We start from the raw sequence: 72,089 nt of genomic DNA, 5'->3' as shown, positions 1-72,089 counted from the left end.
ATGAACAGTTCTGTTATGGCTCAGTATGATTTCGACAATCCCATCTACCAAGCTGAAGAGGAGAGTGAGGAAGACTGTGAACTCCCTGCAGAATTGGTCAGATTACTGAAGCAGGAGGAAAGGGTCATCCAACCTCATCAGGAGGAGTTGGAGGTTGTTAATTTGGGTACTGAGGACGCCAAAAGAGAAATCAAGATTGGGGCTGCTTTAGAGGACTCTGTCAAGAGGAGGCTGATTGAGATGCTGAGAGAATATGTGGAGATATTCGCCTGGTCATATCAAGATATGCCTGGTTTAGATACAGACATTGTGGTGCACCGATTACCTCTTAGAGAAGGATGTCCTTCGGTCAAGCAGAAGCTTCGTAGAACGAGTCCTGACATGGCAACTAAGATCAAGGAAGAGGTCCAGAAGCAGTGGGATGCAGGTTTTCTGGCTGTTACAAGTTATCCCCCATGGGTGGCCAACATCGTTCCTGTGCCGAAGAAGGATGGTAAAGTCAGAATGTGTGTCGATTACCGGGATTTGAATAGAGCGAGTCCGAAAGATGATTTCCCATTACCTCACATTGATGTATTGGTTGATAATACGGCTCAATCCTCGGTATTCTCTTTCATGGATGGTTTCTCTGGATATAATCAGATCAAGATGGCGCCTGAGGACATGGAAAAGACGACATTCATTACACCTTGGGGCACGTTCTGCTATAAGGTGATGCCATTTGGGCTGAAGAATGCTGGTGCTACCTATCAGAGGGCAATGACGACTCTTTTTCATGACATGATGCACAAGGAAATCGAAGTGTACGTAGATGATATGATTGCGAAGTCGCAGACAGAAGAGGAGCACCTGGTTAATTTGCAGAAGCTGTTTGACCGGTTGAGAAAGTTCAAGCTGAGGTTGAATCCGAACAAGTGTACGTTTGGGGTGAGATCAGGGAAGCTTCTAGGCTTCATTGTCAGTGAGAAAGGGATTGAGGTTGATCCAGCGAAAGTCAAAGCTATTCAAGAGATGCCTGAACCGAGAACGGAGAAGCAAGTCCGTGGGTTTTTAGGGAGGTTGAACTACATTGCAAGGTTCATATCTCACCTAACTGCCACATGTGAACCAATTTTCAAACTGCTCAGAAAGAATCAGGCGATCAAGTGGAATGATGACTGTCAGAAAGCTTTCGACAAGATTAAAGAGTATTTACAGAAACCTCCAATCCTTATACCTCCAGTTCCAGGGAGACCTCTGATAATGTACCTGTCAGTGACTGAGAACTCGATGGGGTGTGTATTGGGACAGCATGACGAGTCTGGTCGAAAAGAGCATGCCATATACTACCTTAGCAAAAAGTTTACCGACTGTGAAACAAGATATTCACTGCTCGAGAAAACTTGCTGTGCTTTGGCCTGGGCTGCTCGCCGACTGAGGCAGTATATGTTGAACCATACTACCTTATTGATTTCTAAGATGGATCCAGTGAAGTACATCTTCGAGAAACCGGCTCTCACCGGACGCGTTGCTCGTTGGCAGATGATTCTAACAGAATATGATATTCAGTACACGTCACAGAAGGCCATCAAAGGTAGTATTCTGTCAGACTACCTCGCCGAGCAACCGATTGAAGATTATCAGCCTATGATGTTTGAATTCCCTGATGAAGACATCATGTATCTTAAGATGAAAGATTGCGAAGAGCCTCTTGTCGAGGAAGGACCGGATCCGGATGACAAATGGACACTGATGTTTGATGGGGCTGTGAATATGAACGGTAACGGTGTGGGTGCAGTATTGATCAATCCTAAAGGTGCTCATATACCTTTTTCCGCCAGATTGATGTTTGACGTCACCAACAATGAAGCTGAGTATGAGGCTTGTATCATGGGGATAGAAGAAGCCATTGATCTGAGGATCAAAACTCTTGATATATTTGGAGATTCAGCTCTAGTGGTCAATCAAGTCAATGGAGATTGGAATACGAATCAACCGCATTTGATTCCGTATAGAGATTACACCAGAAGAATACTGACGTTCTTCAAGAAGGTGAAGTTGTATCATGTCCCCCGGGATGAGAATCAAATGGCTGATGCCTTGGCTACTTTGTCATCTATGATCAAAGTTCATTGGTGGAATCATGTGCCACATGTTGCGGTGAATCGACTCGAGAGGCCTGCGTATGTGTTTGCAGCCGAGTCTGTTGTGATTGATGAGAAGCCGTGGTATTACGACATCAAGAACTTCCTCAAGACTCAGGAGTATCCTGAAGGTGCGTCGAAGAATGACAAGAAAACCCTGAGGAGGCTAGCTGGAAGCTTCTATTTGAATCAGGATGATGTGTTGTATAAGAGAAACTTTGACATGGTCTTGCTCAGATGCGTGGACAGACCCGAGGCAGACATGTTAATGCAGGAAGTTCATGAAGGTTCCTTCGGTACTCATGCCGGCGGACATGCAATGGCTAAGAAACTGTTGAGAGCGGGTTATTACTGGATGACTATGGAATCCGATTGTTTCAAGTATGCTCGGAAGTGCCATAAGTGTCAAATCTATGCTGATAAGGTGCATGTACCACCAAGCCCTCTGAATGTCATGAATTCGCCTTGGCCGTTTGCCATGTGGGGCATTGATATGATTGGGAAGATCGAGCCTACTGCTTCGAATGGACATCGCTTCATCTTGGTTGCGATCGATTACTTTACCAAGTGGGTGGAAGCGGCTTCCTATGCTAACGTTACCAAACAAGTGGTTACCCGGTTCATCAAGAAAGAAATCATCTGTCGTTATGGAGTTCCTGAGAGAATCATCACTGACAATGGTTCGAATCTCAACAACAAGATGATGAAAGAGCTTTGTAAAGATTTCAAGATTGAACATCACAATTCTTCTCCTTACAGACCAAAGATGAATGGTGCTGTAGAAGCGGCAAACAAGAATATCAAGAAGATTGTGCAGAAGATGGTCGTTACGTACAAGGATTGGCATGAGATGCTGCCTTTCGCTTTGCATGGGTACCGTACCTCAGTACGTACGTCGACCGGGGCAACCCCTTACTCCCTTGTGTATGGTATGGAAGCTGTCCTACCTGTTGAAGTGGAGATTCCTTCTCTGAGAGTTTTATTGGATGTCAAGCTGGACGAAGCCGAGTGGATTCGAACAAGGTTTAACGAGTTGAGCCTTATCGAGGAGAGACGGCTAGCAGCTGTATGTCATGGACAGTTGTATCAGAGAAGGATGAAGCGAGCCTTTGATCAGAAAGTGCGTCCTCGAAGCTATCAGATAGGTGATCTAGTTTTGAAGAGGATCCTCCCTCCCGGTACAGATAACAGGGGCAAGTGGACTCCTAATTATGAAGGTCCGTATGTTGTGAAGAAGGTCTTCTCCGGTGGAGCCTTGATGCTTACAACTATGGATGGTGAAGATTTTCCGTCTCCTGTTAACTCAGATGTAGTCAAAAAATACTTCGCATAAATTGACCCGCTGGACAAAAAGAATAAAAGAGTCCAGGCAAAAAAAAAAAGGGGCATCCCGGCGAACCAAAAAAAAAAACAGAAAGAAAGGTTCGGGCAAAAATTAGGGATAAAATGAAAAGAATTTGTACACCCGGTAAGTCGAAAACCCGCAAGGGCGGCTTAGGCAAAAATGGGTATCCCGGTGGATTGAAAACCCGAAAGGGCGGTCCAGGCAAAAATTAGGGATTAAAGCGAAGACTACAGTCTGAGTTGTCTGTACTTCATCGAGCTTTGTCGTCTGCCATCTCGAAAGATGTGGTCCGTCCAATTATTCTTCTCAGAAAGCAAGGAGTTGGGAGGAAAACTGATGATCTGTGAGGTATAACAGAATTGGGAAATAGTGGATGCTGTGTTCACATTGCCATTAGGATAGATTTTTCCTTTTGTGCGCAATTACCTCTTTCTAGGAATTGCTTCCCAATGTATTTGCCTCTTCAGGCGCATTTTCAATCAATAAAAGTTGTTATTCAGATAAATAGCTCTTTTGTTTTTATTTTTACTGTTTTGTTTGCAAAAATGTCCGAATTTTTGATAAGCATTGCATATAAGAACATGGAGGCTACACAATAACTTGCAGAAAGATGAAACATTTGAAAATCATTTTGAATGTCGAGGACACTTGAGCGTATCTTGTCCATGTATCCCCTGGGGGCATTTTGTTGTGCTGTTTTTTCAGATTGGCATCTGTGAGGACGTTTCCTCAGCAGATATTTTCCCCAAGCAAGTTTGGAAGCTATCAAAGCTATGTTCCCCTGCGAAGACGTCTGTGGATAGTGCTTTCCATTCCCCAACAGATCTAAGGATTGCCTATTCCCAGCAGGCCTGTATTTGCCGATTTCCTCCCCGAGTGAGGCAGGTTCATTGAATTTATCTCCAACATTTATCCCATCTGTGGACTGAAGGATATCCCCAGCGGAGTTTACCTTTTCCCAGCAGCAGTGCTATGCTTCAACATGAGTGCGAAGTCGCTTTACCATTCCCCAAGCAGAGTTCCCCGCAGAGTATTCCCCCAAGAGGAGTCTCCCCACAGAGTTGGAGTACCTGATCATTTCGGCTCCCTAGCCGGGGTTCATTTGCATTTTGCATGTAGTAATCATTGCATCCTCAAAATAGCGTAGCATTTCCATTCATAAATGGAGCATTACGCCGTGGAAAAATCAAACATATGCATTCATGTGTTAACTTCACCAGACCGTATCCCCGGCAGAGGCGGATCATTTCATTCAACATCAGCACAGCAAGTCTGCTACAGTTGCTCTTGACAGCATTCAGGATTGATATCCCCACAAAGGTTTATTACCTCACCCGTTGGTGACAGAAAGTTTGTTTCTCTCCAGAGAGACCCCCAGCAAGTGGTCAACCTTGCCTTGACATATCTGAGAAGTCGTTCTTGTGATACCAGTAAGTGTCATGTCAGCACCTGCGTGTGTTTCTTTGTTTGGTGTCGGTAAACACCATTGTTTCGGTGTCTGTAAACATCGGGTATTCTCCCCAGTCATCAGTAAATGTCTGGTCATCATTGTTTGGTGTCGGTAAACACCATTGTTTCGGTGTCGGTAAACATCGAATATTCACCCCAGTCATCAGTAAATGTCTGGTCATTTTTGGTGTCGGTAAACACCATTGTTTCGGTGTCTGTAAACATCGGGTATTCTCCCCAGTCATCAGTAAATGTCTGGTCATCATTGTTTGGTGTCGGTAAACACCATTGTTTCGGTGTCGGTAAACATCGAATATTCACCCCAGTCATCAGTAAATGTCTGGTCATTTTCGGTGTCGGTAAACACCATTGTTTCGGTGTCTGTAAACATCGGGTTTTCTCTCCAGTCATCGGTAAATGTCTGGTCATTTTTTGATGTCGGTAAACATCATCTTTCGATGTCGGTAAACCTCATCTTTCGATGTCGGTAAACATCGAGTCTTTTCTGCAGTCGTCGGTAAACGTTTGATAATCCTCAGCTAGAAATCCCCAGTAGAGTCATCTGTAAATGTCCTATCTGGTTTCCAGTTGCAAATATCTGTATCTCCCCAATAAAATTCTCATTCCCAGTCATCGGTAAATGTCTGGTCATTTCTTTGGATGTCGGTAAACATCATCTTTCGATGTCGGTAAACATCGAGTCTCATCCCAGTCATCGGTAAATGTCTGGTCATGTTTGTTGATAAAATTAAAATCCCCAGAAGTCGTCGGTAAACGTCTTGTCTGGTTCCGCCACAGAGATTTTGTTCCTCTCCAAGCAGAGATGCCATCGGTAAATGGCCCGGTTTTCTTCGATATCGGTAAATATCGAATTCCCAGTTGCAGCAGCCGTCGGTAAATGGTCTTGCTAAGCTGACATCGGTAAATGTCAGGATTCTTTGAAGCCACCATCGAAGTTTGTTTTCCCCAGTAGCCATCGGTAAATGGTCTGGCTGAAGTTGATATCGGTAAATATCAAGTTCTAACCATCGGTAAATGGTTTTGCTTTTTCAGAAGTTTGTTTTCCCCAACCGCCATCGGTAAATGGTCGTGCTGAAGTTGATATCGGTAAATATCAAGGTTCCAATTCTTCAACCATCGGTAAATGGTTTCGCCTTTCTGAAGCTGTTATGCAGTTGTCATCGGTAAATGACGTGGTTCTTCTTGTATCATATCCAGCAAAGTGCAAATTCTACGGTTCTTGGTATTCAATCCCTGTTTACCCTGAAAGTCTGACAGCCGTTGCTCTCATCCATTCGGGTTCCCAGTTGATTGAATAGGGGCAGCTGTAGCACCTCAAATTTGCACCTATCATTATGCATACATTTTCATATTAGGTCATAGCATATCATGGTCCATTGCATAGCATTGCATTGCCTCTTTTGCCTCAAGTGCAAGCCAATCAAGAAATTAGGTCAAACTGATCAGGAGATCAGTCAGTCAATCAAGCAAAGGTGTTTCTCAAGGAACCAATGCCCTAGGTTTTGTGCAACAAGTTCACATGACTTGGAGGTCCATTTGAAGTATTCAAGTCAAGGGTTGAAGGCTCAGAGGTCATCAGTTCATACACAGACAGTCAAAAAACCCTAGAAAGTCAACAGTCAGTCAAAGCAGTGGATGGTGGCCATTCTTGTGGAATTTGGGCACCATGATCAATAATCAAGAGTTCATACAACTTGGGACATCATTTGAAGTCAAGTTCTCAAGGAATTAGGGTTTGGAAGTCATCAGTCAATGCACAATCAGTCGGAAACCCTAAAAGTCAACTGTTGGTCAACTGTCCATTTAATCAGTGATTTGATGATTGGAATTGGTTTGTGAGAGTTCATTCATGTCCAAATAGTCATCATATATCATGCCAAACACCATCATGGAAGAATTTGAAGCCAGATCAAAAATTTCCAAAAATGGAAACTGGGCCTGTAACTGAAACTTACCAAAAATGGAAAGTTTTGATCCTCAAACTTACATCATGATACAAGCTTCAAATGAATTTTTGCCCAACATGAAAGTTGAAGATCTTGTTCTCCCATTTCCAAAAAGTCCAAGAACTCTCAATTCCCATGTGTGGTTGGCAAGTTATGATCGAATCGATTTCAGAAATTCTTGAACTTCAAAAGGCCATATCTCTCAAACCGTTTGGCCAATTTTGGTGGGGTTTTTTCCTACAAGTCACATTTGATCCCCTCTTTCCAAAAATATAAATTTCATGTGCCAAAACTTCACCAATCAAAATGGCATTTTTTGACTTGTCTCATTTAAATTCAAGTTTGACCAAGAGTTGACTTTTTGATTTAATCATCTTTTAACCATTTGGCCATTGGAATATGTTCAGAAATGTTATTTAAAACTTGTTGGAAGCCCATTCCCATGAAGTACATACAGCCCATGCTAGTTTGCTTGATTTTTGGAAAGAAAGTACAAGTTTCACCAAACCACATCCCATAAGCCATGCTTTTACCACAAGACAGCAGACTTTGACCATGATTTTCTGTCAAACCAATCCTAATAGCAGCCATTTGACAGCAGAAGAAGCATGGTTCACTCTCTCAAAATCTCACCCTGCTGTTGCATTTAAAAGAGCTGTCAAAAGAATTTCCAAAAGGACAGAAAACCTTGCCATGCTTGGTACTGCACATAGCAGTCTTGTTCATCATTTTCTGTCATGAGCAGTCACTACTTGCAGCCATAACACAAACCAACCTCATTCATTCTCTAAAAAACAAACTTTGCCATTTCAAAAAACCAGTCAAGAACCTCATGCCCTGCCATGGTAAACTAACAACAGACCAACCAATCTTTCACTCATCTTGATTCACCTTGCTATTGGCAGATGTGAAAAAACTGTCAAAACTCAAAACCACAACAGCAGGCTTTTTCCATTATTCTTTTTCTGTCATTGGAGGACAGTAGCAGCAACAGCAGCCAACATAACAGAGGAACATAACCAACTTCACTCATGAGAAACTCACTTTGGCCATGTTCCAAAACTGTCTAAAACACTCAAGGAACTAAGCCTGGCTTGACCATATCCTCCATCATTTTCCTGTCATGAAAAACCAATTGCAGCCTCATAAACCATTTTGGCCAAGGCAAATTCATTATGTACTCTCATCCTGAAAATTCACTTTGCTTTGCATTTCTAAAACAGTCAACAAAAACACCCTAAAGACCAAACCTTGCATTGCTTCTCCACCATCCAAGCATCCTTTTGAACCACTAGAGGCAGCCACAAGCCAGCATAAGCCATGGTGTTCCCAATCTCATTTTCACATTTCATCCAAAAAGCCACCAAATAGCCAAAACATGACAGCTCTTGTTCTAAGCACTTGTTGATCAAAAGAGCATTGCAAACACATCTCAAATATCACATAGCAAGTGTCCAAAGCCTCAAAACCTGCAGAAAACATCAAGAACTCAAAATCACTTTTCAACTTGTCACATTGTATCAAATTTGCATTTTCAAAGCCACTTTCACTCTCAGGCCATTCCAAGCTTAGCAAATTAGTTTGTCATGATCCATAGGGTATATTGAAGCTGTCTCAAACCTCCATTGCTCACTGTTTGAAAATCAAAAACATCACCTTTCTCAAAATCAAGCAAAAATCAGTTCAGTGGCCATTTTCATTTCCAGCTTGATTCAAGCTCAAGTAAGGTGTCAAACAGCTTGCCTTGGACCCTTTGAAGCTATTTGGATACCTGTCAAGCATTGAAAGCATCTCCAGCATCACATTCAACATTGCCCTGTTCAGTTTGGTAAATTTTCGAGCTCCATTATTCTTCAAATTACTACATGCTTTGGATAGGTCCTTTTATGCTGAGCATCATGATGTTTTTATTTTTGAAAATGGCTGTGTGTTCATGAAGTTATGTTGAAAACAAGTTTGATGTTGATTTATGTTTGTGCTCGATTCATGATATATACAAGGTTTTAATGAAAATGGTTGATAGACTCTTGTTTGCCATGATTAGATGAACATTTGTGTGCATCCAATTTTAATTTCTGGAGAAAAATTGTGAAACTCAAATTAGGGATGAACGCTACAGTAGAAACCCTAGGTTCCCATTGCCTTGCCCAGATTTTCTTTCATTTCCGCGTGCATGGCTTGGCTTTCCTCAACAACCAATCAAAACATTTCAATCCTTGCCCAAAACGACTGTGTTTGGTTAAGTGAATCATGATATTACAACTTTGCCATTCTTGCTCCATTTATTTCATTTTAATTTCACATTTTATAACCAATCTTCCAAAAATCATAACTTGCTCATTTTTGATCCAAATTCAATGGGATTTTTTGTGTTGTGTTCATCATGATCTCTACTTTTTTATCATTATTTTTCCAGAATTTTTGGATGAGTGGTTTTTAAATGGTGCTAGGGTTTGTGACATGTGACCAAATTTTGTACACTTTGCCAAATCAATTGTGAAATGATGAGAATGTATCCAATGGCTCCCAAATATTTTGTGCTTAAACTAGACACATTCATGGTGATTTTGGTGTAGAGTTTGTGAATTTATCATTTGTGGTTTGTGAGTTATGATTTTTTGAATTAGGGTGTGACAATTTGTGTCACACCATTGATGTCCAACTTCATGATTTTCATTACCATGCTTCCTTACATCCAAATGACCCCAAATTTTGCATGAACCTACTCTTGTATGTCTAGTTGACTTGTGAATTTTCTTGGATTTAATTGAACTATTTTCCATTTGTTTGAGATTTTTCTTCCCTGCCTAGTCAAATGTTGACCTTGTGTGACACTTGTTCCCATTTCATTTGTGAAATTCTCATACTTCATTAGATGGACATGAAATTTTACATGAGATAACTAGACATCCTCATCTTTACCATGGTTTTGATCCCATTCATTTATCATACACCGTTCTTGACTTATGAGTTTTCTAAGTTGATGCATGTTTGGTTGACTTCATTGAGCATGTTCAAATTGGCTTTGACTTTCTGATTTTCATTGACTGCCTTCCACTTGTCCAAATGGGATGAAATTTGACATGCTTACCATGCTATGTGTTAGGTTTGATCATGATTTATTTGGTGATTTTTGAAAATGTCTAAGTTTGCTTTTGATGCAAGTCTTGCTGATGACTCCTATGAGCTTCTGTTTGCTATACTTTGACCTAAATTGTTCATGAAATGATGATAGTGATTGATATGCATGTGAACCCAATTGGTTGTGTTTCTTGAATGTTTAAACTTGACTTTGATTGGATATCCCTTGCTGTTTTGGCTTTCTCATTCATTTTTGACCCTAGGCTTGTCCTAGTGGTCCTGTTACTCACTTTTAAGCTTGTGTTTTCAGGTTGACCAACAAATGACCAATGAGACTAATTCTTTTTGATTGGGCTTGCCTAAATACCATGACTAACTTGTTTGTTTTGTAGGTAGCTTGGCTCACATGCCTTAAGCTTTGTGCCTTGCACTTCCATGTGCCTCTAATTGACTGTTGGTGTCTGTTTCTGTTTGTTTTGTTTGAAGTTACATACTAACATCTGTTTGACTGTTTCAGGTACTTTAGTTGCTTTTAGTTCCTTGTGAACTTTTGCTTTGCTTTGCTTGCATAAGCAATTTGCATTGAGGTATGTCTCTTTTACTTCATGTAGTCTGGAAGACCTGGCCTGTTACTTGGCCAGGCAACTGTCTGAAGTCCTCCTTAAGAGGCAATGTTTGTGACTGTTTGCTTTTGTCCTTGCATAGAGTCAAAGGCCTCCTAAGTGAAGAGGCAATTGGTGGAAGGTAGGGATATGCAATCTATCCCCCACTATTCAGTGTGTCATCTGCTTTGCTCACACCACTGTGTTGATGCATTGCAGATACAAACCCAAGATCTTGTACAATTGTACAGTTGAGTCAGTTTTAAATGTGTAGAGGGGTTCCCACTTTCTGAACCCACACATTCTTGTCTTAAGCTCTCCCAGGCCAGGGATAAGAGCTGTGAGGTCTCATCCTCACTCCATCCTTTCATCTGCTTCACCTTAGCCCCTCAATGGCAAGGTTAAGAGCAACATTCACCCAGTTCCAGAGGTTTGTTTGTCAAGGTTGATATGACCCCTTGACTAAAACTTAACCCTTGTTTGAGCCACTTGTTTGTGTATAGCGCGTGCTATCTGTGCTTGTAGGATTGTTTGACTTGCTTCCTGTGCAAGTTAGGATTGTTTGACTTGCTTCCTGTGCAAGTTAGGATTAGTTTAGACTGGCTTCCTGTGCAAGTAGGTTTTGCTTGGCTTGCTTCCTGTGCAAGTTAAGTGTGTGTGTGGCTTGCTTCCTGTGTGAGCCATGCTTAGGATAGGTTGGCCCTTGTGCCATTTAGCTAGAAACCTTAACTTAGGGTTGATTTTGCATGACAACATCTAGGCTCGAGTCGTAGTCTCCCTAGAGTTGTGTCTCCCTCTGTTATCTGGTTAGGCTAGTCCTTTACCCCTCTGTAGGGGAACTACATCGCCCTGATCTTCATACCAGATGAAGTATGTAGGCAGGAGATTGAGTTGATCTCTCCGGGCGCCCTTTTTCTTTTTGAGTGTGTTGTCTGACAGTTGCTAGGCTCGAGTGCCTGACTCCTTAGCAACTTGCTGTCTGTTTGTTTGAGTGCGTGTTTGACAGTTATAGGCTCGAGTCCCCGACTCCCTATCAACTTGTTGTGTAGTTGTGTGCTTGGAAGCTGATGTAAGTCCATCGAGTGGCATTTGGGTTCCAGTGTGCGTGTGTTTGGTTCGGATGCTGATGTAAGTCCAGCAATTGGCATTCAGGCTCCATGTTTGCCTTCTTGTGTGTGTTTAGGTTCGGATGCTGACATAAGTCCAGTGATTGGCAGTCGGGCTCCACGTTTGCCTATTTGTGTTTGTTTGTGTGCGTGTCAGCCGAGCTACGAATGCTCTGATTCTTCTCTCGTCCGAGAAGATACGTATGCATAGGATGCGATATCCTAGCGAGCATGTGTCGTTTCCCCAGTCCGAACTACTTCGACTCTGATGTCTATGCCTGATAGACTAAGTAGGCCCAGGATACGATATCCTGCCGAGTCAGTTTCAGTCAGTTTTCTTTTGTCTCTTTCAGCCAGTGTGTGTGTGTTTGAGCAGCGTTTTAGCAACCAATTTTCCTTCCTTTTGTGCGTGGATCCCGTAGAGTACTACGGATGCGTAGGGGTGCTAATACCTTCCCTTCGCATAACCGACTCCCGAACCCATTCTCTTTGGTCGCGAGACCACGTCTTTTCCAGGTTTACTCTGAGCGTTTCCTTTCCCTCTTTTGGGATAAATAACGCACGGTGGCGGCTCTGTTGTTTCTTTCTTTTCCCGCCGGTTTTTCGCGTGATGCGACACTTCCTTCTTCTCAACTATCGCTCGTTCGACTCCCCATGATTGATGGTTTTGAGCCATATCTTCGATGAGGGCACTAGCTTCAGGATAAGGTTTGTTCATCAGAGCACCACCTGCGGCAGCGTCGATGGTCATCTTTGTGTTGTAATGAAGTGCATTATAGAAGGTTTGGATGATTAACCAATTTTCTAAGTCATGATGTGGGCATGCTCGTAACAACTCTTTATATCTCTCCCAAGCTTCGAACATCGATTCTCCTTGGTTTTGGGTAAATCTAGTTATATGGTTTAGAAGAACGGCGGTTTTACTCGGGGGAAAATATCTAGCAAGAAAAACTCTTCTAAGGTTATCCCAAGTCGTAATGGAATTGGGTGGAAGGGAATCTAACCATGATAGGGCTTTATCTCTGAGGGAAAAAGGAAATAATCTTAAACGTATTGCCTCAGGAGAAGCTCCATTGGTTTTAAAAGTGTCTGCTAATTGAAGAAATATTTTTAAATGTTGGTTTGGGTTCTCAGTAGCGAGACCCGCAAGTTGTCTCTGTTGCACTAGTTGCAACATGGATGGTTTAAGTTCAAAATTATTAGCTGGTATGGTTGGGTTTACTATACTAGAACTAGGTTCTTCATTAGATGGTTGAGCGAAGTCCTTAAGAGGTCTTTGGTTTTGATCTTCGGCCATAGCTCTCTTAATTCTATGAAAGAATAAACGTGCGTGAGCGTAACGTTCAGGTTCCACCAGAGGGTATACTAAGCTTAAACTTCCGGTGCTGCGAGTTCTTCGCATTGACCGGCGGGAAATAACCTAAGTCTAAATGATATAACAACAGGAAAATGAAATTTGACGAAATTGGTCCCCGGCAACGGCGCCAAAAACTTGATGCGGTGTTTTCGCAAGTATACGAACGCGTCAGAGTAATATAAAAGATTGTCGAATCCACAGAGACTAAGTGTCAATCTATCGTTATCTATTGTTATGCTGTTTATCAAAGGCAATCAAAATAGGTGTTTTTGTAGTGTGCAATGAAGAGTAAAGTATTGAAATAAATTTAATTAATAAAGACAGGTTCGAATGTAATTCACGTAATCAATTAATAATCCAAGTACTTGCTAGTCGAGCTACTTATGGGCAGTGTTTCCTACTTTGAAAAGAACTAATTTAACAGGAACTGTCGCTTTCGCGTATTCAGAACCGAGTTGTACTCCCTAATCAAACCCTCTTATTGTCACTTATAAAAAGGCGCGCATTGCGTTAGAGTAGTAAACCTATTTTTAAGAAATATAGTATCTTGACTGAGTTGAAAAGTATTATAACTTGGATTTCTTAACCAAAAGAGGTTCTCACGAACCAGACTCTAAACTTATAAACGCGTCCGAAAATAGTTTTAAAATCTCTTTTCTTCTTAATGTTAAAATCTCCTAATGAACTAAACAAAGTGCTTTCGCTGTTTTTGAAGTAGTTAAAAACAATTAAGTTTAAAAAGACGTTGGACGGCTTTCGATCTTACCCAACGGAATTGAAGTGCGGGAAAACTTAAGTTGAAAGTTAAAATAGCCCTTAAGTGTTTCTACGAACAGTTGTACGGATTACTGGTTCAATTACGATCCTTACATTCTAACCTTATAAATTTAGTTAGACATGGTAAAGTAAAAGTGCATTAAAATAAATAAAAGTAGTGCGAGTGCGGAAAGTAAATAAAAGTAGTGCGAGTGCGGAAAATAAATAATTTAAAGCGAGTGCGGGAAATAAATAAAGTAAATCGAGTTCGGGAAATAAATAAAGTAAAGCGAGTGCAGGAAATAAATAATTTAAAGCGAGTGCGAGGAAATAAATGAAGTAAAGCGAGTGCGGGAAATAAATAAAGATAAAGACAAGTAATAAAAACCTGCTCCAATCGGAGGGTTGAATAAATTGCAAAGCGGAAATGAAAATAGCGGCAGGATTAACTTCCTTCCAAAGTGCTCCAAACTCGATTACAGACTCTATCACAGACTCGATTACACAATTGTGGTAACACTCTAATGCGAAGCGATTACCACTTTATAAAACTGAATATATGCCTAAGTGAAACAAAGTTGCTATGAGTTTGCCTCTGATCTAAGTTTGGATGATTGTAAAAGTGAATTCGAGTTTCTATTTATAAGCAAGTAAATAGATGGAAATGACTTGGATGCCCTTCAACTTGAAAATGGAGGGAAACTGTTTTCCTCTTGTGGCGCCCACCATAAGGCCATGGCGCCCGCCACAAGGACAAAGTGAGGCGCCTTAGTGGATGTAGTGGAGAACATGGGAGTTGAGGGAAGTTGAGCTTGGACACGTCATGGCTTGGTCTGTGGCGCCCGCCATTGGGTAGGCCATAAGCATAAAATGCTGACTTTTAGGGTTTTTGGCTCTTTTTCACTCCTTTTCTCGATCGGGGCTCCGATTAAAGTAAAAACCTGAAAACAAAGGAAAACATACCAATAACACAACAAAATGATAATAAAACGACTAGAATGCATGTGAAATCGGAGTCGAAAATACGGTAAATTTTAGTGTTATCATTCACTAATGAACTTTTTGATCCAAGCAACTTCCTTTGCTGCACTTGAGGCAGCAATATACTCGGCCTCGGTTGTAGAATTAGCAACTGTATCTTGCTTTGAACTTTTCCAGCTTACAGTGCCACCATTTAAGCAAAACACATAACCAGATTGCGATCTAAAGTCATCCTTATCTGTCTGGAAGCTAGCATCGGTGTATCCAATTACAGCCAACTCTTCCTGACCTCCATATATCAAGAATGAGTCCTTAGTCCTTCTTAAATACTTAAGGATATTCTTGAAAGCTACCCAGTGAGCATCACCAGGATCAGATTGGTACCTACTTGTTGCACTTAAAGCATACGAGACATCTGGTCGAGTACATAACATGGCATACATGATAGATCCTATTGCAGATGCATATGGAATCTTATTCATGCGATCCCTTTTTTCCTTAGTTGAAGGGGATTGTGTTTTTGATAGACACATGCCATGTTGCATAGGTATGAATCCTTTCTTGGAATCATGCATATTAAAGCGTCTCAGCACTTTGTCTATGTATGTACTCTGACTTAGGCCAAGCAGTTTTTGTGATCTATCTCTATAGATTCTAATTCCTAATATATAATCTGCTTCACCTAGGTCCTTCATAGAAAAGCATTTCCCCAACCAAGACTTTACTTGTTGCAGGGTAGGGACATCGCTTCCAATGAGTAATATGTCATCTACATATAATACTAGGAAAACGATCATGCTCCCACTAACCTTCTTGTAGACACAAGGCTCATCTTCATTCTTGATGAATCCATATTGTTTTACTGTTTCATCAAAACGAAGATTCCAGCTTCTGGAAGCTTGCTTCAATCCATAGATTGATCTTTGTAACTTACATATCTTTTGGGTTTCTTCTGGTATGTCAAATCCTTCAGGCTGTGTCATGTACACATCCTCGAGAAGATTCCCATTAAGGAAAGCAGTTTTGACATCCATCTGCCATATTTCATAATCATGATATGCAGTGATAGCAAGTAAAATCCGAATAGATTTAAGCATTGCAACTGGTGAAAGCGTTTCATCATAGTCAATCCCATGAATTTGTTTATATCCTTTTGCAACCAGTCTCGCCTTATAGGTATGTACCTTACCCTCCATGTCAGTCTTCTTTTTGAAGACCCACTTGCATCCTATAGGGTTAACTCCTACAGGAGGCTCTACCAAGGTCCAAACCTGGTTTGTGTACATGGAATCCATTTCAGATTTCATTCCTTCTAGCCACTTATCAGACTCGGGACCAGTTATGGCCTCTTGGTAGGTCACAGGCTCATCTTGATCCATGAGTAATACATCACCTTGATCAGTTATGAGATATCCATATCTCTCAGGTAGTTGACGTATCCTGCTTGACCTACACTGGTCTTGTTCTACTTGAGCAGGTTGCTCTTCCACAACTACTTGTGTTTCCTGCTCTAATTCCTCCATAGGTGTATCTATGCTTTGTGATTCTTGAATTTCTTCAAGCTCTACTTTCCTCCCACTGGTTCCTTTGGAAATAAAATCCTTTTCTAGGAAAACTCCAGTTCGAGCGACAAACACTTTGCCCTCAGAAGGATTGTAGAAATAATTCCCTCTTGTTTCTTTAGGATACCCCACAAATAAGCATTTGTCAGATTTGGGCTCAAGCTTAGTTGAAATTTGTCGTTCCACATAAACTTCGCAACCCCAAACCTTCATGTAAGACATATGTGGTTTCTTACCACTCCATATCTCATATGGTGTCTTCTCAACCTTTTTGGATGGAACACGGTTAAGTGTGTAAGCTGCTGTCAATAATGCATGTCCCCAAAAGGAGTTTAGAAGATCGGCGTGACTCATCATGGATCGGACCATGTCTAACAGGGTTCGATTTCTTCTCTCAGATACACCATTCCATTGGGGTGTTTCAGGAGGAGTAAGTTGGGATAGGATCCTACACTCTTTTAGATGGTCATCAAACTCTAGGCTTAAATACTCACCACCTCGATCTGATCGAAGAGTTTTAATATTCTTACCTAGTTGGTTTTGTACTTCATTCTTGAATTCCTTGAACTTTTCAAAGGACTCTGATTTGTGTTTCATTAAATACACATAATCATATCTACTGAAATCATCAGTAAATGTGATGAAGTACTGAAAACCTCCTCTGGATGGTATGTCCAGTGGTCCGCATACATCAATATGTATGAGGGTCAAAAGATCATTAGCTCTTTCACCTTTTCTTGTGAATGGAGATTTTGTCATCTTCCAAGTACTTTGGGCAGTTTCTCTTCCAGTGTCCGGTCTTACCGCAATGGAAGCAGGTGCCTGCCTTTGCAATGCCTCCACTATGCTTCAAAGCAGCAACAGTGGGTCTGGGTTTGGCAACTTCCTTGCCTTTCCCTTTATCACCCTGCATGATGGGCCTTTTGTTCTGTCTCTTTCCATTTCCGATCATCAGAATGGAATTCTTTTTTGACTTCAAGTTCTGCTCAGCAGTCTTTAACATGGCTAGCAGTTCAGGAAGAGATTTGTCCATGTCATTCATATTGAAATTTAGGACAAATTGACTAAATATATCTGGCAATGATTGCAAGATCAAATCAGTCGCAAGTTCCTTTCCGAGGGGAAAACCCGACCTTTCAAGGTTTTCCACATACCCAATCATCTTGAGCACATGGGGACTTACAGGGGCTCCCTCGGCTAACTTGCTTTGAAAAGGGGCTTTTGAAACTTCAAACCTTTCATGCCTTGTTTGCTCTTGATAGAGCATCTTTAGGTGTTCGATCATATCGAATGCTGCCATGTTCTCATGTTGCTTTTGCAATTCTGAGTTCATGGTAGCTAGCATGAGACAAGCAGTTTCATTGACATCATCGACATGCTTCTTATAAGCATCTCTTTCTGCCTTAGGTGCAGAACTAGGAGGTTCCTCTTCAGGAACAGGTTTCTCCAAGACATACAGCTTTCTATCATGTTTGAGGACAATCCTCAGATTTAAGTGCCAATCCAGAAAATTTGTCCCAGACAATTTTCTTTGTCAAGGATTGATCGCAAAATGTTTGTTAGAGGTGTTTGTTAAGATTAATGAAAATATAAGTATCATTGACATATTTAATTAGGCCTTTAATTAAATATGCTCCTACTATTTTACTCAAAACAAATGACCCTCATCATTTGATTCGGAAAATCCCGTTGGAAGATTTTCTAGTGGGTCGAGATCCATATTTCACTTCGTTCTAAGTCCGCGTAGGCGGATTACACAAAACTAGGTTATTTAGGTAGGAACTCCTTCCAATTGTATCTCATACAACTCTCGAAATTTCAGTTGGGTGAATAACTCCTTATTCCAATCCATCATATGGATCATTCCCAACTCTTGCTTCTAAATATATATAATGTTATTATAATTAGTTAAGTTTGACCCATTGTCTTAGCAGTTGGATATTACAGTTATCCCATCACACCTTACTAATATAGAACATGCACCTCGCGTAGGCGAAACCTACATTATCCGATACTAGTCTTGATGAGTGCTAAAACTTGGAAAGCAAACATATATAATATTATCATAATTTGTTTAGTTAAGTTTGACCCATTGTTTTAGCAGTTGGATATTACAATTATCCCATCGCACCTTACTAATATAGAACATGCACCTCGCGTAGGCGAAACCTACATTATCTGATACTAGTCTTGATGAGTGCTAAAACTTGGAAAGCATAAATTTAATATTTAATTTGAGGGAATTGCAATTATTCTGATCTCACCGGCTTATTTATCATATAAATCGTCTCTCACATGCATTAACATACAATCACATGCATCAATATACATACACATGCATTAACATACATAATGAAACAGTTATGGCCCCTAGCGCAATTGTTCTCCCAAGACAATGAGAGAATATAAGCTAACCTAATAATGATCTAAGATTCTCCAAGCAAGATCTTCAAGGTTGTCCTCCTTTGATATTGAAATCTTCTCTTTCTTCATAACGTTGTCTTCTTCTCTTTCTTCATAACATTACATTACAGAAGAAACTCGTTTTACATACGAGGGATTGAGATGAGAAAAGAAGTTACATTAAGAGATTAAAAGGAGAGACACGACACGCAAGTCGTATTTAAAAGCCCAAAACAAAATAAAGGATAACTAAGGCCATAACTGATCACCACAAGACAATAATAATAAACACATTATTATTATTAATTTTAATTCCTTTAATTACTTAAAACCAAATTAAATTTCGGCGACCAATCACACTACGCAGAGTCAGCCGGGGGTCCGCTTCCCGGTCAGCGTCTAGGGTTCTACTGGCATAGTAAGTTGCATGTAATCTTTTATCTTTCCTTTGTCCTAGAGCGAATCCAACCGCCTAATCACTAGCATCACACATTATCTCAAAAGGTTCTGACCAATCAGGGGGTTTCATAATGGGTGCTGATACTAATGCTTGCTTTAAAAGATTAAATGCTTCATTACATTTTCCATCGAAAATGAATTCAACATCTTTCATTAAAAGTCCGATTAAAGGTTTAGTTATTTTGGAGAAGTCATTAATAAAACGCCGGTAGAATCCAGCGTGTCCAAGGAAACTTCGGACTTCTCTGATAGTTTTGGGTGGTTTTAGGTTCTCTATAACTTCTATCTTAGCTCTATCCACCTCTATACCTTTTTCGGAAACTATATGTCCTAAAACAATTCCTTCGGTCACCATGAAATGACATTTTTCCCAGTTTAGCACGAGGTTCACCTCCACACGTCTCTCCAGGATTTTCTCAAGGTTAGCAAGACAATTGTGGAAATCAAATCCGCAAACCGAGAAATCATCCATAAACACTTCCATGGTACCATCTAGGTAATCTGCGAAGATTGACATCATGCAGCGTTGGAAAGTGGTTGGGGCGTTATAGAGGCCGAATGACATTTGTCTGTAGGCAAAAGTTCCATAAGGGCATGTAAAGGTAGTTTTTTCTTGATCTTCGGGGTGGATAGGTATTTGGAAGAATCCAGAGTATCCATCTAGATAGCAGAAGTAAGAGTGTCTGGCTAGACGCTCCAACATCTGGTCTATAAATGGTAAAGGGAAATGATCATTCCTGGTTGCTTTATTTAACTTTCTGTAATCTATACACATCCGCCATCCTCCTGAAGGAGAATTGTGATCCAAAACGCAGCGGAAATTAAAATTTTCTCCTTTAGAGATCCTTACGAATGGTCATGATCAGTGATAGAATATTTACCTCTTGTGACGATTGAAACCTTTGGTGCAAATCTCTTGTGACGATCAAAACCTTTGATGCAGATCCACGGAGCGATCACGAACGTTGAACAATGACAACGTCTCTACTCAGTCCACACGAACGGATTCCTTCAATCTCAGTGCTAGCTGGTACGAATGAAGGCTTTGAGTGAGAGAAAGAGAGAGAGAGAAAACGAAAATATGCAACCGAAATGAATGCTTCTGCACAAGGGTTCTATTTATAGAACCACTTGTGTGGGCTTCAAGCTAAAAAGCCCACTTAAGTGTATTTTGGCCCATATCTTATAATATGCCCAAAATCACTTAAGCCCATGGTACCTTACCATATTTCGTATCCTACTTAAGTACACCATGCCTTACGATGTTCTACAACTCACTTAAGTGTACCGTACCTTATGGTGTTCCTTAGTTACTCTATCTCTCATCAATCCGTCCTTTGTGTGTGACCCTGTAGGTTTTCGCGGCATTGACAATTATATTAAATCATGTACTTAACATAATAAACAGTGAGCGGTATCTAGCAACACATCACTGCTACCCAAGACACGAAAATGTCATGGGATCTGACAAATCCTTCTGTGATAATACTTATGTGTATAATTACCCTTTTGCCCTTATGTCTATATTGAACATAAGGCATAAACCGTGTCATCCTTGTCCAGTTCAATATTGGGCCCATAGACATTTATCATGTTACGCAGGATGGGAAAATTCCATCTAGGTCACTCATGTCCCTCAACATGCTTCGTGGAGTACCCATCAACTGTCTTTATGGTTATCCAGTTACGAACAACGTTTGATCAGCAATAAAGCACTCGACTCTACATCCAGGGTCCATAGTGGTTTCAGGTCGAAGAGTGGTATACACCATTATCACCATGAGAATAACTTATGACACTTTGCATAACATTCTATATAGTATTCTCATAGCGGATCAATCCGGTATAAATATTACTCTTAATATTCATACCTATGTTTAAAACTTGATAACTCCTTATCCATGATCCATGAGATGTGATCATCAGTCTATACACATAATAGTCTTAATTCTTTAATGTTATCCTATTTCACAATAAAGCTCGACTACGGATACTTTAAGAATAATGTCCTTATGTTTAATGTGATCTCATGATTAAGTCATACTTGATACATTAAACAGACTAGCTACTCTAGGGACTTTATTAAACAAACATAATAAAGAAAAAGCCTTTTATTATTAATAAATAATTCGATACAAGTACCAAAAGTATTGGCCTCAAGGGCTTACACCAACACCTCCTTCTAACCGTTTTGCTACATGTTCGCCTTTATCGTTTTGCACGACTGTGATGCCTCCCTTTTTAGGTACTACATGCACAGGGCTCACCCACTTACTATCCGAGATCTGATAGATTATACCTGTCTCAAGTAACTTAAGAACTTCCTTTTTAACAACATCACTCATTATAGGGTTTATTCTTCTCTGATGTTCTCTGGAGGGTGTTGAATCTTCTTCGAGCGAAATCCGATGCATACATACGGATGGGCTTATACCTTTCAGGTCAGAGATATTATATCCTAAGGCTGAGGGATATCTTCATAAAACATCTAAAAGTTTGTTTGTTTCCTCTTGGCTCAAGGTAGCACTGACTATAACTGGACGGTTCATCTCTTCATCGAGGAACTCATATCTCAGATTCTTAGGCAGTTCCTTAAGTTCTAAGGTTGGTTTCTTAGGGCATGGCATAGGATCTGGGGTAAGGGATAAACATTCTTAAAGGTTATCATCGATGTAGTGTTTCTTAAAGTCATCATCTTCCATTATGGGAGTTGATGGCAACTTAATTGTTTTAATGATTTCTTCTTGTTCTAATTCTCTAACGCATTCATCAATGATATCTAAGGCATAACATGCGTCTCCCATCACAGGTTCCATAAGAAATTTCGAAAGTATAAATTCTATTTTCTCGTCACCTACCTCAAAGGTCAACTTTCCTCTCTTGACATCTATTATGGCTCCTGCAGTTGATAAGAATGGTCTACCTAGAAGGATTGGTATATCATTGTCCTCTTTGATGTCCATGACAACAAAATCAGTAGGGATAAATAACTGTCCTATCCTAACAGGGACATCTTCTAAAATGCCTATCGGATACTTAACAGATCTATCAGCTAACTGAAGTGACATCTTAGTAGGTTGTAATTCTCCTAAGTTTAACCTCTCACAAACCGCTAAAGGCATTAAGCTCACACTAGCTCCTAAGTCTAGAAAAGCTTTTTCGATGACATGACTACCCAAAAGACAAGGAATGGAGAAATTTCCAGGATCTTTATCCTTTTTGGCTAATTTATTCTCGGAAATGGAATTACATTCCAAGGGTTTCGGATCATCTAGTCTACGTTTGTTGGTAAGGATGTCTTTGAGAAACTTTGCATAAGAAGGTATTTGGGTGATGGCTTATGTGAAAAGGATTTCTACCTGAAGTTTTTCTATAACTTTAATGAATTTCTGATACTGGTTATTGATCTGGGTTTGTTTGAGTCTTTGTGGATATGGTATAACTGGTTTATATGGCGGGGATGGTACATAAGTTTTATCTTTAGGTTCTTCTCCTTTTTCTTGAATTTCCTGTTTTTCAGATTCCTCTGGTTCCTTTACTTCGTCCGGGGGTTTGGTATATTCCTTAGAAGTTTTGGGTTCACTCAATCTTGGGTTTGGTGGCTCATCATAAGCATTCCCACTTCGTAGGGTAATGGCATTGGCTTGCCCTCTCGGATTTTGTTGAGGTTGTCCAGGGAACTGTCCTTCAGGTGTGGTTTGGGGGGCTTGGTTTAAAGCTACCTGAGAGATCTGGGTTTCAAGCATCTTGGTATGAGTAACTATTTGGTCAACCTTGGTTCCCAACTGGGTAGTCAGTTCATTAACGTGAATGTTCTGGTTCATGAACTCTTTGTTTTGTTGGGTTTGAGCAGTGATAAAATTTTCCATAATTTTCTCAAGGCTCGGCTTTGGTGGCACAGGTTGCATAGGTTGATTTGATCTTGGGGCTTGGTAACCTGATTGTCTCGGAGGTGCATTATTTTGGATAGGGTTATTGTTTTTATAGGAGAAGTTCAGGTGATTCCTCCATCCAGGGTTATAGGTATTCGAATATGGGTTCCCTTGGGTGTAGTTCACTTGCTCAGAGTGGGTTTCATTTACTAGACTGCATTCTTAAAATTAGTGTCCTTTGGTCCCACATATCTCACAATCCGACGAAACTGCGGCTGTAGTATTCGGGTTTATGCACATACGCTCGACCTTAAGGGCTAATGCGTCCATTTTAGCTTGCATCATGTCTATAGAGCATAGTTCATGCACTCCTCCTTGGGCTTCCTTCTTCTCAACTGTCGCTCATTCGACTCCCCATGATTGATGGTTTTGGGCCATATCTTTGATGAGGGCACTAGCTTCAGGATAGGGTTTGTTCATCAGCGCACCGCCTGCGGCAGCGTCGATGGTCATCTTAGTGTTATAGTGAAGTCCATTATAGAAGGTTTGAATGATTAACCAATTTTCTAAACCATGATGTGGGCATGCTCTTAACAACTCTTTATATCTCTCCCAAGCTTCGAACAACGATTCTCCTTGGTTCTGGGTAAATCTAGTTATATGGTTTTGAAGAACGACGGTCTTACTCGGGGGAAAGTATCTAGCAAGGAATACTCTTCTAAGGTTATCCCAAGTCGTAATGAAATTGGGTGGAAGGGAATCTAACCATGATAGGGCTTTATCTCTGAGGGAAAAAGGGAATAATCTTAAACGTATTGCCTCAGGAGAAGCTCCATTGGTTTTAAAAGTGTCTTCTAATTGGAGAAATATTTTTAAATGTTGGTTTGGGTTCTCAGTAGCGAGACCTGCGAATTGTCTCTATTGCACTAGTTGCAACAGGGAGGGTTTAAGTTCGAAATTATTAGCTAGAATGGTTGGGTTTACTATACTAGAACTAGGTTCTTCGTTGGATGGTTAGGAGAAATTATTAGCGAGGTCTTTGGTTTTGATCTTCGGCTATAGCTCTCCTAATTCTATGGAAAAATAAACGTGCGCGAGCGTAACGTTCAGGTTCCGCCAGAGGGTATACTAAGCTTCCGGTGCTGCGAGTTCTTCGCATTGACCGACGGGTAATAACTTAAGTCTAAACGATATAACAACATGGTATGAAATTTGACGAAATTGGTCCCCGGCAACGGCGCCAAAAACTTGATGCGTGCTTTTCGCAAGTATACGAACGCGTCAGAGTAATATAAAAGATTATCGAATCCACAGAGATCAAGTGTCAATCTATCGTTATCTATTGTTATGGTGTTTATCTAAGGTAATCAAAATAGGGGTTTTTAGAGTGTGCAGTGAAGAGTAAAGTATTAAATTAAATTCAACTGATAAAGACAGACTCGAATGTAATTCACATAATCAATTAATAATCCAAGTACTTGCTAATAGAACTACTTATGAGCAGTGTTTCCTACTTTGAAAAGAACCAATTTAACAGGAACTATCGCTTTCGCGTATTCAGAACCGAGTTGTACTCCCTAATCAAACCCTCTTATTGTCACTTATAAAAAGGCGCGCATTGCGTTAGAGTAGTAAACCTATTTTTAAGAAATATAGTATCTTGACTAAGTTGAAAAGTATTTTAACCTGGATTTCTTAACCAAAAGAGGTTCTCACGAACCAGACTCTAAACTTATAAACGCGTCCGAAAATAGTTTTAAAATCTCTTTTCTTCTTAAGTAAAAAACTCCTAATGAACTAAACAAAGCGCTTTCGCTGTTTTTGAAATAGTTAAAAACAATTAAGTTTAAAAAGACGTTGGACGACTTTCGATCTTACCCAACGGAAATTAAGGGCGGGAAAACTTAAGTTGAAAGTCAAAATAGCCCTTAAGTGTTTCTATGAACAATTGTACGAATTATCGGTTCAATTACGATCCTTACATTCTAACCTGGTAGATTTAGTTAGACATGGTAAAGTAAAGGTGCATTTAAATTTAAATAAAAGTAGTGCGAGTGCGGAAGGTAAATAAAAGTAGTGCGAGTGCGGAAAATAAATTAAAGTAGTGTGAGTGCGAGAAATAAATAAAGTAAAGCGAGTGCGGGAAATAAATAAAGTAAAGCGAGTGCGGGAAATAAATAAAGTAAAGCGAGTGCGGGAAATAAATAAAGTAAAGACAATGCGGGAAAATAAAATAGATAAATGCAAAGCAATAAAAACCTGCTCCAATCGGAGGGTTGAATAAAATGCGAAGCGGAAATGAAAATGGCGACATGATTAACTTCCTTCCAAAGTGCTCCAAACTCGATTACAGACTCGATCACAAACTCGATTACACAATTATGGTAACACCCCAATGCGAAGCAATTACCACTTTAGAATACTGAATATATGCCTAAGTGAAACTAAGTTTGCTCTAAGCTTGCATTTGCTCTAAGTTTGGATGATTAAACAAATGAATTCGAGTCTCTATTTATAGGCAAGTAAAATAATAGAAATGACAAGGATGCCCTTCAGTTTGAAATTGGGAGGGAAAACTTTCCTTCTTGTGGCGCCCGCCATAAGGCCAAATTGTGGCGCCTTAGTGGAAGGAGTGGGGAACGTGGCAGTTGAGGGAAGTTGAGCTAGGACACGTCATGGCTGGGTCCATGGCGCCAGCCACAGTGGGAGCCACAAGTGTAAAATGCTGAATTTTAGGGTTTTTAGCTCATTTTCACTCCTTTTCTCGATCGGGGCTCCAATTAAAGTAAAAACCTGAAAACAAAGAAAAACATAGTAATAACATAACAAAATAACAATAAAACAACTAAAATGCATGTGAAATCGGAGTCGAAAATACGGTGAATTTCAGTGTCATCAAAGATTGTGGAGCATAGATTGCCATTGAAGCTAGAATGCCTGCCAGTCAAGCAAAAATTGAGAAAAACACACCCTGATATGGCTGTGAATCAAAGAAGAAGTGCAGAAACAGATTGACGTCGGTTTCCTTGTGACCGCTGAGTATCTGCAATGGGTGGCCAATATTGTGCCTGTATCGAAGAAAGATGGAAAAGTCCGCATGTGTGTCGATTATAGAGATTTGAATAAGGCCAGTTCGAAAGATGATTTCCCTCATCCACACATTGATATGTTGGTAGACAATACTGCTAAATTCAAAGTCTTTTCATTTATGGATGGATTTTCCGAATATAATCAGATCAAGATGGCACTCGAAGATATGGAGAAGACCACATTCATTATGCCTTGGGGAACATTCTATTATAGAGTGATGCCTTTCGGTTTAAAGAATGCTGGTGCAACTTACCAAAGAGCAATGACTTCTCTTTTTCATAATATGATGCACAAAGAGATTGAAGTACATGTCGATGACATGATTGCTAAATCAATTGATGAAGAGGAGCATGTTGAGCATTTGTTGAAGCTATTCCAACGTTTGAGGAAGTATAAACTCCGCTTGAATCCCAATAAGTGTACTTTTGGTGTTCGTTATGGTAAGTTGTTAGGCTTTATTATCAGCGAGAAGGGTATTGAAGTTGATCCTGCCAAGGTCAAAGCAATACAAGAGATGTCTACGCCCAAAACTGAGAAGCAAGTCAGAGGTTTTCTCGGCCGCTTGAATTATATTTCCAGATTTATTTCACACATGACTGCCACATGTGCACCTATATTCAAGCTTCTTCAGAAAGATCAGTCTTGTGATTGGACCGAAGATTTCCAGAAAGATTTTGACAGTATCAAGGAATATTTGCTTGAACCTCCGATTTTGTCTCCACCTATTGAAGGAAGACCGTTGATCATGTATTTGACTGTGCTCGAAGAGAGTATGGGTTGTGTTCTTGGTCAACAAGATGAGACTGGAAAGAAAGAATTTTCAATTTACTACCTCAGTAAGAAGTTCACCGACTGTGAGACTCGGTATTCTATGCTTGAGAAGACTTGTTGCGCATTGGCTTGGGTTGCTAAGCGTCAGCGTCAGTATATGTTGAATCATACCACTTGGTTGATATCCAAAATGGATTCGATCAAGTATATATTTGAGAAGCCTGCTTTAACTGAGAGAATTTGCCATTGACAAATGTTGTTATCAGAGTATGATATCGAATACCGAACTCAAAAAGCAATCAAAGATAGTATCTTGGCTGACCATTTGGCTCACCAACCGATTGAAGATTTCAGTCAGTGCAGTATGATTTTCCTGATGAAGAGATCTTGTACTTGAAAATGAAAGATTGTGATGAACCATTGCTTGAAGAAGGGCCAGAACCTGGTTCCCATTGGGGCATGGTATTTAATGGAGTTGTTAATCAATATGGTAATGGTATTCGGGCAATGATTATTACTCCTCAAGGCACGCATTTTCCATTTACAGCTAGATTGACTTTCAAGTGTACATATGGCAGAATATGAAGCTTGTATTATGGGGCTCGAAGAGGCCATTGATCTCAGAATCAAGCATTTAGATGTCTTTGGAGATTCAACTTTGGTTGTGAATCAGATCAAAGGTGAACGGGAGACGAATCAACCCGATTTAATACTATATAGAGATTATGTGAGGGGGATTTCAAATTTCTTTACAAAAGTTGAGTTTCATCATATCCCTCGAGATGAAAACCGGATGGCAGATGCTCTTGCAACGTTGGCATCAACCATAGTAGTAAAATATTGGAATGAAGTTCCCAATTTGACTGTAATGCGTCTTAATAGGCCAACACATGTGTTTGCTGTTGAAGAAGTCAAAGATGAGAACCCGTGGTATTATGACATCAAATGTTTCCTCCAAAGTCAGATTTACTCGTCTGAGGCATCATTGAAAGATAAGAAGACTTTGAGAATATTAACCGGTAATTTCTACTTGAATGGTGATATACTCTACAAGAGAAACTTAGACATGGTTTTTCTCAGATGCGTGGATAGACACGAAGCAGACTTGTTGATGACTGAAGTGCATGAAGGTTCCTTTGGTACTCATTCCAATGGACATGCAATGGTGAAGAAGATGTTGCGAGCAAGTTACTATTGGATGACAATGGAATCTGACTGTTGCAAGTTTGTGAAGAAATGCCACAAGTGTCAAATATATGCTGATACGATTCATTTTCCTCTGACACTATTGAATGTTATTTCTTCCCCATGGCCCTTCTCCATGTGGGGAATTGATATGATTGGGATGATTGAGCCTAGAGCTTCGAATGGACATCGTTTCATTTTAGTGGCAATTGACTACTTCACAAAATGGGTTGAAGCGACATCATATGCAAATGTAACCAAGCAAGTTGTTGTAATGTTTATCAAGAATCAGATCATATGCCGTTATGGTGTGCCAAGTAAGATCATTACTGATAATGGATCCAACTTGAACAACAATATGGTGGAAGCTCTTTGTAAAGACTTCAAGATTGCACATCATAATTCTTCTCCCTACAGACCCAAGATGAATGGGGTTGTTGAAGGTGCGAATAAGAACATCAAGAAGATTATCCAGAAGATGGTTGTCACATATAAAGATTGGCATGAGATGCTCCCATTTGCTTTGCACGAGTATCTTACATCCATCCGCACTTCAACAGGGGCAACCCCTTTCTCTCTTGTATATGGCATGGAAGCAGTGCTCCCCTAGATGTTGAGATTCCTTTATTACGTGTGGTTATGAAAGCCAAGTTGACTGAGGCTGAATGATGTCAGCCAAGGTTTGATCAGCTAAATTTGATAGAAGAGAAGAGATTAACTGCCATGTGTCATGGTCAGTTATATCAGTAAATGATAAAGAAGGCTTTTGATAAGAAGGTCAGACCTTGTGTGTTCAGAGAAAGTGACCTTGTGCTCAAGAAGATTCTATCTTTTAAACCAGATTCTAGGGGAAAATGGACTCCTAATTATGAAGGCACATATGTTGTCAAGAGAGCATTTTTAGGTGGTGCTTTGATTCTTACAAACATGGATGGTGAAGAGTTCACTGTCCTGTGAACGCAGATGCAGTCAAGAAATACTTCGCCTAAAAAGAAAAGAACAACTTGCTAAGTTGAAAACCCGAAAGGGCGGCTTAGGCAAAAATGAGCGTCTCGGTGGATTGAAAACCCGAAAGGGTGGTCCAGGAAAAAATTAGAGACATAAAACAGAAAAAAAATTCCCGATAAGTTAAGTACCCCGCCTTGGGGCAACTTATGCAAAAATTAGGGATTATGGAAAGTAACTGCAGTGTGCTGATTGTCCAGTGTTGGAAATACTTTGTTGAGCACAAGGGTTGACGTCGATTCATCGTCCCCACAAGCGGTCAAGAACATAGCGGACATCAAAAGTTGGTAGAAGGATTAAGGATCATTTGTATTCAATGTAACCCTTTTCCATGTAAATTACCATTTTCAACTTTGTAAAAATCTATGGAGTCTTGTCATTTACAGACTACCATTCTATTAAATAAAGTTGAGCTTTTATCCAATTATTTTTACTCTTATTTACTTCAGCCAATAGTTTTAAATTTTATTATTGATCATTTTGAAATTAAAATCTTTAATCAAAATCATTTTCTTAAACATATAAAAGCAAGTATTTTTCAAAGCAATTAAAAAGAAGTATCAACAACATTTCAAAGAGCAGCGAGTCTTAAGTGTGAAGCATTAAGGGTTCCCAAAGCAATTAACCCTTCAGGTATCCTTAGTCGAGCTTGTTGACCCGGTTCCTTCTGCAAAATGTCTGATCCCTAGCAGAGCTTCGTTTTCTTTTCCAGCTGAGTTGGTTGATTCAGTGCCCTGCGGTGTGTTATTTCCCCGACAGAGTTTCTGCACCCCCTACTGAATTAGTATATTCCTCAGCAGTTTTGATCCTCAATAGAGTAATTAGACTCCCCAGTAGATCGCATTGGTTTCTCCACCAGTCGTCATCCGACTTGCTCCCAATCAGAGCTTCCTCCTGGTTTTTGAGTAGATACTTGTGTTTATCCTCTGTATGGTTGTCTCCCATTTTGATATGGTGTCGACCTAAAATTCCCTGCAGATTTGATAAAATTTCCTCTCCTCAGCGGATCTCCTCCTTCCTCAGTTAGAGTTGAGCCTTTGGGTCGTTGATCTTTGTATCTATTTTCCAGCAGTTGTCTCCCTCTTGTTGTGGATTGACCTAGGATTATATCGATGATTCAAATTCTTTGCGACACCTTTGTATCCTTTGTGATCGTTTTGTCAGCATAATCATCATATATACATATACACTCATATAATTTCGTAATTTCATAATTGCATCATCATATTTGATTGATTTATTTGAGATTCTTATTCTCTGTTATGGCGGTACTTTATCCCCATACAAATTTGGTGTTTGTCTTCCCTCATTTGTAGAATGTCAGCCCCATAGGCAGAAAGACTTTAACCTTTCTCATTTTCCCCACTGAGTTATTTCCTCGTGGATGATTATTACTTCAGCTTCCTCCCCAGTTGATTATCTGGATGGAATTGCTCCCCTTGAGTTATATCCTCATTGGGTTGAGTCTTGATTGACCGTTTCTTTCTAGCTCTTGCCTAGATAGACGCTTTGAGTGTCCTAAGAGCTTATTACCCAGTAACTGGTAATATTCTTCTTAGTTTGCAGTTTGTTACTTCTTGCCCAATACACGACAAAAGTATCCCTATTTTTCCAGCAGTAGAGTCCCCAATGATTCGTTTTTCTTGATTCCCCAGGAAGTATATCCTTGATATGTTCATCCTAACCGGTGACAGATATCTTTCTTTCCCCTGCGTGAGTTTATCCTTGATATGTTCATCCTAACCGATGACGGATACTCTCATTTTTGGTATTCTACCTAATAAAAAGGTAGTTGTAATCCCTATTTTATTCCCCAGAGAGTTAATCCTTGATATGTTCATCTTAACTGATGACATATTTCCTTCTCCTTGTGGTATTCTACCCAGTAACCGGTAGTTGTAAACCCTACTTTCTCCTCACAAAGTCTATCCTTGATATGTTCATCCTAACCGGTGACAGATTTTCTCTTTGATGGTATTCTATCCAGCATTCGATAGATGTAATTCCTAGTTTTTGTTCAGTTGGTATATCCTTGATATGTTCATCCTAACCGGTGACATGTATCCTCCTTGACATTCCCAAGCAAGTCTATCCTTGATATTTTCATCCTAACCGATGAGGGATTTTCTTTCCTATTGAGTTTATCCTTGATATGTTCATCCCAACCAATGACAGATACTCTCATCTTTGGTCTTCTTCCCAATAATTGGTAGTTGTAAATCCTATTGTTCTGTAGTTTTCCCCAGCAAGGCTATTCTTACCCAGTAGCCGGTAATGAATACTCCCTCCTGGTTGTTCCCAGTGAGTCATCCTTGATATGTTCATCCTAACAGATGACAGATGTCTTCTCTGTAAGATCTTTATTATCTCCTTACCCGGTAGCTGGTAGTGGATAATAAATTTCTGCTCCTCCTGCGTTGAAGTTTATCTTCCCCAGTCGAGTTAAGTGTGCATTTCCTTAGTGAAATCGTTTTTCCTGCATGATTCGAGTACTTCAGTGTTATCCTGATCTATTCGCTTTCCCTACAGATGTTTTGTTTCTCTGGTTGAGTCTTTCCATTTTGTATGGAATTCCTCTAGTCCCCCGACAGTTTTAAGTCGTAGCCTGGCCTACGTATAACTTCTCTTTCCCCTAGAGTCTTTGTCTCCCCAATGAGTTTTCCTTACGAAATGCATTATACTCCTGCGAACTTTCGGTCTCTCTGATTTCTTTTCCTTTGTGGCAATATTTCCCCACAGAGAATCTACTTTTATATTCATATCATATGCATCATGAGGTCTCTTAGGGACCAAAATTTGTTTCTATGTTGTTATTTAAACCCATTCTACTGAGTCGAGCCGAAGATTTTAACCTTCACCTCCTCAGTTAGAATGTCCTTAAATTGGGGCAGTTGTAAGAACCCAATTTTGACCCTAAGATCCCTCATGCAATTTCATCATATGCATATGCATTGTGATCACACCTTATCATTCTCCTTACCCCTCATTCATTAGTTTTGTTTTGGGAGAGATCACCAAGCACCATGTGACTGTATCATACTTGTATTTTATCATTTTACTAACCAAAATACCAAAAATATGTCTTTTTAGTTGCCTAACTCTTTTGTAGGTAGGGCATGATCACCATTGATCTATCAAGTTCATATCCAGGGTTTGAGACCCTCATGACAAAGAGTACAACCATGAATTGATCTAAGAATGGTTATGAGCATCATATATGAGTTCCATTGATCTCTACATGCCATATTGATCAAGTTTTCTTCAAGAGTTTGAGGGTGATTTGCCTTGGAAACCCTAGTTTGACTAGGTATCTTGAGTAACTTCTCCAACAAGCTACCTCACAAATTGATAAAATTTCTCAAGGGACACTTCAAAATTCATCATCTTATGCAAAAATGATCTACCATGAGCCTAGAAAGTCAAGAGAATTGAAGGTTAGCAAGTTGGTTGATGGTGGTTGGCCAGATGAATTCATCTGATCAAAACTGGGTCTCCCTAGACCCTATCTCCTACAATTTTCACCATATGAAAATGATTCCAAGAGAAAAGTTACTCTAAATGACATTTCAAACAACTTTTATGTTGAGACCTAGAGCTAGGTTTTCTTGGAAAATCATTTTCTATGTTGAAATATTTTAGATCATGTCCTATTTTGTCATTTATGATGTGGTGATGACTGAACTAGTCTGGTCAGGGTCATCGGAGAAGATGATCGACCTTTGACTTCGGCGATGAGTTGGAAGTGTTTAGAGCCATTAGATGAGTTTGAAATGTTTTAATCTCGTACGTTGCTTTTAAATAGCAAGCCTATGCCGCGTTGGTTGTAGTGCACCATGGAACGCGCGCTTCTCATCACTTGACCTGCCACCTCAATTAATGAGGCAGATCAAGTGGTCCACGTTTTTTGATATTTTTTGATATTTTCTTTTATTCCTTTTATTTTCATTAATTCATATTAATTTTAATATTGATCCAAAAAATATGAGAGTTTCACCAAAAATTTTCAAATAATTTCCTCTTTCATATTTTGAATTAAAATTATTTTTTGGATCATTATTAATATTTTTCATGATTTAATTGATTTTGTGATTGTTTTTAATTGTTTAAAAATACTTTTAAGTCTTTAAAAATTTTGAATTTTTTTCTCCAAGGTCCTTTGACCTTGTTTGACCTATGATAAATCTCATGGCCATTTCTTTGGTGTTTTGATGAGGTTTTAGGAATTTGACAAACCATATTTAATTTAAATGTATTATTTTAGTATTTTTAATTTGAATAAATGCCAATTAATTATGTTGACTTATTGTGATGACTTGTATAAGTTTGATTCTTGTTGTTGGGCCTTGGTCAAGGTTCATTTGACTTTGTCAAGTTAATATCATTGGATTTAGGGGATTGATGGAATGTACATTCCATCTCCCAAAATGAATGGATGATATTAATTTGGTAAAAGTCATTCTTTGACCAGTTTGAGTTTTGATCCATTCCCCTCCCTCTTCATCTCATCCCCATTCTTTATGCATTCATCTCATTTGGCCTATGATATCTCTAAGTCCTAAGGCTGGTTGATTGTAAAATCAACATAAGTATGGATGAGATTAGGCCACCTCTTTTGCATATTATTTTTGTGTGTGGTATGTTTCATGAGCATAGTCCATTATACTATATCTCTAACATGCATTGACACCAAAATTCTATTGCCCGACCTCAAATAGTTGTGACTTCTACATAAGTCCAATTACGATTGCTTAACATGGTGCTAAATTTGTGACACAAAAAGGCATAACATTGTAGTTAGTGAGATTGTAAGTCTCCCCTCTTTCATGGTATTGTGTGGAAACTTGGCCTTTTTTCCTTCCTTTGGAAGATGTATTGGTTCAAGGATCCATGCTTGTGATAAGTGGGTTGAGTGTTCTCCAAAGAATGAATTAAAATAAAAAGCAAAAGCAAAACAATACTAACTTCTAACTCATTAACAACTAACATTTAATTTCAAGTCCTTTATTTTAATGCACTTTAATTTTTAAGCTCTATTCATACCATTCTAATTGTTTATGTTAATGCAATTTTCACTTTGTCCATTCGGACCATAGTGTGTGATATACCTTGTTTGTGTATATTTTTGTTTGTTTGTGTGGTCTTTGACCATTAATGTACATAATAAGAACAAAAACCCTAAAAAACTTTTGTGTGGACTGTTGACTTGATCTTGGACCAATTGGACTTAGAATTTAGGCAACCTTCTTATGCTAAAGGACTTGGTCAATGCCAACTTTTGAGAAACCAAGTGCTTGCAATTTGAAACTTCATCCGATACATCTTTGAAGATCCCTATGAGTTCATCTGTAACATGATCATTGTGAAGCTGTCATTTTGAACCTGTGACTTGTGGAATTCATCTGCTACATGGGCAAACTTGAAGAAGATCATGGATTGGCTATAGCTTGGATGTGGCTATCTTTATTTGATGCCTTTCTCTTCAAGTTAATGTTGTATGCATTGTTTGTTGCTTGATTCTAATATCCAAGGGAATTTGGGGCTTCTATATGGCATTCTTGCCTATTGGATTGCTACCCACCGGTCAGATCTTTTCAACTCTTAACTTTTAATTTTGTGCATATGATTAGTCTCTTCATCTCCTCCCCATCTCTTTAATTTCAAAATCTCTCCCTCCTTTTAAAAACTTCTTTGCTTGAACTTGTTATCTTCCTAAATTTTGACCACTTTGCAAACTAGAAACTTTGGCCTTATGCCATTGCATTTTCAAACTTCTTTTCTTAATCAAATTTGTAAATGAACTTAATTATACCTGACTTAAACTTTCAAAAAGCCAAAAAGAACTAACTCATTCAAACCATTCTTAGGCCTTTGTGCCTTTCAAACTTAAATTTTGTTAAAAGCAATGCATCCACTTTGAAATTTGTATCACGAGCTACGAGGTTTTGATCCCTCATTTTTATGTTGGTACGTAGGCACATGTCCGAAGGTCTTGTCAAACACAAAATTATAATTAATGAATTCTTTTATCATCCCCTCACTCTATTTGTTTGTAAACATCATTTTTGTACAAAACACATATGCACACAAAAAAAGGCTCCCTAGGAGTACCTAGGACACTTTGGGTGCTAACACCTTCCTTCTGTGTAACCAACCCCCTTATCTGTAATCTCTGACATTTTATTAGTTTTGATTTGAAAACTTATTACTTTTGGTTTTTATTCGTAGTTTTCCCCTTTTCCCTTGGAAACAATAAAAGCGTGGTGGCGACTCTTGTTATTTGATGTCTAGCTTATCCATAGCTTGATGATCATGAATTTACCGCTACAACTACATTCTCATCTTCATCAAATTCTGAGCCAAAGTCTGACTCAATTTCAAAATCAGAGTGTATGAGTCATCAATGCAAGGTTGGCTTCTTCAACATCTATGTCAGAATCTTCCTTTTAACCAAGAGAAATTGTTTGCAATATATTTTGTTGTTGTCTTTGAGTCAAATTGCAAAAGTTCTTAATTTTGCTCTTCCTTAACAAGCAGATCAAGACTAAACCTTGATTCCTGCAACAAGCATATTTTCCCTACGAGTCAATCTTAAATATTAAATAATCCTTTCATACTCACAAAGCAAATTACTTAAAGCAGGAAAAAGTTTCTTGATTTCTTCAATAAGTACACTTGTCCCACGAGTCATTCTTAAAGATTAAGAATCCTTTCATACTAATAAAACAAATGACTTAGAGCAGAAGCAAGTTTCTTGATCTTTTCGGTTCATCTTTCTTTATCTTCTTTAGTTTCTGTTCTTTGACTAATGAAAGAAACTTCAAAAAGCTGAAGCACTTACTGGATAATTTTTCTCACCAGATCTTTTATGTTTCACTATCATGTGAAAAAGCATAACCAAACTCTGATACCAATTGAAGGTGAGAAAAATATATACAAGAATAGGGGGGGAGGGAGGGGTTGAATTGTGTATATGAAAGTTTATTTCTTTTTCTTAAACTTGTTTCGGAACCTAAGATGTCAAGCTCAGATTCTGATCCAAGTAAGAGTCTGAATCAACTCAAAGTCTGACTTTAAAGTTTGTTGCACATCAGAATATAAAAGCAGAAGTAAATAAAGAGACACATTATATATCCCTGTTCCTATCAATCTGAGAGTAGTCCAGTCCTCTTGCAGCACAAGATATTTTCACTATAATCAACATATTACAATTTGATCAATCAAACTAGAAAGAGACTTCTACTTAAGCCCCTAAGCAAGAAACTTCCTTGCCTAAAAAACCTGTTAAGGACTTCCTGCTTAATCCCATGGAAAGAGACTTATTGCTCAATCTAACCAGAAAGAGACTTCATTCTCTACCCTCAAGCATGAGACTTCGATGCTCAATCACAATGATCGAAATTTGCTTGCTTTGTCGTCAAGCATAAGACTTCAATGCTCAATCATCAGAAATAGGCTTACTTTGAGCATAAAGGCTAGAGTCTTCAGATTCTCTTAGAAAGAGAGTCTGGTACTGACCTTGTGTTTATATGTGTGCTTATTAGTTAAGCAAATACACAAAGGTTTTAGACTCTTGAGAAAAATACAAATTGATTGCTCTTAAGTGTATAAGAATGAAGTCTTCATTCTTTTTCTCTTCTTGCACATATTTTCTTCTTTGTTGTGCCTTTCTGTTACATTGTTACCTTGGATTTTTTTAACCTGATTATAAGTGGCAAGTGAGAGTAAGTCTGCCATGATGAAATCTAAAATCAAATGTATTAAGTCAAAGTTGAGTTAATATGATTTGAACATGTCAAAAGATTATGTATATGGAAAGTCTGGTCGAAGCAGCTGAAGGCCGAAGAGCGTTGGTAGAGTCTGTGAACTTAGTGGAAATTTCAAATATTCTAGTTGGTTATTTAGCCTAATTGAAATAGCGGGAATTGGATTGTAACAGATGATTACTCGAAGACACGTGGAGGCTCGTCGAAGATAACGAATGCATGGAAGTAAACATGTTGTGATTCGTTTAGTCGACCATTTGTAGGTGGTTAGTTTAGATTAGTATATAAGGCAACACCTATTTACATTATAGGGGTCCATAATTGTACTCATATTTCTATATACTCAAAGTATTTGGATAATTGAGAAATGAGTGAAGAAAATGTACGTATGCGTTTCACATTTATAAATTTCAAGCACCTTTACATTCAAGCCTTTGTCTGCATTCAATTACATTTCGATTCTTGTCATTTTATCTTTAGTTTTCATTTCGATTTCAGCTTATCTTTATTTCAAATCTTTTACATTCCAAGTCTGGTCAAAATTTCACATTGTTATCTTCACATTGTGTTTCGATTTCAATCATAACATGATGTTCAAAGGTTTAAATTCATACAAATATGTTCTAGAAGATTTCGAGTTTGATCCCTTAAGTATTAATAGAAACTTGTTTTGTTTACCAAATTTACGAGTAAACAAATTGGCATTGCCCAGTAGGACCCTTTTTGTGTGAATTGTTGATTTTATTTCGAAAAAAACATATCACTTATAAGTTTCTTCATTTTTGTTAACTTCTTTTTTTCGAGTGTGCATGAGATAAGAAGTGGTAAAATAAAAAAAGAGAGAAGTTAGGAATCCTATAAAGATATACACCAGGAGGATGGCTATTCCCAGAAATAACAATGGAGAACAACCCTATAATAGCACTGAGGCTGACACGATCACTGCAATATCGACTGAACCATTCCCTTCGAGTGCTAGCACGACAGTCATACCGTCAATGACGGTTGTGATATCAAATATACCAGAAGGAACAATTTTATCTGCAATAACTTAGAGTCACTCAGTGACTTCTAGACCAATTATGGCGATAGAGGCCAGGCCTTTCGCCATAAGTTTCATAATGCCAATGTTAGGTTGTGAACAACCTTATGGGATGCCAAAATCAATGATGCCAAACCTACATACTAATCCTGTGACATTTGTTGATAATGTTGTAAATACGTATTCATCAATCTTAGTGTCTGAATCTGCCATAGGTAACCACGGTCGAACAATGCCACCCCAGTTGGGAATGAGATTTGGTTCCTAAGCAATGCTAACGTTCATAATGAATTCCGTAATGGAAATGAGACAACTGATAGATGAGAGTAACCATGATATGATAAATACTCTTACCTAGTGGATGAGTACGATACTAACCCATTGATTCAAAATATGAATCAGAGTTACCAACAATTGGCAACTCAAATGAATCGAATTGCTGATTTTTTGGGTGCTCCCCCAAGGCAAGTTCAACCTATTATACAACCCCAAATCATTAGGAAGTTTCGAAACATATGGGCAATTTTAGAGGAAAATACCGTAAATCAGGGGCAACAAGTTGTACCCTAAGTGGTCGAACAAGAGATACCTAGGGAATTAAAGTGTCCACCTATCATGATGGTTAATCGAAACCAAGATGCTGATCAGGTCATTCACCAAGTTCAACTAGGGAATCTCTTAGGAGAGAATAACCTAACAACCATTGTCGAAAGAATAATGGCCTAAAATAGGGTGAACATAGTCCTGTAGATGCCAAATTACACATAGTCTCGAATACTTAGGCCCAAGTCGTAATAGCTTGCAAGCTCGAGTATTTATCTTCTGCTTAAAACACTTATAAATATTCCAAACCTTTTCATAATGAAATGGATTAAAAAGACTAGTTGGATGTAATATTCAATCCTAGTCACGAGTATTAGAACCAAGCCGTAATAGCTTGCAAGTCTGAGTACTTGTCTTCCAACCCAAAGTTGATCCAACACATTCAAACCTTTTTCCTTTTGAATTTAAACCTCAAACCCTCTTCCCAAACGAAAGATGTTTCATCCATTCCGAGAGGTTGCAAGCAAAGTTTCATTCCTACCATGCGCAAGAAGTTAGAACGCTTTCCGCTCAAATGCGACGAGAACATAACTATGTGAGAATCCAAGTTATGTTATCCATTCTGTTGCGATGAAAATGTTCACTTCTCCATGTTTTGGATAGTAAGCAATGTTTTCCGCTCAATTGTGACCAAATAGGTTTTTCTAAAATCAACCAACAAACAAATATTTTATACCCCAAACTATGTAGCCTTGAGTTCTCCATCGCATCCGGAGATACGTAGAAGTGAGATTCAACGTCTCGTTAGACACCCTAATAAAAAACCTTTTTAGTTCTTCTCTCTTTTTCTCTCAAACTCTTAATAACCACAGGAACACAAATGTTTTTAAACTAACACTTACCGTAAAACTAACTAAATGGTCCCTGTTGAGTATAACGGATGTGAGAGGTGCTAATACCTTCCCCTTACATAATCGACTTCCGAACCTGATTTGGTTGCGACGATCATATCTTAGTCATCTTTTAAGAGTTTTATCGATATTTTCCCTTTCCTTCTTTGGAATAAATAAAGTTCGGTGACGACTTTATTTATCACCTTCGAGCGTGTGAGCGCTCGTCGTCGTATTTTTAACGTCGCGAGAGTAAGCTATTCAAATTAAGCCTGCAACCAAACAAATTAACTTTGCTCGGGACAATAGCTTTCCAAACCCGCCTCAACTCTACTAAACTCTTCTCATTCAACATCAAACTTTGAGACTTTAAATCATATAATCTAGAATAACTATTTTTTTTTACCGAAAGCCCTTACCATTTCTCCACCATGCCACTTTATCAACCTCCTCAACGTTTTGTTTTATATCCCTCAAAATTGAAACCAAAATCGACCATTCTTCGCCAACATCACCATGAAGAGAAAATCCATCAACTCCCAAATTCCAATACCAAGACGAGTCCACCCAATAATCCATATTCGCAACCTTAATTGAAGAAGTAGAACAAGATTCATAAACAATCAGGAAAAGCTCATTCAAAGGAGTCACACCCAACCAACAATGATCTCAAAAGTTATTGGTCATACCACTCCGCAACTTGCATGAAATACTATTGGCAAACTACAATTGACCATTAACTTTAAGATTACAAACCGCCCTTAGAATTGACTCATCCTCAATTAAATTCAACACAATATCACCATATACCTAAGATTATACCATAACACATATTTCTCCGACAAAAGTATCCAATCCCATTTGCTAATCAAAGAAACATTCAAACTCTCATTATACTCCTAAACCTCCCTCCTTCTTAGAGAGACAAATGCCCTCCCAACTAACCCAACACACCTTCCCTTTACCATCTCCTTTGCTCCACAAAAAATCCCTTTGAATCTTAGCAACCTTCTCTAAAATTCTATTTAGAGCTTTGGAAAAAGAGAGCATATAGATCGAAATATTATTAAGCATCGAATTCAAAAGCGTAATTTTCCTAGAAAGATTTATTGATGATTTCAAATTAGTTAAAGAAGGTAGAGCATTGTTTTAATGTGTTTTAAAATAATATCTTTAATCATTTTAGGTTTAACTTAGTATTTATTACAATTTAAATATTGTATATATTTAATTGATAAATTATATTTTAATTTATTGGCCATTCCAAATTTTATAGTCCGGTTCTATTCTACAATAAGAAATCGTATTTTCTTAAAACAATAAACATATAATTTCCTATGACATGATTCAAGGGAAAGGAAAGTTAAATATACAGAAGATGAAAATAAATTTCAGTTGACCATTTTAAGGGAGTAAATAAATAAAACTGAAACCTTACAAAAGAAGAAACATTGATTGAAATTATCAAGGTTCTGACTGAAGTTGATAGGGGTAAGTTGTGTCTTGCTAGTATATCTAGCTATTTGTTTAAGAGTGGTGGCTTCATTATGAACTGCGTTGTAGAGGAGAAGGCTGCCCTTTTTGTCATACAAGCACTTTAGGAGAGCCTGAATTAACCCAAACTGTCGAGCCACAAGATTGGGTTGATAGGCAATCAAAGTCACCTGAATCTTCGAGGGGTTTAGTCGAAGGGTTAAGACTCTGGGAATCAAAAAGGCCTCCAAAATCAGCAGAGATTCTGTCTCTTGTTCTTTAGAGGGAGATGGAAGGGCCTTATTGTAACACCTCAAAATTTGCCCTCCTCTCTTGGGACTAGTTTTGCATATTGCATTTCATTTTGTAGGACATTAGACATTTACATATTGCATATCATGTGATAATAAGAAGGTCATCCTCCTAAGTCTTTCTCAGAAGATAGAGAGGTTAAGAGATTCAAGCCTGAGGGTCTCCATAAGTTGATCATCAACCATTTGAGGGTTTGTGCTTCAATTAGGGTTTGCTTGGTTCCTCGAGGAGGTTGAGCATTATCTTGTTTGAAAGGGTATGTCACCATTATCATGGTTATATCATCTGCCAGGGCTTCATTGTGCATGCTCCAGTTCCTTTGGATTAGGGTTTTGACCTCTAGTCAACCCTAATCAGTGCCAGTCTGCCAGTCAGGGTTTCTCAAAGAGATGAGGTTATTTCTTGGGTTGAGGATCATGTGGTTATCTCAAGGAGCTTACAAGATCTAGGATTTCATTTCTGAGCCAATTCCTCAAGTGGTTGAGGCTCAAGCTGATCAGAGCATGGCTAGGTCATCTGAGGACCTGTACAGTCAACTGCGCAAGAGCTGAGGGCTAGGAGGTGGAGAAATGGTTTGAGACACTCCATTCATGTTCAAAAGAGGTTCATTCATCATGCCAAACGTCTATATTGAAGATTTTGAAGCCAGATCAAAAGTTTCCCAAAATGGAAAGTGACCTGTAATTGAAAGTTTCCAAAAATGGTACGTTTTTGGACCACATTCAACTTGACTTTCCAACATCAAAGAAGCTTCAAATGGATTTTTGTCCAACATGAAAATTGTAGATCTTTCTCTCCCATTTCCAAAAAGTCCAAGATCATGAATTTATGATGAATGGTTGAGGAGATATGAGCAAATGGTCACCAAGTGTGCATGGAACTTCAAAGTGCCATAACTTTTGACTCAAAACTCCAAATGAAGCCACTCTTTTTGCAAATTTCTCGTCTTGACCTATATTTTCCAATTCAAGCATTGCATTGCATGAAATTTAATCACATGGCCATGTGTTAATTCACATGCATTTTGGAGGGAAATTGGGGAATTTAAATTTGGTACAAGCTACAAGCATAATTCCAATCCCATTGTGTTTATTAGGTGATTTTGAGTGAAAATGGATCATTGCATGCTACTATTCACGTCCAAATTAGGCCATGCACCACACTTTTCCAAATTTGCTAAAACACCTCATTCTCATTAACTTCTAATTAACCATTGCCTAATTAATTTTTCAGCATGATTAGTGAATAGTATAAAGCCTTAATCATAACAGAATTGGATCATAATCACAAGTTCTAGATCTAGAAAATTTTTTCCCTCCAAAATTCTCTCTCATTGAAATTCAAATTTTCTCCACACAAACACATATTTTCTTGGTAGATCCTTCATCATCATGGAGTTTTGAGCAAGATCCATACTTTTTTTGAAGAAATTGGTGAAGATTTGTGCACCTTCAACACATGAACACATCAATGGCAAGTGCAAATTAAGCAAGATCTAGGTCGTGGCAAGAATCCATTTCTACATCAAGCTTCATAACAAGAGTGGAGAAGGAGATTTGGAGGTTTAGGAAGCTTGAACACACTGTTTTCATCCACTACTCTTCAAGAGGTTGGAAATTCGAATCTCATAAATCTTGATTTTATGTACATAAACTTGTAGAGCTTTCATCACTGGTTATTCTGATATAAATTTCATGAAATTTGGATGAAAAATGAAGAAGTTATGTTGAATTAAAGTTTAGATCTAGAACCTTATTTCCTTCGATCCAGAAAATAGATGATGAATTAGGCTTAGCTTTTATGATATTTGGAATGTACTCATCAAGACCTTTCCAACGATATAAATTTTATAAAATTCTGCACACACAAAAAAAAAAGATGAACAGTAGCACCACCGTCTTCACGAAGAAGACGGTGGAAACCACCGCATGAACCACCGCTGTGAATAGTAGCGCCGCCACCTGCAACTTGTGCTAGGGCAAGCCCAAAACGGCATCGTTTTGGTCCTAGCGCACAACCTCCCTTCGATCCTCCGCTCCAGCACTTATTTCAAATTAACCAAATTCTTTTCTATCTCCCTCCAACTTAGCATGCGATTTCTTCATTTATTTCAAATATTTTCTCCAACTTCCAAAATTCATAACAAATTTAAAATTAATCCAAATAATTCCAAATTTTTTCTCACATACTCCTTGAAGTGTCTACCATTTTATGGTGTTAATTTTATGATTTTATCATTGCTGGAATTTTAAATGTGATTGATTATTTGAACATGTATGCAAATGTGACATGTTGTACCAATTCTTTTGTGAAACGCTCATACATTGGCCAATTAATGTGAAATTTGGTATGCTGGTTCCCAACATGTTGCATGATTTTTGAGGCTTGGTTGTGCATTTTTATCATTTTTCATCTCTGTTTTAGACACATGAATGTATGGTGTGACAATGTGTGTCACACAATTTGATGTCATACTTGTTCATTTTCATTTCTAGGTCAATTGAGCTCCTCTGATCCTAATTTTTTGCATGATGCTTGTGTTTTACATGTTGTGTGCACATAAATATTTTCATGATTGTTTGATTCATTTCTGTTTTAATATGGAATTTTGATTCTTGATGTCCAATTGTTGGTCACATTGTGTGCCTTTGCCATATCTTGCTCATGTGATAACTTTGCTTGGTGATTTGGATTTGGTCCTTTTTAGGACATGTTATTATGTGTTTAAATGTGATTCATGTTGGATATTGGTTGCTGTTTTAACTTTTTGCTTTGCCTTTGACCCTAGTCTTGGACTAGTGGTTTGTACTCATCTTTTGAGTTTTGTATTTCAGGTTTAAGCTATTAGTCCTAATGGTTGATGTTGATCTCATGACTTGAGATGCAAATTTGCTTTGTCCACTAACATTTGTTGTATTGTAGGATCATTGGTGATCAACTCACTTGAGTTGTTGAGTTATTGACTTGCCTTGCGTGCATATTGGTTGTAACACTGTTGACTGTTTGTTGGATTTGTCTGAATGTGAATATTGACTTATTTGACTTTCTTACAGGTACTTTAGTTGCTTTAGCTCATTGCTTGAGTTGCTTTGCTTGTGGTTGACATACCACCTAGGTAATCATCCTCTAACTCCATGTAGTCTGGAAGCCCTGTTGTTTCTGTTTGGCAGGCATTTGGCTGAAGTCCTCCTTAAGAGGCAATGTCTGTGATTGTTTATATTTGTGCCATGTACTGCAAGTCCTCCTAAGTGAAGAGGCGATTGGCAGATAGAAGGGATTTGCAATCAATCCCCTGCTATTCAGTTGAGTCTTTCATCTTGCTCGCACTACGTGCTGATGCATTTTGAATAAACACCCAAGATCCTTGTATATAGAGTCAGTCATTGTGGAATAGGGTTCCTCATTCTGGACCCCGACGTTTTCATTGATTGAAGCTCACCCAGGCCCGGGTTAAGAGCTATGAGGTCCAACCCTCATTACCTTTTCATCTGCTCACCCTGACGGTCAATGTCAGTTGTTAAGAGCCTCGGACACCTTTCCAGTGTTGGCTTGTTTGTCGAGGTTGATATGACCCCTTGACCAAAGCCCAGCCTTGTATGAGCCGCTTGTTTGCATATAACGTGTGATGATTGCTTTTGATGTTTATCTGCTTTTGCTTCTCATCTCCTTCCTGTAGGAGTCGTATGATCAGCTTTCGAGGAAGTTGAACGTACGTAGAGATAGACTTGAGTTGACTCACTGCCTGTGTGAGTCAAACTCTTGTTAGAGACCTCAACCTAGGGTTATAATTTGCATGATGGCTATTAGGCTCAAGTTAGTCTCCCTTTTAGTATGTTATTCCCCGGTCTCTGGTTAGGAGAAAGTTTCTCCCCTGTTAAGGGGAACTACGTTGCCCTGATCCTCATACCAGATGAGGTACGTAGGCAGGAGATCGTGCGAGATCTCTCCGGGCGCTCTTTTTCTTTTTTGCATGTGTTTTGCTTAACAGCTACTAGGTCCGAGTACCAGACTCCCTATTAGGCTGTGTGTTCCACCCTTTTCTTTTTCAACCCTTCTGCTTTGTGTGTGTGTTTGGAGTCTGATGTAAGCCCATCGATTGGCATTCGGTTTCCCGTTTGTGTTGGTTTGTTTGGAGTCTGATGTAAGACCAGCTATTGGCATTCCGTTTCCTTGTTTGCTTTTGTTTGGAGTCGGACGTAAGACCAACCATTGGCAGTCTGTTTCCATTTGCGAGTTTCTTTTGACGTCTCAGCGTCTTTGTGTTATGTTTTGTTTCGGCGTGCGTTAGCCGAACTACGATAGCTCTGATTCTCATTCCAGATGAGATACGTAGGCATAGGATGCAATATCCTAGCGAGCCCGTTACCATTTCCCCGAACTACGTCGACTCTGATGTTTGTTTCTGACAAACTACGTAGGCCCAGGATGCGATATCTTGCCGAGTCCACTTTCTCCGTCTTCTTTCACCTGTTTATTATTCCAGTGTGTGTGCATTCTTTGAGCAGTTTTTTTAGTAACCTTATTCTTTCTTCTGAGCGTGGATCCCGTCGAGTACGACGGACGTGAGGGATGCTAATACCTTCCCCTTGCGTAACCGACTCCCGTGCCTTGCATCTCCGGTCGTAAGACCATTTCCTTCCCAGGTTTACTTCGAGCGTTTCCTTTCCCTCCTTTGGGATAAATAATGCACGGTGGCGGCTCTGTTTGTTTGTCTTTTCCCGCCGGTTGTTTTTCGCGTTGCACCAGCTGGCGACTCTGCTGGGGACAATAGAAGTTGACCTCTTGCTGGTCCATCTTCCCCAAGCGAGTCAATCCTAGCGCTCTCTAGGATAATTTTGGTTGCTTTTACAGCTTATTTATTGCACTTATGATTATTATACCGTGACTGTAAATATTTGCATATATGTTTGCATGCATCATATTATCATTGTGTTGGATTCTGGACAGGTTTGGTTCCTTTGATTTGGGGTGGGTGTTCTGAGTGGGGCTAAAACCCAGGCCCGAGTATACACCTAGGATTAGCGTGGTCTCACGTTTCCTCACATGTTGGATCAGCATGTTGTTGCGACATGACATGCCACAAGCCGGACGAGGTTCTTTTGAGAGAGTTCTTCCGGGTGGAGTATTCCACTTTGGTTGGGTTACCTCATTTGAGTTGTTGACTTCGGTGACCGTTCTTTCCTGGATCTTTGGTTTAGACGATCTTATGAGAGCTGCGGCGGCACACCCGAAAGGGCAAACCCGTTGAGTATCGTGTCCGATTGTCGAGACCATTATCCGCTTTAGGATGACCTGATTAGAATTCACCTGTGAGGGGAGGGTTTGATTTCTACAGATGCATGTTCTGATGGTGACTTTGATGGTGACTAGTGGTTCAGTTATTGATCAGAGTCCTATTTATGAGTCGGATTTATGGATTTATTTCTGAGACGCCGGAGTTCTGTCTGTGGTATTTATCAGTGGGGATCCGTTTATTTCAGGATTCCCTGGGTTGGAACAGATGATTTTATTGTTATCAGAGTAGTGGTTTTCCGGTGATGATGGTGATATATCTTCGGTTCCGTTTATTTCGGAACTCTCGAGTGGGATTTATGGTTACTCGGTTTCTCAGATGGTTGTGATCAGTTCAGAGGCCGTAACTCAGTGCAGTGGATGTTCAGATGACTTGGAGGATGGCACAGTGCATTGCATTCATGCATCAGCATCATTCACATTTTGCATTTATCTGCATCTAACTCATGTTTATCCATATGCAGGGGACATTCTTGATTGAGATCTTGGTTGAGAGACTTCTTTGTTCCAGATATGAGGACTGGCTTGAAGAATGATGTTGTATACAGTTTCTTTGATCCAGAGATTGATGCACTGAAAGAGATGATAGTGTTGATTACACCTGACCATGTGGGGATGTTCCGTGAGGCTTATGGGGGTATTCTGAAGGTGGTTTTCAGGCTCACAGATACAGATAGGAGTGCCATCCATACTCTTCTCCAGTTTTATGACCCAGGCTTGAGATGCTTTGTCTTCCCGGATTACCTGTTGGGACCTTTGATGGAGGACTATGCCAGTATCCTGGGTATTCAGATCAGAGACCAGATTCCATTCTATGTCACTAAGGGGGAACCTGATGTTGCTGAGATCTCTCGTGCTCTTTATTTGAGCCCAGAAGTGACTAAGGGGGGTTTGAAGGAGAAGGGAAAGTTGCCCGGTTTTCATCTGAGTTTCTTGGAGGCTAAAGCCAAGGAACATGCTGCTTTGGGTAATTGGAGGGCCGTTTGTGCTTTGCTTGCTGTCAGCATTTATGGAATCATCATGTTCCCTAATCAGAAGAACTTTGTGGACATTAATGCCATCCGGTTGTTTGTGCAGAGGAATCCTATTCCTACCCTGGTTGGGGATGTTTATTACTCGGTCCATAATCGGAACGAGAAGCGGCGTGGGGGTTTGATCAGATGCTGTGCTCAACTGTTGTACAAATGGTTCGTGGGGTATTTGCCTTCTAGAGGTGCCTTTGCTTTTGTTCTTCTTGACCATACGGTTAATTGGGCAACCAAGTTGATGGGTTTGCGAGCCAAAAACATAGCTTGGACTCACAATGGTATGGCCGGACGAGACTTCATTTACAGTTGTGGGAGCTTTCCCAATATGCCTCTCATAGGAGTTCAGGGTTGCATTAATTACAACCCGACGCTTCTTAGGAGACAGATTGGGTTTGCCATGGAGGTTCCTCCTCTTAAGTGTGAGATTCAGGAGTCTTTCTACTTCCCGGCTGAGGGTAATCCGACACAGTTGAGGCAAGTGTCTGGAGCATGGCGTAACATCCAGAGAAAGGGCAAGGTTCCTTTTGGTAGGGTTAAGAATAGATCTTTTCCTCTGTTTGATGATTGGCTCAGAAAGAGGATTGAACTCACGCGTCTACCATTTCCTGGGGGTGATCCTTGGTGTCCATTGATTGAGGGGCCACGTTCTTCTGTCAGCATGGAAGAGTTTCTTGAGATGAAGAGAGCCAGAGATCAGCTGCAGACAGAGAAGACTGAGTTGGAGATGAGTGTTGCTAGAATCCAAATGGCTAATCAGGAAATCAATGGGAAAATAGAAGACCAGGATAAGAGACATGCCTTGGAGGTGAAGCGCTTTGAGATAGACACTGCTTATTACCGCAAGATTAGCCAAGATTTGGAGTCATCTACGAAGGAGCATGACATCACCAAGGAGAAGTTGGCTAGAGCTTTGAGAGTCATTGAAGATGAGAAGAGGAGACAGATCCTTGTGAAGACTCAGAGGGAAGCTAGAGCCAAAGTCCTTACCACATAATGGGAAGCGGAGAAAGCGAAGATTATTGCTGAGAGAGATCACTATCTTGCTGAAAGGGACCATTATTTCCGACAGATGAAGATTCATCAGAAGGAGGTGGGAAGACTGCAGCAGGAGAACACTGAGCTCAGGTTCGCCATGAAGTTTACCAGGATGGTTGATGATGCAGAGCCTTCTGTGGGACCTTCTTCGGTGTAGACTTTTGTTGTTATTTTGTTGGATTATCGTCAGGCCTGTTGACGAAATTCACTTGTTTGTATTTCCTTTCTGATTCTGGAGAATTGTAACCTGATTTGTATCAGCCTGATGTATGACTTTTGCACGTATAGTGCACTTTTGATATACAGTGGTTATTGTCATTCAGTGATTGATCTTCAAAGCTTTATTTGCTTTTCTATGCACACTCACATAGCACACACATGGTTGGGTGATATCTTTGCTAAATCATAATTCTTTGCTCTGTATGGCAAAACCAGATGATTGATGTCAGAATATTGCTGCAAGGATTATTATCTGTCTCGAGGAAACCAGGATCGAAAGACAGAGTGTTCCTCATATGGATAGACATTGCATTCATGCGTGAGTCATAATAACCTGTCTTCTGTTTTGCAGGTGTCAGTTTCTAACATGTTTAATTGACTCAGGAACGATGAATCCACCCAACGCTGACATTCTCGAGCTGAAAGAGAAGATGAGTGAGCTGATCAGTGTCATGCAAGAGTTCGCCTTGGGGAAGAAAGCTATCGCCGAGAAGGTGGAGAGGATTGAGAGCTGGCTGAAGATGGGGAAGATACAAGGAAATGCTTCGTCGTCTGGAGTAAAGAAGCCCTTTGGCGACGGTCGGCGCGAGAAGGAGGTTGAATCAAGTGATGTGTTTGCCCAAAGGGGACGCGGTAGGGATCGTTATCACCCGTATGCTGCTATAGTGACGATTCCTACTGGTAATCGATCTGCACGACAGCAACAGCAGCCACCTCAACAAAGAACACAGAGAGCTGGGTGCCAAGCGAGAAGAAGGATGACTGATCGTCAGTTTGATAAGCCACCCATGGCGTATGCTCTTCTGTTTAAGAGGTTGAAGGATCTTGGGTTGGTTCAGCCGAGGACGTTGGCTCCGGTAGGATCGGACCAAAGGCTTGCAGGTTACAATGAGAACATCAAGTGCGAGTTCCATTCTGGTGCACCCGGGCATAACATTGAGGGTTGTAAATCTTTTAAGCATGTCGTTCAAGATTTGGTGGATTCTAAAGCCATCAATTTTGCACCGACACCGAATGTTAATGCTAACCCCATGCCGGTGCATGGTCCTATGAGGGTGAACGTGATGTCAAAAGATAAGAGAAAAATAGAGGTGACAAACGTGGATCAGCTGAGGACTCCAATGTCTGTGGTCAAGAGACATTTGATGAAGAGTGGAGTTTTCCCTGGCTGTGATAATTGTTGTGCTGCTTGCACTGTCACTGCGAATGGGTGTGTGATGTTGAGGGAGACGATTCAGAGAATGATGGATGGGGGACGTCTCCGATTTGAGAAAGTTGATTGGGGGGAAGAAGATATCTTTGTCAACCAACTCTCATCGTTCAAATATGTTGAAAGGGACGGTGAAATATTCGAAACACCGAGTCAGGCGTTCGAAACCGTCAAGGTGGAGAATGCCATTTTTGCTAAAGAAGAGAAGAAGCCGTCCATTTCTTCGTACAAACAGGCCGCTGAGGTGGTGAAGAGTGGAGAAACCCCGGGTTGGGGAAGGATGATTGACATCGCCGCCAAAGAGGACAGGTTTGGGGTTGGTTATCAGCCGGGCCGAGGCTCGTCTGGACAGAATAGAGGACGTCGTCCGCCATTCACGATCACCAGTGCTGGAATGCCAGATTCAGATCGTGTCTGTGCGGTGGGTGAAGAGATTGACAGTGACTGCGAGCTCGATGGTTGGATAAAACCGTGCGTACCAGGGATGGAAATCCAGAACTGGAAGGTCTAAAAGATCATCACTGTCACTCTACGTGAAGAGTAATATTTCTTGTTTTTCAATTATGTCTGTATGAAAGCCATACGTTTTGCCCGAAACGTAATGGTTCATTGTAAGGGCCACCTCATGTGTTTCATTTTGTAATGTTTGCATCATCAATAAAAGGATGTTTTTCATTAAAAGCGGTGTTCCCTGTTTTTCACTTATTTTTGCAGTTTAAAACAAAAATAAAATGGCAATGTTTATGTTCATTTTTCCTTCCTTTTGATTGGCTTCGTTCCGATTTTGTATTCTCCGGATCTCATTGATAACAATCCTGTTACACCCTTATATGACTTCGACAATCCGATCTATCATGCCGAAGAAGAAGGCGAAGAAGATTGTGAACTGCCGGAGGAATTAGCCAGGTTATTGAAACAAGAGGAGAAGGTGATTCAACCGCACGAGGAGCGAGTCGAGGTTGTGAATCTGGGTACCGAGGAGGTCAGGAAAGAAGTGAAAGTTGGGGCCGCTTTGGAGGTAAATGTCAAGAGCAGAATGGTAGCCTTGTTGAAGGAGTATGTTGATATCTTCGCCTGGTCTTATCAAGATATGCCAGGGTTGGATACCTATATCGTTGTGCACAAGCTACCATTGAGAGCAGACTGTCCTCCAGTGAAGCAGAAGTTGTGCAGAACTCGACCTGATATGGCCATGGAAATTAAAGAAGAGGTGCAAAAGCAGTTGGATGTTGGTTTCCTCGCTGTCACTAATTATCCGCCTTGGGTCGCGAATATTGTGTCGGTGTCGAAGAAGGATGGGAAGGTGAGAATGTGTGTGGACTACCGGGATCTGAACAGAGCTAGCCCGAAGGATGATTTTCCATTACCTCACATTGATGTGTTGGTAGATAATACAACTCAATTCTCGATGTTTTCCTTCATGGATGGCTTTTCTGGCTATAATAAATCAAAATGTCGCCAGATGATATGGAGAAAACAACGTTCATCACACTGTGGGGTACTTTTTGTTACAAGGTGATGCCATTCGGTCTCAAGAACGCCGGTGCCACGTATCAGAGGGCTATGGTGACTTTATTTCATGATATGATTCATCATGAAATCGAATGCTATGTTGATGACATGATAGCAAAGTCCCAAACAGAAGAGGGGCATTTGGTAGATCTGGCCAAGCTGTTTGACCGGTTGAGACAATTCAGGCTGAGGTTGAATCTGAATAAGTGCACTTTCGGAGTGCGGTCTGGTAAATTACTGGGGTTTATTGCGAAAAAAAAGAGGAATCGAGGTTGATCCTACTGAAGTAAAAGCAATACAAGAAATGCCTGAACCGAGAAACAGAAAAAGAGGTTCGTGGTTTCTTATGTAGATTGAACTGTATCTCACGGTTCATATCTCATCTAACTGCCACGAGTGAACCCATATTCAAGCTGTTAAGAAAAGATCAAACGGTCAGGTGGAATAATGATTGCCAAGCGGCATTTGAAAAGATAAAAGAATATTTGCAGGAGCCTCCGATTCTATCGCCTCTTGTGGAGGAACGACTGTTAATTATGTACTTGACAGCCCTCGAGGGGTCTATGAGGTGCGTACTGGGGCAGCATGACGAGTCTGGTCGAAAAGAGCATGCAATTTACCTTAGCAAAAAGTTTACCGACTGTGAAACAATATATTCACTGCTCGAGAAAACTTGTTGTACTTTGGCATAGGCTGCTCGCCGACTGAGACAGTATATGCTGGTTCATACCACTTTGTGGATTTCCAAGATGGATCCGATCAAGTACATGTTTGAAAAGCCAGCATTGACCGGACGGGTTGCGAAATGGCAAATGATTTGGACTGAATACGATAGTCAGTATACCTCTCGGGAAGCAATCAAGGGGAGTGTATTGTCTGATTACTTCGCCCAGCAACCCGTTGAGGATTCTCAACCGATGAAGTCTGAATTCCCTGATGAGGACATCATGGTTCTCAAATCGAAAGATTGTGAGGAATCAATCTCGGAGGAGGGGCCTGACCCTGAATCTGAACGAAATCTGATGTCTGATGGGGCTGTTGATATGAATGATAACGGAGTTGGTGTTGTTTTGGTTACGCCGAAAGGATCCCACATTCCTTTTGCTGCCCGGCTAACGTTTGAATGCACCAAAAATATGGCGAGTGCGAACCTCAATGTGTACATCTACTGGGGCAACGCCTTTCTCGCTTGTGTATGGGATGGAAGCCGTGCTACCAGTTGAGGTTCAGATTCCGTCGTTGAGAGTCCTGATGGACGTGAAACTGGAAGAGGCTGAATGGGTAAGGACTCGGCACGAAGAGTTGAGCCTGATTGAGGAGAAGAGGCTGGCAGCCCTTTGTCATGGGCAGTTGTACCAACAGCGAATGAAGCATGCTTTTGACCAAAAGGTACGACCTCGTGTGTATCACGTAGGAGATATGGTGTTGAAAAGGATCCTTCCTCCTCAGAACGATCGTAGGGGCAAGTGGACACCCAATTATGAAGGTCCATTCGTGGTCAAGAAGGTTTTCTCTGGCGGAGCCTTGTTGTTGACGACCATGGATGGCGAGGATTTTCCATCCCTTGTGAATGCGGACGCAGTTAAAAAATACTTCGTATAAAGAGACCCGCTGGATGAAAAGAATAAAATAGTCCAGGCAAAAATGGGCATCCCGGCGAACCAAAAAAAAATGAAAATGAAAAAGGTTCGGGCAAAAATTAGGGATAAAAAAGAGAGAAACTGTACACCCGGCAAGTCGAAAACCCCACAAGGGCGGCTTGGGCAAAAAAGGGTATCCCGGTGGATTGAAAACCCGAAAGGGCGGTCCAGGCAAAAGAGGGACTAAAACGAACAACTGCGTCTAGCATGATCGTTTGTGTTTTGGTTAAGACACATGGATAATTCCCGGCAGGGATCGGTCAGAAGCGTCTTATTCAGAAGGCAGAAAGCACGGAGAGTCTTGAGGACATATGGGGTGTAACCGAGTTGGAACTCGATGAGATCACGGGTTCACATTGCCATTAGGATAGATTTTTCCTTTTGTGCGCAATTATCTCTTTTCAGGAATTGCTTCATGTGTATTGCTCGGTTTTGAGCCACACCTTTTTCAATCAATAAAATGCATATTCAGTCAAATAATTCTGTTTTTGTTTTCATTACCGCTTTGATTGCAAAAACATCAGTTTATTTTGATAAAGAATCTTTGCATTTTGAGAACATACAGGTCCCTTCCAATGCATGTTTATAAGATTGAAAGCCTGAAATCTAATTCGGAAGGTTGAGTGACCTAGGTGTTGAAATCTTGGCACGTCTGGGGCACGTTTTTATCTAACGATCTCTTTTGCAGGTGCTGTTAGATATTTTCACTCACTTGCAGGTTGTGATGTGAAGCCTTTTGACAAAAGATCCCCGTGGAGTCCAATTAGGGACGAGGAATGGAGGAACGGTGAAAGACGACGGAAGAACGTGCGCCGATCCTGGAGGATTAATCAAGAAGACTCTTCAAAGTCTGAAGAATTGGAAAGTTGATACCAATTTGAGGGGTTCGATCTCCGTAGAGTACGGAGAAGTCAAGAAAACAAGGTGATGAATCAGAAAAGTCCAGACGAGTCTGAGAGCTCTCAAAAGTGGAAAGTTGATACTGTGGTTAGATAGTGAATGCCAGTGTTCGACGAGTCGACAGGTGTTCCGTATCAGATATGCCGTATCTCCCCAGCAGATTCGAGATCGATGACTCTTAGGCAGCCAGGCCTGAAGGTGGTTGTTCTCCCCAGTAGGTTCGAGGTCGGTGTTTCTTCGACAACCAGGCCTGAGGTTGTTTCCCTAGCAGGGTGGAGGTTGTTATTTCCCTAGCAAGTCGAAGATTGTTGTTTTCCCCGCAGAGTGTGTTGGTAGCTGTTTCCCAGCGAAGTCCCCAAGCGGATCGAGTTCAGTGGAGTTCATCCCTGTTGAGGGTTGTCCTTTCCCCAGCGGCATTGCTATTCCCCAACAGGGTGGAGATTGGAGCGATATCGAGTTCCTCAGCAGAGTGCCTCGAGCTCCCCAGTAGAGTCCCTTGAGGGGGATACTTTTTTAGGCATTCATCATTTAGATAAGCATAGCATATTGCATAGCTAATTGCGTAGCATTTCCATGGTTCTGGAGAATTACGCTGTAAAAAAATCATGCATCAACATTGCAAGCATAAACTAGTCTCAAGCCATGGTTACCGTTTGAGGATTGGTTTCGCTGTTTGGAAGATCAGCGTTGCAAGTATAAATTCGACTCAAGTTGTAGTTACCGTTTGAGGATTGGTTTCGCCGGATGATGAAGATGTTACTCTGAGGAGCTTAGCATCGAGACGTTGGGTCAACGGTATTCCCCAGTAGTGCGATACTGGAGGAGATTTCTATCGTGCGAGATGGAAGTTTGAAGATGTTACTCTGAGGAGTTTAGCATCGTGTCGTTGGGTCAACGGTATTCCCCAGTAGTGCGATACTGGAGGAGATTTCTGTCGTGCGAGATGGAAGTTTGAAGATGTTACTCTGAGGAGCTTAGCATCGTGACGTTGGGTCAACGGTATTCCCCAGTAGTGCGATACTGGAGGAGATTTCTGTCGTGCAAGATGGAAGTTTGAAGATGTTACTCTGAGGAGTTTAGCATCGTGTCGGAGATGGAAGTGAAAATCAAAGAAGTTTTGGGGTTCAAGAAAAGCATAAAAAGAATCAGAAAGTTGTGGGGTTCAAGAAAAGCAAAAAAAAAATATAATAATCCCCAGCGGAGCGCAAATTGTTCGTCTGTTCTTGGTATTCAATCACTCTTCACCCTGATCATCTGAAAGCCGAGGTTGTTCATATCGATAGGTTCACAGTGGATTGAATAGGGGCAGCTGTAACACCTCAAAATTTGCCCTCCTCTCTTGGGACTAGTTTTGCATATTGCATTTCATTTTGTAGGACATTAGGCATTTGCATATTGCATATCATGTGATAATAAGAAGGTTATCCTCCTAAGTCTTTCTCAGAAGATAGAGAGGTTAAGAGATTCAAGCCTGAGGGTCTCCATAAGTTGATCATCAACCATTTGAGGGTTTGTGCTTCAATTAGGGTTTGCTTAGTTCCTCGAGGAGGTTGAGCATTATCTTGTTTGCAAGGGTATGTCACCATTATCATGGTTATATCATCTGCCAGGGCTTCATTGTGCATGCTCCAGTTCCTTTGGATTAGGGTTTTGACCTCTAGTCAACCCTAATCAGTGCCAGTCTGCCAGTCAGGGTTTCTCAAAGAGATGAGGTTATTTCTTGGGTTGAGGATCGTGTGGTTATCTCAAGGAGCTTACAAGAGCTAGGATTTCATTTCTGAGCCAATTCCTCAAGTGGTTGAGGCTCAAGCTGATCAGAGCATGGCTAGGTCATCTGAGGACCTGTACAGTCAACTGTGCAAGAGCTGAGGGCTAGGAGGTGGAGAAATGGTTTGAGACACTTCATTCATGTTCAAAAGAGGTTCATTCATCATGCCAAACGTCTATATTGAAGATTTTGAAGCCAGATCAAAAGTTTCCCAAAATGGAAAGTGACCTGTAATTGAAAGTTTCCAAAAATGGCAAGTTTTTGGACCACATTCAACTTGACTTTCCAACATCAAAGAAGCTTCAAATGGATTTTTGTCCAACATGAAAGTTGTAGATCTTTCTCTCCCATTTCCAAAAAGTCCAAGATCATGAATTTATGATGAATGGTTGAGGAGATATGAGCAAATGGCCGCCAAGTGTGCATGGAACTTCAAAGTACCATAACTTTTGACTCAAAACTCCAAATGAAGCCACTCTTTTTGCAAATTTCTTGTCTTGACCTATATTTTCCAATTCAAGCATTGCATTGCATGAAATTTAATCACATGGCCATGTGTTAATTCACATGCATTTTGGAGGGAAATTGGGGAATTTAAATTTGGTACAAGCTACAAGCATAATTCCAATCCCATTGTGTTTATTAGGTGATTTTGAGTGAAAATGGATCATTGCATGCTACTATTCACGTCCAAATTAGGCCATGCACCACACTTTTCCAAATTTGCTAAAACACCTCATTCTCATTAACTTCTAATTAACCATTGCCTAATTAATTTTTCAGCATGATTAGTGAATAGTATAAAGCCTTAATCATAACAGAATTGGATTATAATCACAAGTTCTAGATCTAAAAAATTTTTTCCCTCCAAAATTCTCTCTCATTGAAATTCAAATTTTCTCCACACAAACACACATTTTCTTGGTAGATCCTTCATCATCATGGAGTTTTGAGCAAGATCCATACTTTTTTTTGAAGAAATTGGTGAAGATTTGTGCACCTTCAACACATGAACACATCAATGGCAAGTGCAAATTAAGCAAGATCTAGGTCGTGGCAAGCATCCATTTCTACATCAAGCTTCATAACAAGAGTGGAGAAGGAGATTTAGAGGTTTAGGAAGCTTGAACACACTGTTTTCATCCACTACTCTTCAAGAGGTTGGAAATTTGAATCTCATAAATCTTGATTTTATGTACATAAACTTGTAGAGCTTTCATCACTGGTTATTCTGATATAAATTTCATGAAATTTGGATGAAAAATGAAGAAGTTATGTTGAATTAAAGTTTAGATCTAGAACCTTATTTCCTTCGATCCAGAAAATAGATTATGAATTAGGTTTAGCTTTTATGATATTTGGAATGTACTCATCAAGACCTTTCCAACGATATAAATTTTATAAAATTCTGCAAAAAAAAAAAAAAAAGATGAACAGTAGCACCACCGTCTTCACGAAGAAGACGGTGGAAACCACCGCATGAACCACCGCTGTGAATAGTAGCGCCGCCACCTGCAACTTGCGCTAGGGCAAGCCCAAAACGGCGTCGTTTTGGTCCTAGCGCGCAACCTCACTTCGATCCTCCTCTCCAGCACTTATTTCAAATTAACCAAATTCTTTTCTATCTCCCTCCAACTTAGCATGCGATTTCTTCATTTATTTCAAATATTTTCTCCAACTTCCAAAATTCATAACAAATTGAAAATTAATCCAAATAATTCCAAATTTTTTCTCACATGCTCCTTGAAGTGTCTACCATTTTATGGTGTTAATTTTATGATTTTATCATTGCTGGAATTTTAAATGTGATTGATTATTTGAACATGTATGCAAATGTGACATGTTGTACCAATTCTTTTGTGAAATGCTCATACATTGGCCAATTAATGTGAAATTTGGTATGCTGGTTCCCAGCATGTTGCATGATTTTTGAGGCTTGGTTGTGCATTTTTAGCATTTTTCATCTCTGTTTTAGACACATGAATGTATGGTGTGACAATGTGTGTCACACAATTTGATGTCATACTTGTTCATTTTCATTTCTAGGTCAATTGAGCTCCTCTGATCCTAATTTTTTGCATGATGCTTGTGTTTGACATGTTGTGTGCACATAAAATTTTTCATGATTGTTTGATTCATTTCTGTTTTAATATGGTTGCTGTTTTGACTTTTTGCTTTGCCTTTGACCCTAGTCTTGGACTAGTGGTTTGTACTCATCTTTTGAGTTTTGTATTTCAGGTTCAAGCTATTAGTCCTAATGGTTGATGTTGATCTCATGACTTGAGATGCAAATTTGCTTTGTCCACTAACATTTGTTGTATTGTAGGATCATTGGTGATGAACTCACTTGAGTTGTTGAGTTATTGACTTGCCTTGCGTGCATATTGGTTGTAACACTGTTGACTGTTTGTTGGATTTGTCTGAATGTGAATATTGACTTATTTGACTTTCTTATAGGTACTTTAGTTGCTTTAGCTCATTGCTTGAGTTGCTTTTCTTGTGGTTGGCATACCACCTAGGTAATCATCCTCTAACTCCATGTAGTCTGGAAGCCCTGTCGTTTCTGTTTGGCAGGCATTTGGCTGAAGTCCTCCTTAAGAGGCAATGTCTGTGATTGTTTATATTTGTGCCATGTACTGCAAGTCCTCCTAAGTGAAGAGGCGATTGGCAGATAGAAGGGATTTGCAATCAATCCCCTGCCATTCAGTTGAGTCTTTCATCTTGCTCGCACTACGTGTTGATGCATTTTGAATAAACACCCAAGATCCTTGTATATAGAGTCAGTCATTGTGGAATAGGGTTCCTCATTCTGGATCCCCACGTTTTCATTGATTGAAGCTCACCCAGGCCCGGGTTAAGAGCTATGAGGTCCAACCCTCATTACCTTTTCATCTGCTCACCCTGACGGTCAATGTCAGTGGTTAAGAGCCTCGGACACCTTTCCAGTGTTGGCTTGTTTGTCGAGGTTGATATGACCCCTTGACCAAAGCCCAGCCTTGTATGAGCCGCTTGTTTGCATATAGCGTGTGATGATTGCTTTTGATGTTTATCTGCTTTTGCTTCTCATCTCCTTCCTGTAGGAGTCGTATGATCAGCTTTCGAGGAAGTTGAACGTACGTAGAGATAGACTTGAGTTGACTCACTGCCTGTGTGAGTCAAAATCTTGTTAGAGACCTCAACCTAGGGTTATAATTTGCATGATGACTATTAGGCTCGAGTTAGTCTCCCTTTTAGTCTGTTATTCCCCGGTCTCTGGTTAGGAGAAAGTTTCTCCCCTGTTAAGGGGAACTACGTTGCCCTGATCCTCATACCAGATGAGGTACGTAGGCAGGAGATCGTGCGAGATCTCTCCGGGCGCCCTTTTTCTTTTTTGCGTGTGTTTTGCTTGACAGCTACTAGGTCCGAGTACCAGACTCCCTATTAGGCTGTGTGTTCCACCCTTTTCTTTTTCAACCCTTCTGCTTTGTGTGTGTGTTTGGAGTCTGATGTAAGCCCAACGATTGGCATTCGGTTTCCCGTTTGTGTTGGTTTGTTTGGAGTCTGATGTAAGACCAGCTATTGGCATTCCATTTCCTTGTTTGCTTTTGTTTGGAGCCGGACGTAAGACTAACCATTGGCAGTCTGTTTCCATTTGCGAGTTTCTTTTGACGTCTCAGTGTCTTTGTGTTGTGTTTTGTTTCGGTGTGCGTTAGCCAAACTACGGTAGCTCTGATTCTCATTCCAGATGAGATACGTAGGCATAGGATGCGATATCCTAGCGAGCCCGTTACCATTTCCCCGAACTACGTCGACTCTGATGTTTGTTTCTGACAAACTACGTAGGCCCAGGATGCGATATCCTGCCGAGTCCGCTTTCTCCGTCTTCTTTCACCTGTTTATTATTCCAGTGTGTGTGCATTCTTTGAGCAGTTTTTTTAGTAACCTTATTCTTTCTTCTGAGCGTGGATCCCGTCGAGTACGACGGACGTGAGGGGTGCCAATACCTTCCCCTTGCGTAACCGACTCCCGTGCCTTGCATCTCCGGTCGTAAGACCATTTCCTTTCCAGGTTTACTTCGAGCGTTTCCTTTCCCTCCTTTGGGATAAATAACGCACGATGGCGGCTCTGTTTGTTTGTCTTTTCCTGCCGGTTTTTTTTCGCGTTGCACCACTTATAAATCATTTTGGACCATACTTCCTGGAAGCGAAGGGGGCCATGCTCGACGTGAATACATGGCGCTTGGCGAACATCATGATATAGCTCATGAAAGTTGGTTGAAGAGCTTGTACTTCGTCATTGGGGGTTAGCTGGGCCAATCGAATTTCTTCGATTCCTCTATTTTTCACTTCCTTAACTTCTTCATCAACGGGGCTTTTATTGGGGAGACTTGCCTCGAAAGTGGCATTGAGCCAAAGTTGTAGTAGCCAGAAGAGACCAAAGAGAAGGAGATCTCCTTTTTCCTACCAAGTTCTTTAGCTGAGTGATTCCATCACTCAATGATTCATAAAGGCTTGCTAGTATCATTTCACTTAAGCAAACATCATGTCCAGCATGCAGTTGATTCACTAGAGTAAGGTACTTCTTGGCGACTTGTAAGGACTTCGAGCAGAACACAGAATGGGATAACCACAAAGCTAAGAAGGGTATGTGTTCCACATCAGAAACGATGTCGGTGTACTTGTCATGGTAGTGCATAATATGGGTCGAATATGCTGCTCTGGAGGTGGAAAAAGCTAGAGTGTCCTCAGAATCAATATCGGGGTCATATGTGTGTCTAGTAGGTTTTAGCCCTGTGATAGCGGCTAGGTCGAAAAGAGTTGGTGTGATCATGCCACATGGAAGGTGGAAGGTGTAATGTGTGCTATCCCAAAAGTACAGCGAATAGACTAATATAGATGAGCTATACTCTAAGCCTAATTTCGACAACATTATTAGGTCATTAATCCCCATATCTTTCCAATTTTGGGCTTTGATTTTTTCTATTTTGTTTAGCCATTCTAAATAGTCCGTTGGGTCTTTGAATAAGAGAGTAGCACGAAAAACCCTAAAGTCGTTGTTCATAAATATGAAATCTATGGTTTCATTTGTTTTTGGTTCTTCAACAATGTTTAGTCCAACCCTAGGTTTCTTAGCTTGCCCTATGGGTTTACATTTATGATAAGAATGGAAGTATTCCTTAAGCTTACTAGAGTCAGTATCTAAATCAGCCAAAGGACCAGATAGCACATGGGTTTTACCAGAAATAGAAATGGGAATAAGTACCTGAGAAGCGTAAATCCCACGTTGTTCTTCAGAGCTTTGAAGAAAGAGAGCATATAGATCGGAATATTGTTAAGCATCGAATTAAAAGCATAATTTTCCCATGCAAAGAAAGATTTATTGATGATTTCAAATTACTTAAAGAACATAGAGCATTGTTTTAAGGTGTTTTTAAATAATATCTTTAATCATTTTAGATTTAACTTAGTATTTATTACGATTTAGATATTGTATATATTTAATTAATAAATTATATTTTAACTTATTGTACATTCCAAATTTTATAGTCTGGTTCTGTCACTCACTGATTTTATAATAAGAATATTGATAGCAAAATAGCGGGGTTCAATAAATTTCTTATGATGAGAGAATGAAGGATTTTAATTTTATTTGAGTTCAGCAAGACAAGACATGTATCTATGTTTTAAGTTGTCCTTAAAAGTACAGTAATTAATAGATTTATGTATACATTAATTAGTATATATATATATATATATATATATATATATATATATATATATATATATATATATATATATATATATATATATATATATATATATATATATGATAAAATAATATAAAGACATGTCTAATAAAGAAATTCTGTAGTAATGTACTAGAATTGATTTTATTGATTGATACTCCAATATTATTTAGTATGAGATGGAGTCAAGTTACACAAATCCATAATTTTAGTCCCTATTTTGAAAAGCAGCAACAACAAACAGTTTATGGGACTTTAAACTGTTTTTCTGTACAAACAATTAATAAGGCTGAATCTTGGTGGAATAAGTAGCACCTGCCTTCCAACCTGCAGGTATTGTGAACCGTGATCCCACCCAATTGGACCCAACATTGCTACTCACTTGAAACCTCAATCGGATTTCACCTTCTGGTGGGTTAGCAAAGTCAAAAACAGCACCATAAGATCTACGCATAGCTTCCCATTGGTGTTGTTGTTTCTGCATCATTCACACCATTCATTTCATTATCAATAATAGTAAGACAGATAATTGATTAGAAGGAGTTTCATATCTCATACGAACATATGTTAAATATATCATGCAGTTTTAATTATACCTGCCAGATCTCAACAGCAGTAACTTCGTATGTTCCTCCAACATAAAGAATATTGATAGCGAAATAGCCCGGGTTTCTACTATTTTCATTGATTTCGTATACAATATTGTTGCCTTTAAATGTACAAGGAACCCTTTTATATTCAACATCCAACACTCCATATTTCTTTAATTTTTCTGATGTAACTGCATTGCGCCCCAATCTTGAAAAGGCACGTGGACTCAATATGAAATCAGTTCTATCTCCCTCACCATAGTCTGTCACCACCACATATGCTCCATTATCATCACAATATTGTGGTATTTTGCATCTCACCTATATCAAGTGTCATCATTAATATCATGTAAACATTTATATATATATACTATAAATGAAGGAAAAGAAAAAGTATACTTGATAACATGCACCGCATCCTCCTCCATTCTTCCACAACTTGGCAGAAACAGCTGCGACACTGCCGTCATTGACTATCTTTCCATAGTCTCCAAAACCACAAGCTCCCCCTAAATCAAATATATGATAGAAAATATTAAATATTAATATCTGGTTAGAAGTAGAAAAGGAGGATGACATTCACATTATACATACTTGAATTTCCATAGCCGTCAGAAGTGCCATAATAGGAAGCTCTTGATTTGGCATAATATTCTTTGTTGCAGTTACATAGTACTGGAAATAACAGTATAACACAAACAAGGCTAATTTGATACTTAAAACCAAACTCCATTTGTCTTAAATATATATGAACGAACACAATCAAATACAATAAACAATGACTTTTATTTTTTACTTTGAAGCAATAAACAAGATAATTTTGAGATGAAAAACAAAGATACAGAGACATAAGTATTTATAGTACTCAACCTAACGCATACCAGTGGTGATGAAACCACCGATTTAATTTCTTCAACTTTTGGGTCTAAAGTTCTTTTTTGCTGGGTCAAAACCAATCAAACAGTAAACAGGGGGAACACGCACTTCATCATCATCCTTTGAATAGATAAAGAAGCGTCTGTACAACTGTGCGGCTGGTTGATTAATTTTCATGGTTCAACATTGCAGACCATTTTTATTCAAGAATCTTAATATTCTAAGGGCAGGTATCAATGTTTTGGCTCCAATTCTCCCATAGATTCGTTAATTAATTAATTAATTAATACTTACTAACAACTCCGGATTCGTAAGTCAAATGGATATGGATATGTATCAAAAGTAAGATCAATGATAACTTTAATCTATGCTCATTTTAATTTTTAATTATTTAGTATAAATTGAATATAATAATAGCTTGTAAGTCTATAATGATAAAACTACATAACTTATTTAAATATATCAAACTATCAAAATACTTTCCATTAACCACAGTTTATTAGCCACAGTTTGTAGGGGTGGCAAACGGGCATGCCCGCCCCGTTTAGGCCCGCCCCGCAAAAGCCCGCAAAAAAATGGGGCGGGGCGGGGCGGTCATAGTTGAGGATGTGGGCCTAAAACTTAGACCCGCCCCGCAAAAAAGTGAGGGCGGGGCGGGGAAAACCCGCGGACACTGCACTATTTAAGCCTAAAAATGCAAAAATTTATGTAAATATACGTGCCCGCAAAAGCCCGCGAAAAAAACGGGACGGGGCGGGGCGGACACATTTGAAGATGAGGGCCTAAATCCTTGGCCCGCCCCGCACAAAAGTGCGGTAAAAACGGGCTCGGTCCGCGGGCCGAGCCCGTTTTACCACCCCTAACAGTTTGTGTTGAATATGGAAAAAAAAATCAATTTACCACACTTTAACCTTGGTTAACAAAATAATATTTTTCAATTTTCACTTTTTATTTTACCATATAAATTACGCGCTTTATTTTTTTTTTCTAAGTATGTTTTCCCTTTTCCTCTTCTTTGAGATATTAGTTTTGAAAAATCCTCAAAATATTTTTTTTTTAGGTTCTTCTCGTTCTATTTTCATGCGAATCATGGTTGGATTCAAATTCATCACAATCTCTTTGTAATTGTATTATCACCACTCTTATCTTTGCGTGCGAGCCATGTATCTCTTGCGTGAGCCACCGTTCACATCGTACAAAGACTCGTTATTTATGTTGATTTTGAGCCCCTTATCCATTCCTTCACCAAAAAATTCGAAGAGTCTCCGATATTTGTATTTTAGATTTCACCTTTTTTTTTCTGTCGTCACACAACGACTCAATTGTATGATTTCTTATTTGATTTTATCGTGTTTTGCCCTATCTTACTTCCTATTTACCTATGTTTGGCTTGATATCTTCATAATCTTCAGCTTAATTAACGTTATATATATCGCCTAACCCTGCTTACGCTGGCAGGTTAGGGATAGAAAGCTTTGAATAGTGGTTACTGAGTTATTTCGTGAGGGATTCAGCTATAACGGTTTTGTTAATTCGATGTGGGGTTATAGTGATTAGATCATTCATACAGGGCATCAAACATCAACAATAGAGGAATAGGGGATTCTAGAATACAACCTGGCCGTTTTCGTGACATTGTTTACTCTTTTATTTACTTTTCGCACTAAAATCCCCCCCCCCCCCCCCCCATTTAACTAGTTTATATACATTGCACACATTTTGTCTTGCTTGGAGGCAGTGTTTGTGGATTTGATCTTTTATTACTTCGACAATATTAGTAAACTTGCCGAGAAATTATCACAAAACTTATCCAATTTTGATACTTGATTTCAATCTTTTTCTTCTTTGATCTTTCTTTTATGATAAACTTTTCTCTTCATCAAAACTAAGCTAAGATAGATGAAGAACATCTTTTTCAGAATCTCCCCCTTTTTTATTATGAAAAAATATATTGATGGGGAGTTTTTGCTTGACACTTGATTTCTCTCCAATATTTTATATCTCCCCCTTTCTTTTGCAAGTTATATTTTAGTCTTTGGTATCCTAAAAAACAACGAAAACAGTCATCTCTCTTCTCCCCCTTTTTGATATTACTCTAAGTGAGTTACTCTAAGTGTTTGATGGATGTCATCAGGCTCTGATACAAAATGTTGGAATAAGGAACCATAAGAAATAGTGATTTTCAGCGTAGAGAAGAAGAAGGGGAGAGAATTATAGAGAGTAATTATTGAGGGTGAAAAAATTGTGAACTTTTATTATTGAGATATCCAAGAAATATATATACAATTTCATAGAGTGAGATACAAATAGTAATATGAAAAAAAAACTACAACTGTAACTAGTAATAGGCCCCCGAAGTAACCGGTTATCAAAACATTTTGTTTTAGGTGTAACTTATTATAGCTAAAGTGTAACCGATTACCAAACCATTATGTTTTAGCTATAACTGATTATAACCCTGAAATAATTGGTTACAAACAAGTGAGTTACTCTTTTGGCTCAATAGAAACCCCTACATGGTCAAAATTTTGGACAAATTTGTAAGGTTTGTAATCCATATGACTATCAATGTTAATGTAAAGCCTAAGAAACCCTATTTTCTTAAAACAATAAACATATAATTTCCTATAACATGATTCAAGGGAAAGGAAAGTTAAATATACAAAAGATGAAAATAAATTTCAGTTGACCATTTTAAGGGAGTAAAGAAATCAAAACGAAACCTAACAAAAGAAGAAACATTGATTGAAATTATCAAGGTTCTGACTGAAGATTCTGAAGATCTCAAGTCAGACTACTGGCGCTGTCAATGTTTTGACTGAAGATTCTTAAGTTTCTTCGTCCAGCTTTATGTTTCTTCATTTCATGTTTCATCAAAATGGGAACATGACCAAATAGTATATAGTACAATCGAACATCCTTTCCACTACCTGATTTTGTGGGCAAGGACTGTACTATACATCACACATGCCACTGATTTTATGGGTGAAGGACAATATGCAGTACCATTCCTTTCCCATCAAATAGTGGACAACCGCTAAAATGAGCTTTCCCCATTTTTCCCTTCAACAGTCTTATGCTTATGTTATATAAGTAAGACTTGGAGACTTGAAGAAAAACGTCAGTGACACAATATTTTTGACAAGTTATTTACTTTATGAAAAGCTATCATTCTTTTGTACACGGTTTTTATTTAAGTGTGTGTTATTCATTTGTGTAAAATTTGCTTGTGTAGAAGCATTTTGTAACACACAAAATATTATTCAAACTATTTGTTTGATTCTTTAAGGAGGTTATCCTTGAGAAGAAAAAGAAGGTTGTTCTTTGTGAGTCCTTAAGGAGACTGGGGTATAGTCAGATCCTTGAGAAGACAAAAAAAGGTTATTCTTTGTGTTTGTTGTAATCTATTAATTATAGTGGATTAAGTCCTTATGTATAAGGAAAAATCACCTTGCGAGTGGACTGGATTAGCTTTGAGTTTCAAGCGAACCAGGATAAAAATACTTGTGTTTGTATCTCTTTGTTATTAACTTGTTAGTGGTGTTCTGGTTTTGGAAAAAGCTTTTGCTTGTAAAACCCAATTCAAACCCCCTTTTCTTGTGTTTTTCACACCTTCAATTGGCATCAGAGCTCTGATTCTGATTGTGATAAAAAGTTTTATCAACACCTCACGTTGTTCAGTATCGATCCAGTTTGTGTGAGAAATAATTGATGTTGCTAACGTTGTTAATAATAATGAAAGAGGTCATTATAGTGAAAACCCACTTATCTTTGATGGTGAGAAATTTGACTATTGGAAAGATAGAATATAAATTTTCTTTCTTGGTTACGATGTTGATCTTTGGGATCTTCTAGTCAATGGCTACGTTCATCCATTAAATGCTGAAGGAAATACTATAGCAAGAAGTGCTATGTCTGATAAACAAAAGAAAGACTTCAAAAATCATCATAAGGCCAAAACCATATTGCTTAATGTTATCTCTTATACGGAGTATGAGAAGATAACAAATAGAGATTCTGCCAAATCTATTTTTGACTCTCTGAGAATGACTCATGAGGGAAATGCTCAAGTAAAGGAGACAAAGGTGTCATACCCCAATTTTGTCCGGGTAAGGAAAAATCTTTCACCAGCATTCACTACCAGATGTCATAAGGCGTGAACTCTATCTTAAGGCATAAGTTCTATCTTAGGGTTTCTCAGCCCTTGGTGACATCAAATCGTCAGTGACATTTTCATCTGTTGAGATCCTTAAGAAGACATCTGCTGCATTTGTCTCTTACTGCTATTACTGAAGCATGGGATGATATGTGCATTTTGGTTAACAAGGCCCATTTTGGTTTATCCATGAGATCTCTTTATTTTAAAAAGGCCCATTCACATAAACATGTCCATAATTAATATTGCAAAGTGTCGTTCAAATCTTTTTACATCACTAATCCAAAGTCCATTTGATTATCAATAAGTATTAAGAAACATGATTATTTTTATGATCACTTGTTGTTAAGCTCATTTTCACATCTCAAATATATGTGCCAAATTTCTAAACCATTCATAAATCCTCAAACTAAATTTGCATTTTTTTTAAGTATGCGTGTGTTGATTTAGATCAAGTCACCATATGTATGTGTATGTGTTGGTTTTGTGATTAAGGTTGAAATTGCAATATTTGTGGCACGTTTTATTTTAGACCTTTTGTCACATTTTATTTTGGTTAATAACAAGGTGATAAAGGTGACCAAGTTGAAAGTCCAATTTAATTGCATTATGGCCCAATCCATTTTCAGATTAAGATAAAGTTTAAAATGATTAACACAAATAAAATATGGAGATAAGGCTTAAAATGTTAAAAAGAGATTAATTGCATAATTAAATTTCAAAGTCTAAAAATATCACAAATAATTCCAAAAGCTTACATAATTAATTCAAAAGCATTTACATAATTATCCAAAAAAAGGGTTTTAAATTAAAATTGTACACATGTTACAAACAATCCCATACATTAATACAATATGTCCCAAAATTCCAAAGTACATCAAAGTAGATTTAGAAAAAGTTTAAGGTTGCTGCATTGTCCAGTAGTGTGAAGAAGGGATCCTCAAGCCATTGCCAAAAACCCAGTAGTTCGAAGATGAAGCGCCCCAATTCCAATCTCCAAAACAGGCGCAGACTTCCTTTCAATTCAAAGTCACTTCACTTTTGTAAACCTGCAAAACCAATTCAGAGATTAAAAGGGGTTATCAAATAAGCGCTTATAGAAAACTGAAATATAACTAATAAAATGCTCAGATTAAAGCTTTGCATAAGAGGCCATAATAAACACTAATCCAAACAACTTTAAATCCACAGAACAATCATCCCATAAAATCTGGAAAAGATAACCTAACAAGTTATCTTAAGACCTAAAAATTCAGCATATATATCAACAACAAATTAACAGTAGCACACGTTTTTTTTGAATCCAAAGAGAAGAAATCAAGAAATAATTTTTAAACATTAAACACATAACACTCAAAGAAACAAAACCATCGCCAACAGAAGAACATTCAAAAGGAAGAAGAAAGAACAAAAAGAGACGGAGAGAGATTTAGAGGGGAAGGAGAACTTAACTAAATATCGACGAAAAGCTCACGTCGCCGGACGCAACTCAGGCCAAGTAGCTCTTTTCTATCCTTTCCTTGCTTGAAATCCATATGCCTTTTGTTCGTCACTGCAAATTAAACAAAACCCCTGTATTAATTTCTCAAAATCATGACTATAGAAGGTTAAATCTCAAAACTTAGGGTTAGGGTTTCAACAGATAGTGGTTGATATTTAGGTTTTGATTCGTTGCTAGAACGAATTAGGTTTCGTTGGCCGCGAGAGAGAGAGAGAGAGAGTTTAGATTAGGGTTTTAGGTTTGTGTTTTTTTGGAGAGTCGATCCGGCCATTTGAGAGAGGTTTTGGGAGAGACAAGGACGGATTTGGATTCAGAAGCAAAAAATAGGTGGGGTTCATGTTTTGATATTTAGATTTTTGGGATGGAGTCGCCGGAGAAGAAGGCAGCGCCGCCGCGGTTGGCCAGCCGCCACCGTCTTCTCCGGCAGGTTTGGCCGTGTATGGTGATGGAGGAAGAAGCTCAGTTGCAGAGCGTTCTTGAGGTGAAGATTGAAGAGAGAGAAGGAAGTGAGCAAATGAATGCTCTCTCTCTCTCAAGTTTCGTTTTTATATGTGGTAATTGGAGTGTACGCGTGGAGGCCAAATGGCCTCTCTAGAGGGTGCCACGTGTAGTTGACTACTGAGTCAACCAGGGGATCCTGTGTGGATCCCCCCACTATATGATGGTGCACCCGCTCAACCCCTCCACTTGATCCGTTGACTGGGTCAAGTCCCTAGATCTAGTGGTCCAGACACCTCCGTAGGAGGTCAACAAGTGACCAAGCCTTAAGGGCCTTGCTGGTTCCGTTTGGGGCAATCCAGATTGGGCCCAAAGGTTTTTTTTGCCAATAAACCCCCCTTGTTTATTCAGTAGCGCCCAGGTTTTGGGCTTTTCATTTCAAGCCCATTTATTCTCACTTTTTTTTGTTTTTCTTTCATTTTCTATCTTAAAAATTATATATATATATATATATATATATATATATATATATATATATATATATATATATAAAATATATATATATATATATATATATATATATATATATATATATATATATATATATTGTTAATATTATTATTAATACCTAACTAATTGTTTGTTTATATCATTACTATTTAATTACTTATATTATTTAATCAAATAATCTATTAATTATTTAATTAATTAATTATATTATTATTGCTACCACTTATAATTTCGATAATTACTTATTTTTGTGGAATGTACGTGCATTATTATTTTTGTATTTATTTATTTACACCATGTCTTGAATACATACGTATGACGTGTTATAATTGTGACAAGATTATGTCGATTTCACCGATTTAAAATCATTCAAACCAATTTTGAAATAAATCACATACTTCTCGATTCAATGTCGAACCCATTTTCAAAATACCTTTTGTAAGTCGATTGCTTTTAAAGCATCGCCATCAACCTCACATGGCTTACTCTTTGGTCTTCTTACAATGAGACCTATTCGATTTTAATTAATCGATTATATGAACTATTCACTAAATAAATTCGATTCATTCACAAAATACAAATTTAAAACCTCGATCCGACATCGAGTATTCTTTATTAAAATTAAATTAAAGTACTTAATCATAATTAAATACTATTTCATTTAGGAATAAAAAGGAGATGGTTTTTAAGTTTTCAACTCCCCTCCTTGATTATTTTAACACGACTTCTTTTACTCGGTTAATCGAATAATCGTCATTTCTAATCCACTTAAGAACAAATAAATCAAATTCTTTTATAATAAGAAACGAAAAGGGAGATGACTTTGAGTCTTCAATTTTTCTCCTCGATTATTTGAATACAAGTTCTCTTACTTGGTTAGTCAAATAATTGTCGTTCCTCTACAAACTTCCAAACCCCGATTAAATCAAAACACTTTCATAATGATAAAATGGAAAAGGAGATGACTTTGAGTCTTCAACTTCTCTCCTCAATTGCTTGAATACGAGTTCTCTTACTCAGTCAGTCGAGCAATCGCCATTTTTTTCACAAACATACAACTTAATCAAATCATTTTCATAACAAATTATACGAAAAGGGAGATGGTCTTGAGCCTTCGGTTCCTCTCCTCAAATGCTTGGATATGAGTTGTTTTACTCAGTCATTCACATACTCGTCGTTCATTATAAAAATACGTCAACCATATACAACCTTATTTTCATAAGTATTCAGATGAAACAGAAAGTGGACTAGAGTCTTCCATTCCCTTTCCCGACTATTAGGATACGAGTTGTCTTACTCGATTATCCGAGTATTCTTCATCCATTCAAAACACCTTAATTATTATCAAACCCTTTCTATAATTAAGGATGAAAAAGAAAGTGGACTAGAGTCTTCTATTTCCTTTCCCGACTATTAGGATACGAGTTGTCTTACTCGACTATCCAAGTAACCGTCATCCGACCAAAAAACATCTCAACCAATCAAAACATCCAACATATTAATCCAACTTGTCACTTCTGTATGACCAAAACTCTCTTAAAAAAGAACACCATTTAATCCTTTCTAATGCGCATAACAAACCAACGTTTAAGCCTCCGCCGAGAGTAGACAAGCCAACATTTAGCCTTTAGAACGCGATCTAAACGGTCGTTCACTAAAAAACACCAACCAACTGTAGTTCCCCGAACTACGAATGCTCTGATTTCCTTATTACACCATAAGGATACGTAGGCAGGAGATTGTTGTATCTTCGCGAGCACGCTAATAAAAAACCTCCCCTTTCCCTTTCTAAGGTTCTCATCCATTTCCATTTTTAATAATTTTATAACCAAAAGATAACAAACAAACATAAATTAACACTCGAAACACAAATTAGAACTAAAAGGTTCCCGTTGAGTACAACGGACGTAAGGGGTGCTAATACCTTCCCCTTACGTAATCCACTCCCGAACCCGAATATGGTTGCGACGACCATTATTCTATTTCCTAAAGGTTTTATCGATATTCTCCTATCCCTTTATTGGGATAAATAAAGTTCGGTGGCGACTCTATTCAAACGTAAATTTTTCGGCGACCATCGCGAGGAATCGTATTTTTCGAGATGCGACAAAAGGCATTGGCCTTAACCCAGAAATATGAAGCATTTAAAATGGAAGATAATGAAATAGTTGAGACTATATTCTCAAGGTTTCAAATTCTTAATGCAAGACTTAAAGTTCTGGACAAAGGTTATTCTACAACTGATCATGTCAAGAAAATTATCAGAAGTCTTCCCAAAAAATGGAGACCTATGGTAACTGCCTTGAAGCTGGCAAAGGAACTCAACAACATCAGTCTTGAAGAACTTGTTAGTTCTTTAAGAAGCCATGAGATTGAGCTAGAAGAAGATGAACCTCAGAAGCAAGGTAAATTTGTTGCTATAAAATTCAAGCCTGAGAAGACAGGAGCCTATCAAGTTGAGGAAGAATCAGAAGAATCTTATGAAGACTCAAAGAGAGTCAACAGACTCTGGAAGCACAAGCAAAATGGTCAAGGGAAGTTCAGAGGAGTCA

The 72,089-nt window shown here is 39.1% G+C and overlaps 1 protein-coding gene and 2 non-coding genes across 3 annotated transcripts; 2 read left to right on the top strand and 1 right to left on the bottom strand.

The window, feature by feature from the left end:
* Positions 1–12,479: 12,479 nt before the first annotated feature.
* LOC127077451 (small nucleolar RNA R71) lies at positions 12,480–12,586 on the top strand. Its single transcript, XR_007787262.1, has one exon. It is a non-coding gene; the product is annotated as a small nucleolar RNA R71 (small nucleolar RNA).
* Positions 12,587–23,631: 11,045 nt separating this feature from the next.
* LOC127077757 (small nucleolar RNA R71) lies at positions 23,632–23,738 on the top strand. Its single transcript, XR_007787532.1, has one exon. It is a non-coding gene; the product is annotated as a small nucleolar RNA R71 (small nucleolar RNA).
* Positions 23,739–61,591: 37,853 nt separating this feature from the next.
* Positions 61,592–63,146, bottom strand: LOC127074244 (expansin-like B1). Its single transcript, XM_051015547.1, has 4 exons — positions 62,651–63,146; positions 62,456–62,565; positions 62,063–62,377; positions 61,592–61,944 (listed from the first exon to the last, which is right to left on the bottom strand). Exons 1-4 carry the CDS (start codon positions 62,904–62,906, stop codon positions 61,747–61,749), a joined length of 879 nt encoding a protein of 292 aa, XP_050871504.1. The 5' UTR covers positions 62,907–63,146; the 3' UTR covers positions 61,592–61,746.
* Positions 63,147–72,089: the final 8,943 nt, after the last annotated feature.

Source organism: Lathyrus oleraceus, chromosome 4 (assembly GCF_024323335.1).
Source record: "Lathyrus oleraceus cultivar Zhongwan6 chromosome 4, CAAS_Psat_ZW6_1.0, whole genome shotgun sequence".
NCBI lineage: Eukaryota > Viridiplantae > Streptophyta > Magnoliopsida > Fabales > Fabaceae > Lathyrus > Lathyrus oleraceus.
The sequence above is the reverse complement of the archived record's forward strand: the minus strand, read 5'-3'. Positions and strand labels throughout refer to the sequence as shown.

Coding starts and splice junctions, on each gene's coding strand:
- LOC127074244 (XM_051015547.1), bottom strand. CDS start 62,906: ATGTCTCTGTATCTTTGTTTTTCATCTCAAAATTATCTTGTTTATTGC. Junction 62,566..62,650: donor TGACGGCTATGGAAATTCAA/GTATGTATAATG, acceptor TATTTGATTTAG/GGGGAGCTTGTGGTTTTGGA. Junction 61,945..62,062: donor CTGCTGTTGAGATCTGGCAG/GTATAATTAAAA, acceptor TGAATGATGCAG/AAACAACAACACCAATGGGA.